Source organism: Ostrinia nubilalis, chromosome 29, assembly GCF_963855985.1.
Source record: "Ostrinia nubilalis chromosome 29, ilOstNubi1.1, whole genome shotgun sequence".
NCBI lineage: Eukaryota > Metazoa > Arthropoda > Insecta > Lepidoptera > Crambidae > Ostrinia > Ostrinia nubilalis.
Window position 1 is genome coordinate 5,542,932 of NC_087116.1, and position 68,863 is coordinate 5,611,794.

The following is a 68,863-nucleotide window of genomic DNA, read 5'->3' on the forward strand; positions in this document are numbered from 1 at the left end:
GTAGTTACTGTTAAAAGGTGGTGCAACTCAGCCTTGCACAACACAACTTTGACCGTAACTTTAACGAAAACATGCATCCATCCAGCGATCTTCACCAGATCGTCGGTTCACCTTGAAAAATTTATAAAATCATACATCCGCGAAATCCTCGTTAATTGAATAAATAATGTAGAACAAAACAACAGTGTTTTATTAATATTCATTGTGTATACGTTTGCACTTAAATATAAAGGTTTTGTCTGGATTCTTTGTAAGATGGCGGGGGGCACACTTAATGTGATAAAAGAATCAGGCGCAAGGATAAGGTTTGGGGCACACTGAGACTGTTGAATCTGTGACTCTTGCGCCCGTATTCACAAACATTACTATGAGGTCTCACAGTACGCGTAGAAAGCCGAATTCTAAAGCTGTTAATCATGACAACTGAGCGTTACAGTTTTGTTACCATCATTTTCTGATGTAGCAGCTAGCACGTGATGGCTAAATATGAATCTAAAGTTCTGAAACTTCAACTGGATCTGTGGCACTCAAAGATCTAAATACTTTTAGACAAATACCATTTAGACATTTTTGACGGCACTAATCCCGTCTCTTGTTCCCACCACTGCAACTCCTGTACAGTCCAAAACCAAACTAGTGAAGAAGTTTGGAGTCCGTCAGGGATTTAAAAGCAGATGTAGGAGGTTGATGAAATATGATATTGACTTCTCTTACTAGCAGTGTTAGAGATTGCGTCTGAAAGGATATGAAGCCATTTTATGAATTAGCCTGACGCAGGTTAGCGTACCATCTCTACATTTTCGACATTCCACCAGCTCGCACTAAGCGTTTCGATGACTCTTTTATAATGCGAACAGCTAGGGACTGGAATTCGCTGCCTGGTGCTGTCTTTCCAAAACACTAAAACAAGGGCCTTTTCAAGGCAGGAATGAATAGGCACTTACAGGGCAGTTATGTACCATCCTCATTGGTGCAATTGCGGTCAAATACCTGCCTTGTTCTGCATAAGAAAGAATGTGAATTTGCACTCAGTACGCCACTAGCCGCCCACAAAATAACATAAAATATAGCGACATACCATCAAAAACATTTTCATATATTTTAATAAGGTCATCTTAACCACCTGAGTTATCGACGTGCACTTTCAATTTATGCAGCTATTCAATTAATTATTATTTTTGACAGCGGGTAGCCATTTTTATGCGGTACACTGTCACGCGAGCCTCAGGGTATTTTGTGTTTGCATAAATATTTTAGACGTTTCAGATTCAATATTTGGGTACGGGACTATTCCCACTTCTTGTTCCCACCGCTGCAACTCCTGTGTAGCCAGGATCTAGAGTTTGACCGCCAATAACCCAACCAGTGAAGGTCAAGTTTGTCCCGGGGGAAAGTTAAACTGGCATTGGACCTGCAACGAAATTTATCAGAAGAACATACTAGAAGAAGAGAATATTAGCTAGCTCCTCATCCTCAGGTCATTTAGTCTCCACTGCAGGAGCACGACCCTCTCTAATTTACCAGAGGCAAATGGAGGATTTGTCCTACACTCCCCACGCTGGCCAGACGGGTCGCGGATTTGACTGGCTGTGAATCTTACCCAAGTCTTTGGCCTTAGTAACTTAGCATTGCTGTGTTTCGGCAATTTAATTAATATAGCAGTTCCTCTGTGGTAGAGGATTTGGGGTGAAGCATGCGTTTGGTGAATTTCAATATTGAAACCAATAACAGGACAGAATTTTTGGGATTGAATTCAGTTTTGAGCTTTGTTCTGTTATAAAAAAACCTTACTGTTATTCGTTCGTCCACAATGCACGGTCCTGCGCTGCCCGCATCCAGCCTCTTCCCGCGACCTTACCTTACTGTTAAAATCATCTTTTTTCGCAGTCGTCAGTAAAAAAACTGAATTGCATCCGAAATTCCAGTTTTTCAAGTCAAATATTCTTTAAGTTTTACTATAATAAGCGGAAGCAAATCCCACGGTCTTCTTCAATGGAACCTCGATTGCTATATTACCCAAAAAATACGCGGATCAGTAAATTCAATACTTTATTGAGAACTAATTTGGAGAACGTCGCATTTTCATACAAATGGTGCGACTTTCCGCGTAACTGTAACTTATTTATGTTACTCAGGTACTTTTTACTGCTATACTGTTCATCGCAATACAGGTTTATTATTTTGACAACTAGATGGCGCTGTCTTGAGTTAGAACTAATAATAATTAAAACTAATACTAAAAATAATAGTTAAATTAATAATATTGTATTATCTAATTGGAAACTTATTGTAATTTATAAAAAGTCGTTTTAAGACGAAAATTGGCATGCTGTGTTATCATAGTAAAATAGGTGAAAGCAACATTTATCTCTTTGAAACATCTTTTTGTAAACCCTATTTATTGCAAATAAATAATTTGAATTTGAATTTGAACGCGATGTGGAAGTATTCTTTAATTACATAGAGTACGGGACTATTCCCACTTCTTGTTCCCACCGCTGCAACTCCTGTGTAGCCAGGATCTACAGCTTGACCGCCAATAACTCAACCAGTTAAGGTCAAGTTTGTCCCGGGGAAAGTTAAACTGTCATTGGACCCGCGACGAAATTAATCAGAAGAACATAGGAGGAGTTCGAAGTTAAGGTTCGACTTCCCTGCAGTGCAAAGCGGATGACAGGAGGCAAACAAAGGTTAAGTAGCCTTAATTACATAGAGTAATAATATGTTTTATTCCCCGACTTTTTACCAGATGTTTCCTTTAAAAAATATTTAAAAGTCTTTATGTAACAGTTATTTATAATAGTAATACGAAATTTTCAATTGTGTCGTTTGGTTCCCATTGCTCTTTATTTTACGTGAATGCAAAACATTAAGTTGTTGTGGACCTTCCAAAATTAAATTATATTTATAGCTGACGAGGCGAACTTCGTACAGCCTAAAATATGCCTATGTTCATCATCATCATCATCATCATCACCATTTCAGCCATAGGACGTCCACTGCTGAACATAGGCCTCCCCCAATGACTTCCACATCGCACGGTTGTTGGTAGCGGCCTGCATCCAGCGCCTTCCTGCTACCTTTATCAGGTCGTCGGTCCACCTTGTCGACGCAGAACTGACGGCCAATGGGGCAGCAAGGTTCTGGAGTGGAGGCGAACTTCGTACCGCCTAAAATATGCCTTATATTCATTAGAAATAATGTAGAATTCGAATGGAGAATTTTTTTTTCAAATCAGTCCAGTAATTTCGGAGGCTATTTACAAACAAACAAATCTTCTCTCTTTATATTAGTGTAGATTAGTTTGAAGCATCCAGGTGCTTCCTTCCTTCCTTCAACAGATCGTCGGTTCTCCAAGCGTAACTATAAAAATGCCTTAAAATAGTTGTCAAAACCGTTAATTCTTGGGATTTTGTAATTTCTCACCAAAAACTTTTTCTAACTTAACTGTTGTAATAAAAGTTAGTAGAAACAGTTAATTTTAACAAATACATACAGTTAGTTTTGACATTGTAAAGATTGTTTACAAAACAATTAAGGATATTTTACAGCCATAACAGCTTTTTGTAATACAATAGCCCAAGAAAAGGTGTATCCTTAACGTAGTTTTTTATAACTTCTCGAGATTTTACAATATGACGTTAGCACAGAATAAATAATAGTTTCACCAAAAAAATTCTATAACATTATTAAACTGACTTTACTGTTATTTGTATAGGTACAGTTAGTTTACAAAAACGCCAATAAAACTCATTAATTTTTGCAATTAGGCTTTTAAAAAGCACTTTTACACGTCCCAGTATTAACCCTACCACTGCTTCGGGACAATAAATGGGCCAGTGCTGAGAAGAAGCAGCGCAAAAAACTCAGTCACTAATCACTATTTAATCATAAATGACTGTGATCTGTGCAATAATAAACTGACTTTCCTCTTATTTGTTTGTAGGTATAGTTAGTTTACAAAAACACCAATGATAGTTATACCTAGTTAACGGTTAAGGTTAAGGTGATGCAACTGAGGCTAACTGCACTTACACCCGTATTCACAAACGGTGCTTGCTTAAGTGAAGCAGCAAATCGAACGCACAGCGTAGAATAGAGCTCTGTGATTGGTTTGTGTATCACCTTGTGCGTCCACGCGCACTGTGAGACCTCATAGTAACGTTTGTAAATACGGGCGTTAGAGTTTTGAGTTATGAGATTATTTAAAATTTCAATTATTAGGTCATAAAAACATATCCCTAAGTTTCTTTACTCATGTAAACCAGTTGTCAAATTTATTAAGGCATATCGATGCATGGACCTTTTAAAGTATTTTCTTCGTTAATTTGGTGTATTAAGGTTCATTTCGTATTGAAAATATGCGCAAAGGAGTAAAGTGACTGTCGTCTGTTTTGGAAATGATCGTGCCAGTAAAATAAAGGCCAAGTTGTGTCGAATTTATAAAAATTATTCAAATTATGTAAAATGAAACAAACATCTCGTGATTGCATTTTGACATTCCCAGCTCTCGTCTCACCGCTGCAACTCCTGTGTAGCCAGGATCTACAGCTTGACCGCCAATAACCCAACCAGTAAAGGTCAAGTTTGTCACGGGGGAAAGTTAAAGTTTCCTTTATTTACATGGACTATTAAAATAGTGCTTACAAATCGTCAAAAGTTAAAAAAAAGATAGTAAAGTTTTGCTCATATGGAGCCTTTACATGTCTCATAATCTTTTTACCCCACCATCGCTTTGAGACCAACATTTGGCAAGTACTGAGAAGAAGCGCTGCAGAAGACTCAGTCACCACTGTCTGCCGGTTGAAATAAATATAAGTAGTTGACTTATGCCCGTTTTCACCATCAATCCCTAATTTTAAAGCGACCTTTATGAAATATTAGGTAATACCTAACAGGAATTTCGTTTTCACCAACACATAAGGGACACCTTAGGCCTTATGGGAACACTTTAAAACAGGGGCCCGATTTTCGGCCGCCTAAGTGTTAGGTGACAGTTATATTGTCAATCACGCCTATTCGGCAAAATGGAAACTGAATTAAATGATTTTTTTGAAGCTTTTTCGCTTTTCGGAAACACTTTTTCAATCACTCAAGTGTATTCAGGCGGCCACATAATAATATTATAGAGTGAGACATACGGTATAGATAGTAGGTATGGGTCACTCATAACCAAGCTATATTTCTGGCTTCGTTTGTAGTCCCTAGAGCCCTAACAATACCTTATAATTAGATATAATAAAGATTTGATAGGAAGGAGGGCTGCACTAAGGTTTTCTTGGCCTCAGTGAGGGTAAATAAACACAACGCGGACGGTTGATATCTGGTTTATTACTGTTATGCTATTGCTATATACAAGATTTACACAATTCAATGTGTCCAGTCCAATGTGCCGTCGGTGTAGACTGCCTACGGTGCACGTTGAGGGTTCATGGGCCAGTCGGCTAGCACGTAGGTCGCGGTCGATGCTGACGTGCTCGTACAGTATCCTTGTGGGCAAGTAAAATTATAACCAATTTATCTTTTTCCTTGAGGGAAAAATTTTGCTTCATTTCTTTTTTACATTGTCGTTTTTATCGTTAAATCGCACAAAACTACACACAGAACTCAACAAAATATCTATCAAAATCAATATGTACATTTTTATTTTCATTGTGCAGCAGTCATCTTGACATTTACTTTTTTTAAGGCAAAGGAATTACATTATGCACCCAAACCACAGATTACATAATAGCCCAAATATCTTTTTTGTCTTTAATAATAACTTAAAAATACAAAAAGACATCAGTTTTGGTCAACTATTTATAAGTTTTACTTTTATTTCATTTGTTTCTGTGAAGTACGTAAGATATTCCTAATAAAATATTTTATCGGAAAGTACCGGTTTTTCAAACGTCACTAGGCGCACGAAGAAACGCCACCTGACAAAAGAGTCCCTACTTAGGTTTACTATAGCATGGTGAAAACGAACTTAGGTTAGTGGGCAGTTTAGGCGATCGTTTAACCAAAGTGATATTTAGTTAGCAAACGCTTAAGGGATTGATGGTGAAAACGGGCATTAGGCCCAGTTTTTTGATTCGTAGTTAAAATAACCAATAGTCAAATTTGACAGATGTCAAATGACAAGTAGTTAAATATTAGAAAAAAATGTTTTTCGGACAATGGTTAGCTTGACTTTTAGTACATTTTTAACTATTTGTTTACATTTTGTTAATATTTAACCATTAGTAGAAAAATGTAACAAATAGTTATTTTAACTATGAATCAAAAAACTGGGCTTTAATCATGACTTCACAAATCTTGGCCGTCACTACCGTGCACCTCAACTTAAGGTGTTTTCGAAAGGGCAATAAAAACGTGTACGAACAAAATGCGGGCCCCTTATGGTACTGCGTCGTAAACTGTGGTTGTGGTCGCATCGGGGTTCCGGGTTTGATCCCGGTTGTGACAAACATGGTGGATAACTGTATTGGAGTTGGAGTTATGGTTGGCAATTGTGTTTTAGAAAAATCTATACTAATATTATAAATGCGAAAGTAACTCTGTCTGTCTTGCTTTCATGCCTAAACCACTGAACTGAGTCCCGGGAAAGGACATAGGATAGTTTTTATCCCGGTTTTTGAAACAGGGACGCGCGCGATAAAGTTTTTCTGTGACAGACGGGCGAAGCCGCTGGCGGAAAGCTAGTAATATTATAAAGCTAAAGAGTTTGTTTGTTTGAACGCGCTAGTCTCAGGAACTACTGTTCCGATTTGAAAAAATATTTTTGTGTTGGATAGCCCATTTATCGAGGAAGGCTTAAGACTTAATAACGTCACCCTACAGCCCTTGTGGCTCAAATCCTCCATTTGCTGGTAAATTAGAGAGGGTCGTGCTCCTGCAGTGGAGACTAAATGACCTGATGATGATGTTGAGGCAGAAAACTAGTAAGCCATAGTGTGGGCAGTCCTCCCACTAGGTGGACCGACGATCTGGTGAAGGTTGCGGGTTTTGTCCAGCAGTGGACGTCATTTAGCTGAAACGAAACGAACGACGTTAATCTTTTAGAATCTTAGCCTGAGTTTGTGTCTAGATTTTAGTTCATAATACGGGGTTTAATCTTCACAACCATCAGTCATGTTATATCACGTTTTTAATTAAAACAAACACATCATTATAGGTAATTAGTCCTGCCATATTAATAACCTTAGCGTAGATATTACTAAGAACTCAAATGTGACTCCAATGTCCTTCAAAAGTCTTGCAAATGGTTCGCACAAACGATACTTGCTTAAGTGAAGCAGCAAATCGAACGCGCAGCGTTGAATAGAGCTCTGTGATTGGTTCGTGTGTACTGTGCGTCCACGCGCACTGTGAGACCTCATGGTAATGTTTGTGAAGGGCGTATGTATCTACACTAATTTAATACGAGTTAATACTCGTAAGAAATAATGTAGGATTCTCCTAATAAAATATTTTTTCAAATCGGTCCAGTAGTTTACAAACAATCAAATATTTTCTCTCTACAATTAGAAGAAACTACTGAACCGATTTGAAAAAATATTTTATTACGAGAATCCTACATTATTTCTTGTGAACATAGGTGGTACGAAGTTCGCCGGGTCAGCTAGTTTTTGATAAAATCACCAACCAACTTTTAAACGGATTAGGTACAGGTTCATCATCTATGCGGACGAAGTCGCGGGCAAAAGCTAGTCAATTATAAAATTATCTTTAAAAGCACTTAATTTAAGTAATTTATTTACTGCAAAATAGAGCTTTTAATAGGCCTTTGTCCAGCAGTGGACGTCTTTTGGCTGAAACGAAAGAATGTAGAGCTTTTACATATCCCAATATAGGTACTTTAACACTACCACTGCTTCGGGACAATAAGTGGGCCAGTGCTGAGAAGAAGCAGCTTAAGAAACTCCATCACTTTTGTCAAGCTCCAAGCTGTAGATACTGGCTACACAGGAGTTGCAGCGGTGGGAACGAGAGGTGGGAATAGTCCCGTTGTTTGTCAATATCTTCTTAAGGGTTTACAATAACGTTTTATTGATGCGAGTTAGGCAGTTAAAATATAACTGTATTTATTTATTAGCATAACTGCCATCCCTAACTTAAAACAATGTCAAAATAAAACTTTTTGTTCAAACTTCACAGTAATGTCAAAAGTTGACAGAAGGTCCTAATTCACTAAATACAAAGTGGTACAGTGACTCACCTTATTGTTAAAAATTTTAAAACACCTTTTTTGCTCTGCCTTCATTGTTTTTTTATTGCTAAAGAGGTTCGACAAAATGGTTTTGGACAGTAAAAAGAAGGATACAACTTAAATTATTGCTTCCAAAAAATTTTGAGAGACGCAATTTTGGTTTGTTTGCATTTAACCGTTTTTGGGACGCGTTATTTGACGTTTGTTAAAATATGCGACCTTGGACTCGATAAAGTACATTTTTGTGTTTGTACTTAAAAACTTGTAACAATGTTCGCAAATAAAAATGATTTGATTTGATTTGAATATTAGCTTGCAATCATCTGTCTCCCGGTTTGCAACGGAGGGAAGTGGATATTAATACGCTTTTATTAGGTCGTCGTGTATGTAAATAACTTTGTAAAGAATCTTAATTACACGCACTTCTAATTCTTGTATCATCATGAAACTTGGCAATTATATGTAGATTAGATGACAATACAATATTATGGTACCATCGAGCTGGTTTGATGATGGGACTGGAAGATCCTGAACGAAACGAGGTTCATTGGATTTGTCTTTTCGAGCATAAAATTGAAAGCGTTTAGTTTTTTTGAACTATTATTTTTTTTCCTATACTCTTTTGATTAATTTCGTTTCGAGTTCCAAGACAGAGCTATCCCTCGGGACTATTCAAACTTCGCTGTTTGCGTTTCATTGAAAGAAAGAAAGAATGAAAGAAAGAAAAAACATTTATTTCATACCAAAAAATAGAAACAATAAGAACAATCAACTTAAAAAGCAAAATACATTGTGCCAAATTGGTCTCTGCTCAATATGGTCATACGTACTCGAGAGCACGTTACGGCCACTGGTATTCTGCAGAAACCATTGGAGGCCAAGCTGTAGATCCTGGCTATACAGGAGTTGCAGCGGTGGGAAAGTGTGGCTGGATAAGTCCTGTAACAATTGCATTATTACAAAAAGCATAATAGTTGTCAGTAACAACAAATTGACATCTAATTTACTCCCCGGCAATGTTTGTAAGTAAACAATGGCAGATGACGTCACTGTACAAAAACTAAACAAACTGAAATTAAACCGTCACTGACCTACACCAACGCAACTATACAGTTTCCAATGAAACAAGAAAAAATGTGTTTGGGAGAAGGCGAAGAAGTGCAAGAGAAAATGTGTAGGGTTCCGTACGTTTTAGTTATAGATTTTATTTTGATTTGGGTATCATGTACAATCCGTTTTGTCTGGGTCGTGGAGATGAAATGAATGAAAGAAAGAAAGAAATAAATATTTATTACGATGAACATCACTCAGAGAACAAAGAAAGTATACGGAAAAAAGACAGACGGAAAATGACTTGATGATGACGATTTAGTTCTTGTTAGAGTAGGCGCACACCGTTGATTTTTCGTCGGCCGATAGTTTAGTCGGGCAGTTGATCAGTATGGGCATGTATGGGTGCCCTCTCAGACGCATAACATTTTTCATCATAATTTAGTTTGGCATAACAGTATTTGCATAAAGTTTTTTCGCATAAACTTTGATATGCATAGTTTTCTAAATGCATAATGGTTTCTTAGGCATAATAATAATTTTCTCTAATTTTCAATACCATAATTTAAATAATCATAAATGTAAAGAACATAATTTTTATATACATAAAGTTAGTTTTTAATAAAATACTATAAACATAATTTAATTATTTATAACATTTAAAGTCATAAATATTGTCTATAAGAGCAACCAACATTGAAGAGTAAATAATTATGTATTTGTGATGTTGCGAACGATCCTCCTTCCACCTTTATACTTTTTCGGCCTATAGATTTGCAAAAACTAAATTCTCTGTATCATTGTCATTTTTGTTCTTAATTTTTGACCTGTCTCTTAGAAAACTTAAGCTCGTGAAAATACATTCTGTTTGATCTCGAATCCCTCTTATCTATTATAACGCACATATTATACAGTCCACATTTCTTTTACAACATTAAGCTAGCCTGGTCTGAAATTATGTTGATCCCGACTGGCCGTGGACCGCACTTCCCGCAGCGCCGGAGATAAGGCAATCCTAATGCTTGCTTGCATGCTTGCTTGCTTGCTTGCATGCATGTTTCCTTGCTGCTTGCTTGCATGCTTGCTTGCTGCTTGCTTGCATGCTTGCGTGCTTGCTGCTTGATTGCATGCTTGCTGCTTGCTTGCATGCTTGCTTGCTGCTTGCTTGCTGATTGCTTGCAGGCTTGCTTGTTTGCATCCTTGCTTGCATGCATGCTTACATGCTTCCTTGCAGCTTGCTTGCATGCTTGCTGTTTGATTGCATGCTTGCTGCTTGCTTGCATGCTTGTTTGCATGCTTGCTTGTCTATTTATATTTGTTAACTTATATTTTATATGTATAACATTTTTATATTTCATATTTGTTAAAATTATGGTTTTGCATATTATGAATGCTAATATTTATGGCATTGGTTTAGATGCCAATAAATGTTATGCCTAGAAATCGTTATTAAAAAAACAAGAATACAGAAAAAAGATATACTAAAATATTATTATAATAAAAGTGGTTATAGCAAAAAAAAATATGCCTTATGATTTATTCTGTATGAACATTATGCGAAATGATGAGTATGCCAAAAAACTGTATGCACTCTTAAATTATGACAATATTTTTTATGCAACCGAATATGGACCCGGCATGTATGGGAGTGCGCACACTACGCCGATTCGATTTGGCCGATTCTTCATACAAATTAAAATCGGGCACCACTATCGGCCAACTAAAAATCAACGGTGTGCGCCTACTCTTATTTGTCTAGTTTTCAACTTGTGTGTGATATTTATTAATACGTATTTTCAATCAATCAAATAACGTCTTTTAAAAGTACCTACTTTACAGTCTAGGCTAGGGTTGGCTAACTTGATTAGACATGAGATCTACTGTTTACTAACGAAACGCTGGGTGATCTACCACTTAACTTCTTGAAATCTTAAATGAAACAGCATAGTATAGTACTCAATCATGTAGTATTTTTTGCCTTGCCACGATCGACTGGACTAATAGTCACGATCGACCGGTCGATCTCTGGTCTAGGCTTAAGATGTGCGCTGTGATATGCGTTTATCGCGCCATTTTATCGTTTTTACACGATAAGCGCTGACGTTTGTCGTTTATTGACGATATAATTTTATCACGGCGAGCATCCTAGCCCGGGAAATCTAGTTAGTTATCAGTTTGCTGTATAACGTGATTTTTTGTAGCTTTGAAATCAATAAATAGTTGATTGAGATAGTATAAATGACGTCATCGCTCAGTATTGATACAAAATAACTAACCAACCACAAAGTTTATGAAACCTTCCAACTGGCCCCTAAATATTCTGAATCACACCCAAAACCCGGTTCACTAAATAGATAACCACCTATTATGACAAACGGACAGACAAAAAACTATGTTAGTGGACACAGAAGTTAGTGGAACGGTTACATTAAGAAAAGGAGCGACGAGCGGGGCGGGGAGCGATTTTAAATACATACTTTCACACTCCACATTTAAGTAATTACGTTACTTACTTCACTTACTATACTTATTTCACTTACTATACTTATTTCACTTACTATACTTATTTCACTTACTATACTTATTTAACTTACTATACTTATTTCACTTAGGGCTGATTTTTCAATCGTCGAATAACTTTTAACTGAAGAATAATATTGTAATTAGATCGACCGATTCTTCGATCGAAAGATCGCGGGGGTTTTTTCAGGTTTTTCGGTTTAGTCTCAGAATGTCCAATTTGCAGAATGTCAAGTGGTTGCAAAATGTCAAAGTCGCAAAATGTCCAAGTTGCGAAATGTCCAAGTCGCAAAATGTCGATTTCAAACAAAAAAAATCACAAACTTCTGTCTGCTATCGGTCCTAGAACAGATTCAGTCCCGTACTGTATACAAAGCGTTACAGACGGACAAGCAGACAATAAATCAAATAGATAGCGACTCAAAGCACCGAACAAAGCTGGGCTGGTTCGGCTGTTAAGGCGAATACTACTAAAGTGACATTGTATTTTGTATTTATTTATTTAACAAATCATCCCTATTAATATTATAATGCCAAAGTAACTCTGACTGCCACGCTTTCATGTCTAAACCACTGAACCGATTTTGATGTTTGGCATAGAGATAGTTTTAGTCCCGGGAAAGGACATAGGATATTATAACGTAACGTAGTATACCGATTTTTGAAAAATACAAAATTTTGCGCGCTCTACAAAAGCTAGTACTTCATAACATGTGTTTAAGTATGAAATGGCTGTTAAAACTCTTAAAACTACACATTTGATATCTTAAAACACATATTTATTAGAATTTTGGCCCATACAAAAGACTTGACACGCGAGATAATAAAAATTTTGTTAGATAAAAAATAACTTTTTACTGATGGCGGTACAAAGTTCGCTGGGACAGCTAGCAAATTCTTAACAACTATCCTCTATGTTGTCTGGGAGAGATTGCTTCATAGCGATAAGACCGCCTTAATTGTGCCGTCATAAAATACCTAATATTATTTCTTTTCATTTTTTTAGAAAAGTAAAAGTATTTTACGCGACTGCTCCACGCAAAGCTTTCCGCCCACGGCTTCGCCCGCTCGGAAATTTTGGTGAAAGAATTTTTAAAATCGGTTTAGTAGATTCCGAGATTACCCCTTATAATTTAACAAATATACAAACACACAAACTTTACTTCTTTATAATATTAGTATAGAAAAGTGCTATATTCAAGCCTCAGTCTAATTTTGATCAAATCAAATCTTGATTTGATTTGATTAAACTAAAAGTTTGCGTCGTCGCCTTAACGTTACAATGTTAAGACATTCTTCGTGTAGAATGCGCTTCGACGTCAGTCCGTAGTTAATGACCGTTGACTCATTTTTTGTGGAGATAATATGTGTCTGGGAAAGGATACATGAATATGTCAAAAATTTGGATGACCCCCGATTTTGAGGGTAGACGGGTAATGTTTTGGGAGTTTTTAAGGGTGTTTTTTGAGGAGGACCACGGGTAATATGCTTAAACTAGTGGACTACCAAGAAATAGGTCGCGGGTTTAATCATTACATACAAATATTAATAGTTGTTGCAATTCACGAAAGCGAGTGAGCTTTACATGTGTGGTGGCTCGCTACTGTTCGTTTTTAGAAGTTTTGTTAGACATTACACTATCGTTATGTGCATGTAGTACACACACAAGTAAAGCTCACTCGCCTTCTATACGTGAGTTGCAAGAACTATTAATAGTTATAAAAAAAATCTGGCGTTAAATTTTCTCCCAATGTCTAAATAGCTTAGACGGTCAAAAGACGGCAAGCGAAAGGTCGTGGGTTCGATTCCCACCTTAAGCAATTAGATTTTATCAAGTTATTGAAAATTTAAAAACAAATATCAATATTTAATACATTTTGCCCGCAGCTTTTTTCGCCCGGCTTAATTTTGGTTTATCAAATAAAGAATATCTCGCCCTTTAAAAACCGGGATAAATTTTATCCAGTGTTTACTTTCGCATGCATAATGTTAATAATTAATTTACATACAGGGTGTCCCGTAATGTAACGTCAAGCCGGAACTGGGTGTTGAGGCAAGTTGTGCTGGTTATCAGAAAAATATAAAAAAAAATCTATGTGGCATATTTTCAAAATAATAGGCATTTAAAAAAAATCAAAAAATTCTACTCCAGGTGACGGTCCTTTTGCTCGTGTTGCCACAAATCTTCACTTTTTCCAAATTTTTTTTTTGTTATGTAACCCTGAATAATGCTTCTCTAAATTGTTATCAAAATTACAAAACCAGCTGCTCCAGCTTGGATGAAAAAAATACATTATTCTCAAAAAAAATTTCAAAATAAAAATTTAGCCTAGTTTAAACTGACTGTACTGAAAAAAAATTGTACTACGCGAGTGTGGCAAGTGACGTCATAATTTGGCGCATTTAGTAAGGATTCCAAAATGGTATAACACTTGGTAAATTTTTGCTGTAATTGTCGACAATTTTTGGTTTTTTGGAAATAGTCCCGTTTTTAACTTTATTTACCTTGGTTAAAAATTATTATTCTAATGTGCCCAAAATTCAAGTTTCTGTGACTGACTACCGTACAGTCAGTCACAGAAACTTTTGTCACCATGACAGTAATTAGTAGTTGACATACTGTGACAAAAGTCACCCGTGCGCGCGCGCCTTTACTACCTGCTCTGCCTGCATTTGTACTTGGTAACAGGGATAATAAGGATATGAAGTTTCGGTTATGGATACGGTTACGGATATTAGAATAATATTATACCGGTTTCGGTTACGGTCACGGATATGAAATCATTTCAGATTATCCGAAAGTCTCGGATAATTTCGGTTACGGAATTATTAGAATTTCAAAAATGTAGGTATGATACAAATAGCAAGATGCTGCGTGAGCGTGACCCACATAGCTACTTTATGTACCAACTAAGACGACACCTATGTATGATAAAGGTAAAACAGGCTGGCATATTAGATGGTGCCAGCGAATGCCAGACAAGTTGGTAACAAATATTAAGATTTAAGGTACAATTCCAAGACGGGCCGCAGACCGCAAACTGCAACCGCAAACTCTATGAAATTTGCAGTATACACGCCGCAGCTGCAATGCCGCGCTGCCGATTTCATAGTTTTGCAGTTTGGCCTTTATCCGAAACTATCCGTAACTTTTGAATCAGTTTCGGTTATGGACATTTTTTTATTTCGGATATCCGATAGTTTCGGTTACGGTTACGGATATCCATAACATCCCTGCTTGGTAAGATTGCCCTCTCCGTCCCGCTCATACCTTTTAAAATGGCTTCTCCACCACACTTAAGCCAGAAACTTAAATTTTGGGCACATTAGAATAATATTTTTAACCAAGGTAGATAAAGTTAAAAACGGGATTATTTCCAATAAACAAAAATTGTCGACAATTACAGCAAGATTTTACAAAGTGTTATACCATTTTGGAATCCTTACTAAATGCGCCAAATTATGACGTCACTTGCCACACTCGCGTAGTACAATTTTTTTTCAGTACAGTCAGTTTAAACTAGGCAAAATTTTTATTTTGATATGTTTTTTTGGGAATAATGTATTTTTTTCATCCAAGTTGGAGCAGCTGGTTTTGTAATTTTGATAAAAATTTAGAGAAGCATTATTCAGGGTTACATAACAAAAAAAAATTGGAAAAAGTGAAGATTTGTGGCAACACGAGTAAAAGGACCGTCACCTGGAGTAGAATTTTTTGTTTTTTTTTTAAATGCCTATTATTTTTAAAATATGCCACATAGATTTTTTTTTATATTTTTCTGATAACCAGCACAACTTGCCTCAACACCCAGTTTCGGCTTGACGTTACATTACGGGACACCCTGTATAATGCGTTTTTATTCGTCTGCTGTTTTATAGAGTTCAATTTCAAAAGATAAGATTTAATTTAATTTACGCCTGTGGCAGTTTTAATAATGGAATCTAAATATAATTATATAACTCAAAGGTCACTGACTGACTGACATAGTGATCTATCAACGCACAGCTCAAACCACTGGACGGATCGGTGGCATCAGGTGGTAGATGTTATGACGTAGACATCCGCTAAGAAAGGATTTTACGAAACTCCACCCCTAAGGGGGTAAAACGGGATCCACGCGTCCAAGTCGCGGGCGGCCGCTAGGCCTTATATTATGGAAATAATAATGATTTAATAAAAATATGTCTTGAATTTCAAAGCCTTTTCTCCAAAAATAACTCTCAATTTGATTCTGTCAAATCAAAATTTCTCTTCATTACATTCCCACGGTACATACTGAACTCATTTATTACCGAAATTCATTAAAAATGTACAATGAAACTCATTAAAACTCGACGCATACAATACGTAGGGATTTTTTCATTTTTTCATGGATTTTTTTTATTTATTTTCGCCAATCTAATTATACATGTGAATCGGAAGTTCGGGATAGTGATTGATGAAGAAAGACGCGTTCAGCATGGAGGCTTTAACTTGAGTTGATTTTTTATTCACACTTCACTGATGTAGGTGTTGTATAGCAATATGCAAAACAATAAATTGTCAAACACAAATTTCAAACTAGCTTTACGTCGCGACTTTCGCCCGTATTCACAAAGATTATTTTATAATAATCTTTGTGAATACGGGCGCACTGTGAGACCTTATGGTCTCACAGTGCGCGTGGACGCACAGGGTCACACACGAACCAATCACAGAGCTCTATTCAACGCTGTGCGTTTGATTTGCTGCTTTACACTTTTTGAATACGGGCGTTTGACACAGAAAAACATCTTTTAACTTTATTGCGCGCGTGTTCTTTAAAAACTGAGATAAAAACTATCACATAAGAAAGAAGAAAGAAAGAAGAAATGTTTATTTAGTATCATCGACTTAAAACTTAAAGGTTTGCGTAGTTTTTGATAAAGTGGAGCAATGTGTGTATTCACTGGCCCATTTATTGTCCCGAAGCAGTAGTGGGGTTAATACTGGGACGTTTAAAGTCTACTTGCAAAAATAAAATGAGTTGATGAGTTTTTTATGAATTTTGTGTTATTCCTTTGGTCTTCAACTATCTCTATACGAAGTTTCATCAAAATCCGTTCAGTAGTATTTGAGTGAAATAGTAACAAACATCCATCCATACGTAATGACGTATGGATGGATGTTTGTTACTATTTACCATACCAATGGGTATTCATTAGGAACATAACATATACTAGCTTATCGCCCGCGGCTTCGTCCGCGTTAAATTTTGTTTTCAAAAACCGGGATAGAAACTATCCAGTGTCTTTTCCCGGGACTCAAACTGTCTCTATGCCAAATTTTATCAAAATCAGTTCTGTGGTTTAGGCGTGAAAGCGACAAAGACACACAGACAGAGTTACTTTCGCATCTATAATATTAATAGGGATATCATTAGGAAGTAGAGATAGTAGGATGTCAATAAATAATTTGTCCATGATGGGATTCGATCCTACAACCTCTGTCGTTGCTACCACAAGTTATCAGGCTGTTGAATGATTTATTTGCAGCCTCCAATAATGTTGAGTAATAACGTATCATTATGACCGCACCCTTACAAGCCAGGTGTGAATCCATCATACGACAACAATGTTAATTTGACCAGCGCGTAGGGGGTTCGATTATGGCCCTATTCTGCAAGGTTTTGGCACTTTATTAAGGTTACGGTTACGGTTAAAGTTGGGTGGTGCACTCAGCATCAAGGTACTTTAACCGTAACTATAACTGATAGTGACTGACGCCCTTTTTTTGAGACGCGCTCGTAGCTTTAAGAGCTTTTCCAGCTTCACCGGGGTGGTGAGTACAGACAAACATTACTATGAGGTCTCACAGTGTGCGTGTACGCACAGGGTAACACACCAACCAATCATAGAGCTCTATTCAACGCGTGCGTTCGATTTGCTGCTTCACATAAGCAAGTATCGTTTGTGAATACGTATTATTACAGTATTAACCATACCACTGCTTCGGAACAAGATATGCGCCAGTGCTGAGAAGAAGCAGCGCAAGAAACTCAGTCACTATTGTCAGTCTGTTTCTCAATATTTTATGATTTAAAAATAAAATAAAATTACCTACCTTATTTCAAAAAGATTTTTTCTGCCCTATTTAATTATTTTACCGCGGGTGTCGTAAGAGGCGACTTAGGGACTACACATCAAACAGAGAACGGGCAGCAGCGCTCTCTGAAAAACATCAATCTTATAAACTGCGATCTCCAACCCGCCTGCCAAGCGTGGGGATTATGGCAGAACCCTCCACTATAGTAGAGGAGGCTCATAGTCCAGCAGTGGGCTGTAAAGGGCTGTTGATGATGATGATGATGATTTAAATAAATACCTACCTTACTTCGGAAATAATTTTTCTGCTGTATTTAGTTATTTTCTCCAGAATAAGGACGAAAGTAATTTGGGGAGCACTGACCCGCACCATAATCAGCGACATATTATATTATTACATATTATTTTATATTATAATAACACGTCATGCAATATATTGCCTCCGAACAATGTTTTTGTTTTTTCAATGCGAATTCTTTAGGTTTTTTCTTTGTTTCTTTCCGATTTCTTGCTTTTTTGTAATAACATTGGTGTTTAAAGTTATAGTTGTTGCAATTCACGAAGACGAGTGAGCTTTACTTGTGTGTGTACGTGTACATTATGCACATAAAGATAGTGTAATGTCTATCAAAACTTTTGAAAAACGAACAGTAGCGAGCCACCACACATGTAAAGCTCACTCGCCTTCGTGAATTGCAACAACTTTAGTGAGGCATTTTTCCAGATGGTCTACTTTAAAAGTGTTGTAAGTTGTGTTTTGTAAACACAACTGTAATAAAACCGAGTAGTTATGTCCCAAATAAAAAAGTTGTTATTTATTTAGAGTAAATTAGTACTACTTAAAATATCGTCAATTGCTCATATTGAAGCCTTTATATGTCAAAATTTTTTGCTTTCCATTTGGCAAGTGCTGAGAAGAAGCGCCACGATAAACTTATATTAGTCACCAGAGTTACTCTCTGTGTCTGACTGACTTATAAGGGTGGATTCGACCAAACAAGAGTAAATATTAATCTCAGAATAAATCGTCAGTTTTGACAAATATTTCCCATACTGAAACTGTCAATGTGCCAGTTATACCAGGAGTTATTCTCGGATAAAAGTTTGGTCGGATCGGGCCTTAAAGGTATAAGTACTTATTCTTCATAATTTTAGTTTAGGCTACCCCAGTTAATGGTTAAAAAGCTAAGTCACTAAATTATTCATAACAATTTTAGAATATTCAATAAAATACTTTATTATTTTCTATCGAGAGCTACCATTCGTTATAACATAACTGTATTAATGTTAGTATATCGTAGGATAACACTCTAGCCATCCAGAGAAAATATTCGTTGTCCAAACACTCCAAATATCGAGTAGACTTCGAAGAAGTTAGCGGTGACGGGTCGCTGGGTTCTGTACAGGAATTTTTAGGGATGTGTACGTACACAAATTGGAAAGTTAGTTAAAGTAAATTTTATTATACTTATAATGGAACTAATAGCAGTTTGCATTTGGAAATTATCATATAAACTTGTCATTTTCCAAAAGAAAAAGAATAACGCCCGTTTTCACCATCAATTCCTAATTTTTAAGTGACCTCTAAGAAAACAATATTACTGTTAACTTTTACCATAGGGGTCACTTAAAAATAGGGTTTGATGTTGAAAACAGGCATTAATGTAAAGACTTAGGTGACGTTTCATCCCAGGATAATTCATCCGAGGATGAATTGTCTTCTTTTCAAATTGTGTCGAATCATCCGCAAAAGCCAAATGCAAACTGCATTTAATTTTGGAAATCTAATAACTCAAAGGTGACTGACTGACTGACTGACATAGTGACCTATCAACGCACAGCCCAAACCACTGGACGGATCGGGCTGAAATTTGGCATGCAGGTAGATGTTAAGACGTATGCATCCGCTAAGAAAGGATTTTACGAAACTCCACCCCTAAGGGGGTAAAATGGGATCCACGCGTACGAAGTCGCGGGCGGCCGCTAGTTATCATATAAACTTGTCATTTAAAAAAAAAGTGTATATAATAAGGCACTATTTGATAATTTAAATTCTTTATAATGTAGTACGTAGGCCCTTTTCAGGATACTTTCACCAAAAATATGGCTTGCCCTGCCTCCACGCAATTATATGCCCAATTATTGGTATAGCTTGCTCTACCACCACCTCGGGACAATTGTAGGCCAGTGCTGAGAAGTGGCGAAAAAAACATAGTCACCTTTTTCAGCCTTTTATTCATAACAGGATAGTAAAATCCATGCATTCTTGTCACTCTATAGAAGGTGACAGAGCGTTTATTAGTAAAAAAAATTAGTGCTAAAAATTGATATATTTTTTATTTTAACTGAATAAAATAGTTTCAGATGTCAGTTTGTATTAAAGTTTCAAGTCATAGTCGACAGAGATTAGAACACTGCTTTTCCTATACTAGTGTTAACTTAGGCTGTATATGGGAGTACCTAATAGCTCTGGATTCTCAAACTTTAATGCCTCTGGGATTTTATATTTTATTTTTAAATAGACACCTTTTGGTTGATCTAGAAATAAGGGTAGGTAAGGGTGTTTTGAAAAGCTCCTTTTTCTATCATGTGGCGTTCAATAAAGTCTACTTGGCTGATAAAAGTATTCACAAACGATGTTTGCATAAGTGAAGCAGAAAATCGAACGCACAGCGTTGAATGGAGCTCTGTGACTGGTTCGTGTGTCACCCTGTGCGTCCACGCGCACTGTGAGACCTCATAGTAATGTTTGTGAATACGGGCGATAGTCTATTTTCTCTTATTTTAGGAGTTTAAATAATTAAAGGGCCGCCAAAAGCACCACGTGACTTTCCATAAGCTTTAGAAATACAAAATATATTTTTTATTGTTCCGTATATACCATAGACAGTAATTAGAATAAGTAAGAAATAAGTTTCATGTTGAAACTAAAAATAAAAATAATAATCAGTGAAAAATAATCAAAAACGAAGAAAATATCTCACTTATTTGCTAACTTTATTTCACAGACCCCTGTTTCGAACCCCCAAGGGGTGATAACCACTTTGGCAACCCCTGTCTCAGACCGATAACCTAAGACCGATAAAAATAAACGTTATTTATAGCTTATTATAATTATCACCCATCCTCAGGAACTGATAGCTGGGGTCGATGGCCGCATATCACTGTACGCATATCTAAACAAATTCTATTTAAAGGAAAGCAGAAAATTATAAATTAGCTGTGAAGATTATATGTTAAAGTAGAAGTATATCGCGCCTATAGAAATCTATACTAATATTATAAATGCGAAAGTAACTCTGTCTGTCTTGCTTTCACGCCTAAATCACTGAACCGATTTTGATGAAATTTGGCATAGACATAGTTTGAGTCCCGGGAAAGGACATAGGATAGTTTTTGTCCCGGTTTTTGAAAAAGGGACGCGCGCGATAAAGTTTTTCTGTGACAGACAAAATTCCACGCGGTATATCTATATCTATAAAACGAAAGGTCACTAACTCACTCATCAAGAAATTTCAGAAACTACAAATGCTGGGAGTCTCAAATATTGCATAGGGGTTACTTTTAGAACGTAGGTGCTTACTAAGGGGGTAAAACTGGATCCACGCGTACGAAGTTGCGGACCTAGCTCCTGTAGTTTCTGAAATTTCGTGATGAGTGAGTGAGTCAGTCAGTGACTTTTCACTTTTATAGATATGGATCTGTAGGGAAGGGATATAAGCAATTTAGTCTTAGAAACGGTCACATTTGCAAAATTTCCAATAATTACAGCTGTGGGCAATGATTTAAGAATTTCCCATTCTCTTCAATCAAATCAGGGCAAATAATGATACATTGCAGCACATCTATTACATACTTTGGTGCCAAATAGCACCTATGACAATTACTACTTAGATAAATCAGGGAAAATTATGGTATCATAAGTGTTTTGCCATGGCATATGGTGTTGTTAAATTTTTATTTTCAAGTAAGAGCTAGCTATAAAATTAAATTATTTGTTTATAACTTTATTAAAATATGTTTTGTAGGTATATACTGTGTATAATTTTAGAAGCTCTTCTTATTTTCATCATCATCAGGTCATTTAGTCTCCACTGCAGGAGCACGACCCTCTAATTTACCAGAGGCAAATGGAGGCTTTGTCCTACACTCCCCACGCTGGCCAGACGGGTTGGGGAGGCCTGATGCTCGCATATTTGTCCCTTAGTCGCCTCTTACGACATCCACGGGAAGAATGGGAGTTATCCAACAAAAACAAGAAACTACAGCTTTATTTTTATCCGCAACGAGGAAGCTCTTGGCCTGTATCTCATCTGATGGTAAGTGACGATCAGGCCGAAGGTGGAAGCGAGCTTCACCCGGAATCCTCAACCACGGAGGAACTGGCTATCTTACCTCTAACTGCCGGAACACAACAATGCTGTTAACATTGTTGTTATGGCGACAGACTTAGGTAAGATGGTGGTAGCCAGGCGGACTTAGAACAAGCCAATCAACCAAACCGAACAGAAAAATCTGCCCCCACTGGGAATCGAACCCGGGACCTCTGCGTCTGAAGCAGGTGGTCTTACTACTAGACCACAGAGGAGGTTAAGTTTAGCTTTAAGTTTTCAAAATTTACGACCTTCAGCATCTATATTTTTAGACAAATTAACTGCATTTAAAAACGGCACGTAAAACAAACTTTAAGGCTTTTATAACAGCTTTAAAACTCCATACCTACCAATTAACTATGCTTTTTACGATCACACAAAAATCAATAAACAAAAATGTTTACATTACCAATTAAGCAGCAAAAACAAAACAAATAAAATATAATTTCAAAACGCTTCAAACGGTTTACATCAATGAATCAAGCGCCGCACGGAGGCATAACTCACGGAGCTATAAAGATCTATAGATCATAATATAGATCCCTCGTGGATCGTTCAAAGAAATCGGAAAAAAGTCCACCAAGACACGGCACCATAATGCATGCCATTGTACCCGTCTCGCTCGCACTTGTACCGTAGAAGGTGTTAGAAAGAGAGAGAAACACGTCTTATTCAACAGCATCGCAAGATTTGCCTTTAGTGTTCTTCGAGTTTTTGAACCGCACGGTCGTGCCTTTCGGTTTTTCTTGTACCACATTTTTTCACGTACTTTTGTGTATTCACTCACTTCAGTGCAAATAAGAATTCTGAGGGAAACTCAATAATATCCTGTGTCAAGTGCATAGTGCTATAAAGTGAAACCCAGACTTATGTAACTCGGAATTTTATTAAAGGTTCGTTATTTTATTTTATTTATACTGTCATTCTTTGAATATCATTTTTGATCGTTTCGTTGCTTTAGAGAAATATTTTACGAGCGATATTTTCATTGTTATTTCACATCGATGCTGTATATTGGTTTTTATCGATACGGATATATTTTTATCAGTTTACTGTTATTGACTTAGCTATTACCTCATTTAATATACCTCTAAATGTAGATTAAAATGGTGTTTAATATGAATTAGGATTCCGAAGTGCTGTATCAGAAAAACTGAATAAATATCTAAATTCACGGAACCTCGTTATCCTAACTAACTTAGATTCTAGATAAGGCTGTGATAAGTCGATTAAAGATCTAAAGATAAAAATAAACTAGCTCATTTATTAGCGAATCTTTTACAAAGCAAAAGATTGACAAAAAAATATTTTTTCAATAAAAAATGTAAAACGTTTATCGTTTAGATCTCGCACGACAAACCTAGCGGGGGGTGGACGGGTATGATAGATAAAACGACAAAAAAGACGCCCTACTGTGTACGTTGGAGGATTATTTATTTTGTTTCGCCCACCGGAGGGTCGTACCTCAATTGACCTTATTGGAATATTGAATTTTATAAGGTAACTCTCCTCTGGAACAAGACCTCTTTTATTTTATTTTTAGACAACAACTTTTAAATATTTTAATATGACTTATTCCTTTCAAACACACAATACATAATATTGTGTAACTTTACAAAACGCTACAAAATGGAGACGTGTAGAGTGCCCTTTAAGGGCGACTAAAAAGCCTAATGACCGTTTTCACCATTAATCCCTATTTTCAAGTGACCCCTATGAAAAAAAAATTCCTGTTATGTGTTACCATAGGGGCTATTTAAAAATTAGGAATTGATGGTGAAAACAGTCATAAGAGTGCCAAATTTTGCCCGGTATTGAATTAAGATATTCCAAATCTACCCTTTTACTGGATATATTCATAAGCTAGCATAAAATTTATTTTTGATTCACTTGCAATTAGGCAGTCGGTGATTTTTGTCACTGAAATCATTAGTTAAATTGCATAATAAGCACCGCATGCTCATGCTACTTAAAACTAAGAATATTTCTTTATTTGTCTCATGTATTTAGTTTAAAACCAATCTATTTTCACAAACACTCATGCCAATTTACATTGTGAAATCACTTCGCTCCATGAAACAATTTTGTAACAGAGTTAACTTATTCTAGGGCGCCAGAATTTCTTTTTTTCAATCAAAAAGTAGGGCACCAGGATTTACATTTTCTTCTACCAAAATTCACGGGCAAAGCCGCGGTCACAAACAAGTATTCAAAAAATATAAACCTATGGGAATGACCACGTTCACACGGACAAAACCACGGGCGATCCTTGTCTTCCATCGAAGCTAATTTGAATAAACAAACATCCGAAACTAACATTGAGTACAAATTAAATTTAATTAATACTTTTTATTGCGTTTTCCGTGTGATACAATCAGGATCTTAATTATGTTGTTAAATTAATGAGCATACAATTTAATGACGTAGCCACTTTGAGTAGAATGTGGGTAATTCAAATCAAAAAATCAAAATCAGAAGTCTTTATTTAATCTATCTAAATTTATAACTCAAAGATGACTGACGCCCGTATTCACAAACATTACTATGAGGTCTCACAGTGCGCGTGGACGCACAAGGTGACACACGAACCAGTCACAGTGCTCTATTCAACGCTGTGCGTTCGATTTGCTGTTTCACTTAAGCAAGTATCGTTTGTGAATACGGGCGTGATTGACTGACTGACTAACTGACTAATTGACTGACTGACTGACTGACTGACATAGTGATCTATCAACGCACAGCCCAAAACACTGGACGGATCGGGCTGAAATTTGGCATGCAGGTAGATGTTATGACGTAGGCATCCGCTAAGAAAGGATTTTACGAAACTCCACCCCTAAGGGGGTAAAACGGGATCCACGCGTACGAAGTCGTAGGCGGTCGCTAGTACATATGTATAATTGTGAATATGTCTTTTATATCAGCATTAAATAGTTATACGCCCGTCCGTATTCACAAACGATGCTTGCTTAAGTGAAGCAGCAAATCGAACGCACAGCGTTGAATAGAGCATTGATTGGTTCGTGTGTCACCCTGTGCGTCGCGCACTGTGAGACCTCATAGTAATGTCTGTGAATACGAGCGTTAGTCACAAATTTAGAAATACTATGTAGCTCTATTATAACTAAGAAGGGGACGATTTATTGTTCGTAGTTAGATTAGTAGAGGATATTTTCAGAGTTCAAATGATGTCAAAGATGGGTACATAAATAAGTCATAAGTTTTATGAAAGGAAATATATTTTTGTAACAAACATACCAAAGTGTTTCTCAAGCTTTAATGCGTTTTCTAGCGAATGTTAGAGTTGCCCTCATATCGATAATTTTGACTATAGATTTATACAATGAAAGAACTAATTTGGAAGATATATCCTATTTGACTATTGTGGTCAGATGCATTAATTATACTTGTGTTGAACTAAAAACTGACATATTTAATCATTTTTTTGCACTGCGTCATATAGTCGCAAAGCTTGCAGTATGGGTGCCAGACAACGGGTTACATACTTTACTATTTTCTTGAAATAATTGACAATTAGGTACTTGCCATTTAACATGACTTTTTTTGACTACTTTGGCTAGGCACCATCTTACTTTAACTATAAAAAAAGTCAAGTCTGTCAAACTCCATACAAAAACACCGCTTAAGCAACTGAGGCTTAACAAATTAAGACATTTTTGACTTTGACATTAACATTTAATTATTCGACTATCGATATCGATGTCCACCATTGAACATCACTAAACCACGGTATGCCTCAAGGTGCTTTATATTGACCGTGGGCCACTCTTGCGCAGCCTACAGCCATATATCATGCCTTAAGCACTACGCTTATGGCGACCGCCTGCTTGGTGGTTCGCGACGTTAGGGTTACTGGTTCGATTCCCGCCGGGGGCAAGTTTTAGTGGGGGGTAGACGAATTTGTATAAATCCTAAACTATAAGTATTATGTTGAAGTATGTTTATATTATACTGTCGCCATATATGATCTGTATATTTTCAAAATTAATAATCTATACCCCTGAAAAAAGACCGTGACTGTCTGTCTTTGATATAGTAGCTTCTAAAAAACGGACGAACAGATTTTGATGTAGATTTTTTTTGTTTGATAGCTCTATATTTTGCGAAGACTTTTAGGTTAGGGATTTTGCCCGACTGCCAAGGATGGGTAGAGAGCAGAACTGTGTAAAAGAGGTTTTCTTACAAAGCAGTGGTAGGGTTAAAGTAATACTAGAACGTGTAATAGCAGTCTTAAAAAACCTGTAAATAAATGAGTTAAGACTTTTTGCAAAAAAAATTGATCCTTTTTTTGCCAAAACACATTTTATAGTGAAGGCAAACAATTTTTTGTCTAATGTATTGCTGGAATTTCGAAATCCCATTGTTATTTCGAGCGAAGTCGCGGGCGGTGTATAGCAATAGACATTCTGCAAAGCTTACTCATAACTTGTGATATAATGCCGGCCTTATTCTTTCGTAATACTGTATACAGGGTGTCTTTGAATTATAAAAACTGATGGGAGTAGGTTATCTTTAATTTAATATCATGATTAACAATTGTCGAATAGATAATATTATTTATAACGATACCAATCAATTTTATTAATGAACTTAAGGCTGATATTCGCATATTTATTCCTTTGTGGCTTTTTATGACATCCACGCAAAAAGTGGGGGTGATTTCATTCTGTCGGTAACTGATATAATTGTTTATTTACTTATTTAGATTCTACTGGATAGCATGCACTAATGAAAATTTCTGATTAATTTCGTTGCGGGTCCAATGGCAGTTTAACTTTCCCCCGGGACCCACTTGACCTTCACTGGTTGGGTTTTATTGGCGGTCAAGCTGTAGATCCTGGCTACACAGGAGTTGCAGCGGTGGGAACGAGAAGTGGAAATAGTCCCGTTTTTAAAAGACACGTTGTTAATTGAGTTAATTTGTGCAATTTCTTTAAAATATGAAACGAGTCAATATTCTATTGACACCCTGTATATCAAGCAAAACCTAATATTTATGGATTTGCATTGTTTGAAACAAGTTTTGGTTATGAAGCCTACGGGAGCTAGATAACGTTCGTAATGGGCTCGTTTTGGACTAGGTGACCTCCATGATAATCATTTGTATGACCTAGTCGAGTTTTTGCAATCGAAAATTCATATTAGGGACATAGACAATAGGCTAGTTTCCTTAAAAAACTTTTATTCCGTCAATTATAACTGAAAAAAATTGGACACATATTTTTTACTTGTCGATAAAACAAGTAATTACTAAGTTATTCCGTGTGACGTCACAAATTGCTTCACTTTTAAGCACTTCTTGACGTCACGGGCCTCTTAGTTTGAACTTTGGCACGCTTTATCTCTTTCAATTTTCAATAGTTTGAAAAAGTGAAAATTTTTGAATGTTTTTGGTCAAAATATCTACGGTTTTCGATGTTTTTACATTTTCATATTGTTTTTAAGACTATTCCAACAATGTTAAAGTGTTAAAGCATCGAAAATTGTGGATATCATCTTCTTCTAAATATACCTATTAACTCAAAGGTGACTGACTGAGTGATCTATCAACGCACAGCCCAAACCACTGGACGGATCGGGTTGAAATTTGGCATGCAGGTAGATGTTATGACGTAGGCATCTGCTAAGAGAGGATTTTACGAAACTCCACCCCTAAGGGGGTATACGGGATCCACGCGTACGGAGTCGCGGGCGGCCGCTAGTTAAATCTAAAATTGAATTAAATTTGACAGTTGAAATCCGGATATGGACAAGGATAGAATAAGAGAAATGGGCGTAAATAATGCTTGCAATTTTATCGGCTATACACACAGTCTTTTGCTTGTTATTATTAGTTCATTTGAGATCGTTTGATATTACAACTATGTTGCTATCGCATCGATCTTTGTATCCTTTGTTGCTAAATCGTGAACTGTGATTTTTTATACTTTAACTAACAAGATGAAATGCTAGCATGATTCTGTGATCTTGTCTCTATTTAACAACTTCCTTTTATTTATCTTTATAGTCAAATATGCTGTAAGATTATTGTATTTATATTAATTAACTAGCGTCGCCCGCAACTTCGTACGCGTGGATCCTGTTTTACCCCCTTAGGGGTGGAGTTTCGTAAAATCCTTTCTTAGCGGATGCCTACGTCATAACATCTACCTGCATGCCAAATTTCAGCCCGATCCGTCCAGTGGTTTGGGCTGTGCGTTGATAGATCACTATGTCAGTCAGTCAGTCTCGTTCGTTGCGGGTCCAATGACAGTTTAACTTTCCCCCGGGACAAACTTGGCCTTCACTGGTTGGGTTATTGGCGGTCAAGCTGTAGATCCTGGCTATACAAGAGAACGGGAACGAGATGTGGGAGTAGTCCCATTCTCTAGCGATAATACCTTATCATCATCTTCATAATTTCAGCCATAGGACGTCCACTGCTGAACATAGGCCTCCCCCAATTATTTCCACAATGACCAGTTGTTAGCGGCCTGCATCCAGCGCCTTCCCGCTACCTTTATGAGGTCGTCGATAATACCTCACGAATAGCGTATTTTTTGGAATTGACAGTTTTTACTTACGAACCAAGCAACATACTTGCCTTTTATATTGGCTCTTATAGATTTAAACTTGCACTTAAAATAAATAAATATCAAAATATTCATCAAATTCATATACTTTTCGCCAGTCTTTCGTATGCCATATTATAAAATTGTTAGTTTGAAGACCCAAGATCGTGACTACAAAACTGGTCAGTCGATACATAGATAATATCAGTTACATTTGATCGGACCGCGACTATTGACTGCTTGTTCAACAATAAAAATCAGGACTATAGCAAATATTGTAGCCTTGGACATATTATACTTACGCCCGTATTTACAAACATTACTATGAGGTCTCACGGTGCGCGTGGACACATAGGATGACACACGAACCAATCACAGAGCTCTATTCATGGCACTCATACGAGTGGTACAAGCTTTACTAAGTTTGGGACAAAATAGCGCAGTGTATAATACAAAAGCTTGACACTATCGCCCGTATTTACAAAGTTGATGATGATGCTTTAGTGAAGCAGCAAATCGAACGCACAGCGTTGAATAGAGCTCTGTGATTGGTTCGTGTGTCACCCTGTGCGTCCACGCGCACGGTGAGACCTCATACCTAGTAATGTTTGTGAATACGGGCGTAAGTACATTTTATTATTTTGATCGAGTTATGCTGAAAATGCTTAAGTTTTATTACTGAAAAATACTTTTTTCCTGTGGATTTTCAGCTTACGTTTATAGCTTTAAATACTGAAGCCTGGAATCCAACCCAAAAAAACACAATTTAAAAATGAATGAATACCAATTTTGTCGTAAACTGACTGGCATTCCTGACTCTCTCACGCGTGAACTTGGAAGGGTAGAGTTAAAAGGTTAGGTCATTGTAAAAAATTGTTCTTTAAGACATCATGGCCGAGCTATTGTGGGACATTGTGTCCCGAATTGTCCCAGCTGTGACCGATTGCAACCAAAAGGTCAGAAGTCACGACCGTACAATATTATGTATTGAATAGTTTTTTTCTCCCACGACATTTTTGGGTTTTGGATGAAAAAGTTTGGGTTGTGACCGTTCAGTAATTTTTTTTTAATAAAATGAAAATATCTATTGCTTCTGAGTAATTTTTTAATTGCTTTCTAAAGGCATAATTTTGAATTCTTTTTATTTCCTATTTTCTTCAAATTATGTTAAAAAACTCATAAAACTCATTTATTTTTGCAAGTAGGCTTTTAAAAAAACACTTTTACACGTCCCAGTATTAACCCTACCACTGCTTCGGGACAATAAATGGGCCAGTGCTGAGAAGAAGCAACGCAAGAAACTCAGTCACTATTGTCAGCCTCTTTTTCAAGATTTTTCAGTCTTTATACACTTACAATACTGAGAGGGTACCACAATTTTTGCCCCGGTTGGAAAAAATCTAGATCTGAGGCTGTATCCTTTAGTTAGTTTATTACCCTTATAAGACTTATTTTAGCTTCTAACGTTGTCAATGACCCATCTCATACTAAAATTTATAAATTCAATGCAGTGGCTTTGGATTGCATCATCTTACTTTAACTTTAACAAACGTCAAAAGTCTGTCAAACTCCATACAAAAAACATCGGTTATAGTTATAGTAACGGTTAAAATAGAGTATGCAAACTCAGCCCTAGTTTCATAGAGCTTGCAAAGTTTGAGGCCAGGCTAAATAAATCTTTCTTCATCATCATCATCATCATTTCAGTCATAGGACGTCCACTGCTGAACATAGGCCTCCAATGAATTTCCACAATGGCCCACAATGGCACATCTTTCTTACAAGTTTTTAATTGGTTCAACTTTTAGAACTTATTAAAGTTTATAAAGAACAAATAAAAGTTCTTAATACATCACTATCAATACATCTCTACTTTTGGCTAAACTCATCTACTACGGTTTTGATAATTTAACACTAAAATGGTTTTCAAGTTATTTATTGGGTCGCTCACAAAGGGTAGAGGTATGTTTACCTAATGGTACAAAAACACTCTCGGCTAATTCTTCTGTTCACCAAGGTGTACCTCAAGGTTCTATCCTGGGACCGATACTCTTTATTCTTTATACTGCCGATTTGCCAAATTGTGTTGTAGACTGTGAACATCACCTGTTTGCTGATGATATGCAAATCTATTTAACATTTAAGCCCGCTGAAACAAATTCATCCATAAACCGCATTAATAATGACTTGGAACGAATTGCCAGTTGGTCAGATTCAAATGGTCTTGTTTTGAACCCGGCTAAGACTAAATTTATTATTGTAGGTACAAAAACACAAATTAAAATAATATAATCTTACAATCCTAAAATTGAATTACAAAATAGCAAAATTGAACAAGTGTATGAGGCCCGAAATTTAGGTGTGCAGATAGATGGTAATTTACATTTCGAATCACATGTACTCAATACAGTAAAACAATGCTATTATAGGCTAAAGGTCTTATATCAGGTTAGACAGTTTTTGAGTGAGGGATTGAGAGTTCGGCTATGTGAGACTCTGATTTTATCAAAATTAAATTACGCGGACACAGTAATTGGTGGTTGCCTGCTTGGTCGTACTAAGAAGTTGATTCAACGCGTCCAGAATTCGTGTGCTAGATACTGTTTCTCCATCCCTCGCAGAGCACACGTGACCCCATATTTAAATAGAAGTGACCTCCTTAACATGGAGTCACGGCGAGTGATGCATTTCGCGAGCCTCCTCTTTGGAGTAGTAAATTACGAGAGTCCTCCTTACCTGTTCAACAAATTAAAATTTACGCAACGCCAATCACGCATTACACATCGATTGATATGTCCTCCTTACAAAACCGCCGCTTTTCGTGGCAGCTTCAGGTACTTGGCAACAAAATGTTGGAACAACATTCCTCCACCAATACGTAACTGTGTCACAGTCAGAGCCTTCAAAGTCAAATTCAAGCTACATCTGCTATCTATCCAAAAGAATATTTAAAGTACCTACCTACCTGCCTAAATGTATAAACTGCACATACCAACATTAAAAGTAAATGATATTACACTCAATACATATTATTATTCATATTATCTTTTCTCTCTCAAACTTATTTTAAATACCTTAACATATATTCATATTTATTAAGTCATAAACCTTTATTGCATCATCTTAGATTATCATCATAATTATAAGGTGCTCAATAGCACAAATTAATGCACACTTACTTATTTTCTTCTATTTGTCAAATTTTGTAGTAAGTTGTAACGTTCGCTATGGGCCACGCACCCCTCTTTCATGGTTTCTGCAGAATACCAGTGGCCGTAACGTGCTCTTCAGTACGTTATGACCTCATACTGAGCAGAGACCAATTTGGTACAATGAATGTATTTTGCTTTTTAAGTTGATTGTACTTATTGTTTAATTTTTTGGTACCAAATAAATGTTTTTTCTTTCTTTCTTTCTTTCTTTCTTTCTTTCTTTCTTTCATTACGAGCTGAAGAAATAAACTGGCATGCCATTAATCATATTGCAACACTGAACAATTAAAGTATGAAGATTAATAGTTTGTGTGGTCCATTTTATTGTGTTAGGTCACTTTTTAATGATTGCATTAAAGCAATAAAAGCACTTTAAATATAATTTAATTTGCTGGCAAATTATGTTTTACTAGCGGCCGCCCCCGACTTTGTACGCGTGGATCCCGTTTTACCCCCTTAGGGGTAGTGATTCGCAAAATCCTTTCTTAGTCCAATGACAGTTTAAAAACCTCGGACTTACTAAGCTTTATTAATTGAATATTGAAATGGGTGGCCTTTTCTATTGAAATGGATTTTCTAAAAATACTTTTTATAGCTAAAGTTTGTTGGTGAACTTTAACCTTAATATTATCACTTAAATGATAATAAAAATAACCAAATACAATTCTAAAATAATATTTTAAACAAATTTAAGAGCTCTAGGATTAGTGCTATACAATATCGCATATCAATATACGACTAGTGATGGGAAATAGACCGATAATATCGATGTACGAAATGAATTGGTTACGGTCACTAAGATAAGGTGGTACGCGGAAAATTCGCGATAAATCTTGGACTGAATGCATTTGAGATGTAAGGAAATGTACTGTGTTACAGACAAACATGGAAATTAGACGTTCAAATAAATAAAAGAAAAAAGTCATTTAGTTTAAATAAGCCCTGATTTCCTAGGCCTAAATAAAGCAGCCTAAAGCCAAAACCATTCGTGACATAATTATTGAATTTTATAATCTCTTTTTCCACGTATTTTTTACTCAACTGCGGGGAAGCCAAAAGGAAGGGTTATGATTTTTATACTTTTCTACTCAGATGAAGTGATAACAAAATTGAATCTAGTATGAATAATACTTTGTCTAAGGTTTAGTTTTTCTACAGTGGATATTCATTTAGAATGAATAAGTTTCAGAAGAAAAAAAGAAAGTATTTGTTTGATTTTGAAGCTAAGGATCGGCTTTCTTACAATGCAAAGCTGACGACAGAAGACCAATGTTAACAAAGGTATAAAATGACACCTGAAATTAAATATTTTTATAACCGAAGATATCCGAAGAACAACGTGTCCCATCACTATTACGACTGGTCCGACCACTTATATGCTTAAATAAATTTGCCACATTATGTTTGGTACAAATTTGTCTGGGTATTTCTCTTTTGCTGCCTATAAATCACTCTTGTCTGTATATCCCAACTGGTTTGTTTATTTTTATGTATTGAATTGATTCGGATGTTAGGATTGAGTCGCATTTGATACGCAAAACTGATGCAGTGTCATCATAGGAACTAGTCCCGTCATCCGCTTTGCACTGAAGGGAATTCGAACTCTAACTTTTAACTCCTCCTATGTTCTTCTGATTAATTTCGTTGCGGGTCCAATCACAGTTTAACTATCCCCCGGGACAAACTTGACCTTCACTGGTTGGGTTATTGGCGGTCAAGCTGAAGATCCTGGCTACACAGGAGTTGCAGCTTTGGGAACGAGAGGTGTGAATAGTAAATATAGGAACTAGTGACTCGTGCTGCAAAGTACAAAGTATTTAGTCGCCGCTACCAACCGGGCAACATGGAAAGCATTGGGGGAGGCCTATGTTCAGCAGTGGACGTCCTATGACCGAAGATCTGGTGAAGGTCGCGGGAAGAACCTGGATGCGGTCCTGGACCGGTTGTTATGGAGATCCTTGGGGGAGGCCTTTGTCCAGTTGTGGACGTCATTTAGCTGAAACGAACGAACGAACTGCTGTAAGAAGAAATAAAAGAATCTAACTGAACGTGTTTTTAAACCTTTTCAAGGTAATGTTTTATTTAATGTTCCGAATTGAGAGATAAATAAATATTGATGCGACTTAAACGGCAGGATCTGCGTTAAGTCGAGCGAGTGTGAGGTGAGCCATTTGGTTAATGACGGAGGCTAAGGCCGGCCGCACGCTTGCGACCAAATTCTTAAGCTTTTATAAAAGCGAAAGGTCACTGATTGACTGACACACTCATCACGAAATCTCAGAAACTACAAGAGCTAGGAGTCTCAAATTTTGCATAAGGATTCCTTTTAGAACGTAGTGCTCACTGAGACGGGATTTCGCAAAATTCAACCCCTAAGTAAAACGGGATCCACGCGTACGAAAACGACGAAGCGTTTATGCTCAGAATGCCAACTTCTCAAAATGCCAACCGCTCGCAAAATGACAACTTCTCAGAATGCCAACTTCTCGAAATGCCAACTTCGCGAAATGCCAACTTCTCAAAATGCCAACTTCTCAAAATGCCAACTTCTCGAAATGACAACTTCTCATAATGACAACTTACAAATTATAATGAATGCAGGAGCAGTGAATGCTACCACAAATAATAAAAATAAATAAAAAGTCCATATATTACAATATCTCAATATCTTTATTTGTTACTATGTAATTAATCAATACACTAGGGTCATATCGCATCAATCTCTCATCTCAAATGTCGATTGAATGACATACACCTACCTATACAGGGTGTTAGGTAAATGGGTATATGAGCCGACACTAGCCCATGTTGACATGGGCATAGGTATAAATGGTATGGTGAAGTCAGAAATTTGATATCATCTTTTTTTTTTATTTTCATAGAAAATAAATTTTATTAAATCCGATTTGTATGAAAATTAAAATGAAGATATAAATTTTCTGACTTCGCCATACCATTTATATGTCCATGTTAACATGGGCTAGTGTCGGCTCATATACCTATTTTACCTAACAGCCTGTATAATAAATTGTTACAATCATTGTCAAAATCAGATAAACAAAAACCAGGTAAGGTCTGTAACAGCAAAACAATTATTTTACTAGATAAATTAACACATTACAAGGGCGATATAGTTTTGACAAGTATAACTTGTGCATTTTTTACAACTACCCTCATAACGTAAATTTTCGCCATACACTAATTTATGATTTAAATTGTACTGTGACCTTATCATACACCATAGTATAATTGTTTTCATTATAATTGTAAGTTGTCATTATGAGAAGTTGTCATTTCGAGAAGTTGGCATTTTGAGAAGTTGGCATTTTGAGAAGTTGGCATTTCGCGAAGTTGGCATTTCGAGAAGTTGGCATTCTGAGAAGTTGTCATTTTGCGAGCGGTTGGCATTTTGAGAAGTTGGCATTCTGAGCATAAACGGTACGAAGACGCGAGCGGCCGGCCGCTAGATTTAAATATAAAAAATGAAAAACTATCTTGAAAATGTTAGTTGAAATATTTTATGCTCGTAGCACATACTTAACTGTAATTATTTACTTAATATAATGTTTTGCCATGGGAAGAAACTAAAACAAAAGCTAATGAAAATTAACCTTTATTAAGGGAAAACTAATTAAAAATTTCCCACGGATATTAGAAGTAATTAATTGTATCCTTTTTTTATTAATTTAATTCAGAACTAGCTTTTGTCCACGGCTTCGCTCGGAAATTAATTTTGTCACAGAAATTATGTCCTTCCGTTGGGGCAGAAAAGTTCTGGAGTGGCGATCACGGGCTGGAAGACGTAGCGTGGGCAGGCCTCCTACTAGGTGGACCGACGATGTGGTGAAGGTCGCGGGAAGATCCTGGATGCGGGAAGCGCAGGACCATTCATTGTGGAAAACCTTGGAGGAGGCCTTTGTCCAGCAGTGGGCGTCATTTGGCTGAAACGAACGAACGAAAGATGTCCTTCGCAAAATTGTCTCAACGTTTTTTCTCTCACCTGTAACTGTAGACCCAAATTTTAATGTTAATCACGGATTAAAATTAAAAATGCTAACAGTCGCTGCGTTCGACTGCTTTGTGATGCGCATGAGTAGAGATCCTTAAGATAATTACGTATGCTCGGATTTACACTCATCTCTTTCATACTTACCAGGTTTTCAGAGGAAAGACAGAGACAAGTAGATGCGTAGGTCTTGGATATGTTCTGTATATTTGCTACATAAACTGCGTGTAATATCGTTTCATTCATATCGAGTTAGATGCTAGTTTTAGTCCAATATAGGAAAAACCAGCAGGTGGTGTGTACGTTTCATTCAAGTATAAAAACTAGTCGAACTCAGCGCATTAGTTGGCATCTCTCTATATCTCTATGGTTTAACCTAACAAGTACCTGCTTTTCGCGAAGATAAATCGTGAAAAATCTAAGAAAGTCTAACTGCAATCAAATTTGAAAGAACCAAGTGTTGGAGGCCTCAAGCCTCTTACTTCCCTACAAGGACGCCTCGTAAATACCACAGAGGGCAAACGGACTACACCTAGGCACGGTAAATGGCGGGCCAAGTTGCACGCATAGCTTTTTACCCGACTGCGCTAAAAGGAGGTTATGTTTTCTTATACTAAATACCGCAGAGGGCAAGCGGACTAGGCACCTAGGTAAATATTTTTTAACCAGCGGCCGCGGCCGCCCGCGTCTTCGTACGCGTGGATCCCGTTTTACCCCCTTAGGGGTGGAGTTTCGTAAAATCCTTTCTTAGCGGTTGCCTACGTCATAACATCTACCTGCATGCCAAACAGCCCGATCCGTCCAGTGGTTTGGGCTGTGCGTTGATAGATCACTATTTCAGTCAGTCAGTCAGTCAGCTAGATGACGGAGTTCACACTGTCACGTTGTCATACACACACACATACTAGCAGCCGCCCGCGACTTCGTACGCGTGGATCCCGTTTTACCCCCTTAGGAGTTGAATTTTGCAAAATCCCGTCTTAGTGAGCACCTACGTTCTAAAAGAAACCCCCATGCAAAATTTGAGACTCCTAGCACTTGTAGTTTATGAGATTTCGTGACGAGTGAGTGAGTCAGTCAATCAGTGACTTTTCGCTAATAAAATCTAATACGATAGCCTAGAAATCGTATTAAATTATAACTACGAGTGTTTCCATAATTGTTATCCACACATGAATACTATTTGTAATTCTACTAGTCATGCAGGCCATAATCTTTGGTGTCAAATTTTATAACTTTGACATAGCTCGTACGGTCAATGAAGCACGTTATACTTTACATCCTTGTTGAAAAATATACCTTAATACAAATGAATAAGGTGCAATGTATAACTTGATAAACTGTAGTTATAATAGAGCATAGCAAAGGGCAGAATCGTTTTATTTTTGCAATCATAATCATAATTTTATCACCTTATTAAACTTTGTTTATTCGCTAAATGATACTTTATAGCATTGGTTTCCAAAGTGGGCGCGCACAAAGACCTTTAAAGGGGGGCGCGGGCCATCTGTGTAGGTACTTTAAGTATAACAATCCTGAGAGAATGCATTCCAGACTGTTCGATACGACCAATAATCTTGACTGGAGGAGGGGGGGCGCGAAATTTTTCGTATGGTCGAAAGGGGGCGCGTCTCGAATAAGTTTGGGAACCAATGCTTTATAGTAACTTACACCGGATCTATTAAGTAGGGTACAGTCACGCACGCATTCACAAACATTACTATGAGGTCTCACAGTGCGCGTGCATAGGGTGACACACGAAACAATCACAGAGCTCTGTGGCGACCATCTACGATACGCCACTACAAACGTGTACCAACAGATTGCGCTGTTACGACTGCACTATGGCACACTCCGCCGCTCATACAAACCTGCATCGCGGTGACGGAGTTTTCTACGCTGCCAAGTACATATAGACAAACCAAGATGGTGTAAATTGGACCTTGGTCCCCGAGCACAACACCCGCTCGGAAGGAAGCACTAACATCTAGCTTCCTTATTGTGGTTGAGCATCATATCCCACAGCTCTATTCAACTCTGTGCGTTCGATTTGCTGCTTCACTTAGGCAAGCACCGTTTGTGAATACAGGCATCAGCGCCAAATGACATCCAAAGTAGCTAAAAAGTTCGCAACACGTCTTTGTTACAATTGGAATAAGGTTGTATTTGACGCTGACTGTACTAGCTTTTGCCTGTAGCTTCGCTCAAGTTTTCGATATGTAAAAATTCCCAAACTACTCTATACCAATTTTCATCTAACACTTGGTTAGGTTTCAAACTTTTCTTTAGTATGCAAGGTTGCTATTTGACCGACTAACTTACTTTAACCGTAACTATAACCTTAACCGGCGTTTTTTGTACAGAGTTTGACATAATTTTGATGTTTTTTATTACAGTTAGATGATGTAACCCAGCCTAAATCGGTTGTATTGTAGGTTTTAAACCTTTTTTGTTAAGGATGATTTGCACCATCTTACTTTAACTTTAACAAACGTCAATAATCTGTTAAATTCCATACAAAACACCGGTTATTTATAGTTACGGTTAAAGTAAAGTGATGCAACTCAGCCTTATGCCCGCTTTCACCATCAATCCCTATTTTTTTACCCCTATAGTAACACATAACAGTAATTTTGTTTTCATAGAGGTCAACGGGACTATTCCTACCTCTCGTTCCCACCGCTGCAACTCCTGTGTGGCCAGGATCTACAGCTTGACCGCCATAAAAACCCAACCAATGAAGGTCAAGTTTGTCCCGTATGATGGTGAAAATGGGTGTAAAGTAATACTTTTTACTTTAGGATCTATGGTTTGTCTATGACTTTGACGTCTATCAAATGAATGTCACAGTGAAAAGTCTATGTGGAAATTAGAAAGATATTTTAAGAGATAATAATAAACTTTAAAAGTCATAGACAAACCATAGACCCTAAAGTAAAAAGTATTACTTTACATGGGCATTAGTTATTAGATTACTAAATACATATAGATAGACAGTATACGATCTGGACAAGGCTTTTGTCTAACTAACCAAAAACCGTTCAAAAATCGTCATATTTCCAAATTCGAAAAATAAACTTAATCATCAACAATTAAATCTGTTTTTCAACGTCGTTTAAACGTACGTTCTTTAAGCACAAAACGATAATTGTACGAGCTTTCGTGGAATACATACTAAAGCTTTACAAAAGCATTCCTCTGTCATTAGTTGGGCTGAGCTTTTTGCAAGCTCGGACGGAGAGGCATCCATTTTTGAAGTTTGGAAGGCTTAAAGCGTTGTAAAAGGCATTCGGGCTATGATAGAGGACTGGTTTCAAATAGCGAAGGCTATGGAATCCTGGAATATTATGCTTGTTTATGTAGAAAACTGATGGAATGGTCATGGGAAATAGGTTCTTAGAAGATGGAACTTAGTTTTTAATACGTTGGTTAACTCCATAAAGAAATCAAGTAAGCAAATGAAAAGTGAGATTTACGCCCGTATTCACAAACGATGCTGCTTAAGTGAGGCAAATCGAACGCACAGCGTTGAATAGACCTCTGTGATTGGTTCGTGTGTCACCCTGTGCGTTCACGCGCTCTGTGAAACCTCATAGTAATGTTTGTGGCAGTGACACTCTTACCCAAAAAGTTCGCAACACGTCTTTGAAACAAACAAAAGTTTTGATAGACATTACACTATCGTTATGTGCATGTACACGTACCAGCGTTGCCAGACGTCCCGATTTTTTAATCAAATTTAAATGTCCCGAGCGGGACAGGCTCGGTCCTGTTTTGAGAGAGAACTCGAACGTACGTGGCAAGAGGTTTAAATTTTTTTTTTGTTAAAATACATTTTCTATGTCTACTTTTGCTGTTTATTGTCACGTAAACGCAATTTTAAGTCAAATAAAAAGATAAATATTTGAAAACCTTTGATTATATTACGTTTTTTTGACAGAAAAAACAAAAAGTACCAAAGTCCCGACTTTGCAAAAAAAAAACTGGCAACGTCGTACACACAAGTAAAGCTCACTCGCCTTCGTGAGTTGTTCACTGTCTGGAACACTCGCTAAATGGTGACGTCATAAACCGGTTTTCTATAAACAATCTATGGGAGAGTCACCATTTTAAAGCTCTTAAAAAGTATGTCAATTGACTGGTGCGTTAACTATAGACATAGCGCTTAATTGAGTTAGTGCCTGAGGTATGGGAGCGGCACGGGAGGTGTGACAAATGACGTGACAGAGCATACAAGTCTGCCCCCTAGACAAAACGCACTTTTTGATCGAATCGAAAATCGAATCCGTCAAAACTCCATACAAAAAAGGGGCTTTTCGGCCACTTTTCGACTGGTTTGCGATTATAATTTGCACTTTGTCTAGACCCACTGAAGCACATCTGAAGTCTTGCTGACGTTTGACATTCCAAAAACACACTGGCCGCTCCCATACCCGGCACTGAGTTAAGTGCCAGACTTATACCCCCTTATTAATAAAAAGTTACACCCTAGTTTAACACTGTTTTAAAATGAGGTATAGTATGGAAATATCACTTAAAAATAATGTTCAACTAGGGTGTAACTTCACTACATAGTACAAAACAAAGTCGCTTTTCGCTGTCTGACCCTATGTACGAGTACGCTCAGATCTTTAAAACTACGCAACGAATTTTGTTGCGGTTTTTTTAATGGATAAAGTGATTCAAGAGGTTTATATGTATACTTACCACCCGTGCGAAGCCGGAGCGGGTCGCTAGTTTTATTAATAAGTTGGAAAGTGTGTCAATTACCCACTCTATTGGCAGCCAAAACCTATAAAACAAACCAAACTACCTACATAAGCCCTTTAAGTCCCGATAGAGACGTCTAGCCAGACCGGTCCCTCCGGGATTCGAACCCAGCAAGATAGGATCGGGCGCGGTATTCCAAAAATTCGTGAAGATAGCGTACGGTCCGCAGGAAAGAACGCTCGTTTTTTTTGTTAATTTTGGGCTCTCAAATTCGGGGTAGAATAAATTTTGCATTCGTTATAACTAGACTGGGTTTTCGACCCGGGTTTGTGCGTAGATTTTTGTGTTTTAAAAATTTTGGGTAGTTTTTTTTTCACTTTCCGCAATAAACGATGGGACATAATGTGTGAAATCTATAAATTTTAGGTGACTCGTTTTGACCCGTGTTTCTCTATTTTTGCTTTACTCATAATTTATTTTCTGCAAATAGGCTTTTAAAAGGGGCACACGTCGGTGCAATAAATGGGCCAGTGCTGAAAAGCAGCGCAAGAAACTGATTCCAAAGTTCAAAAATATGTATTATATTTTCATAAATACGTCTTGTCTGTGTGTGTGATTTTGATTACGTTTGAGCGTTTTATCGTGTTATTAACACTATTCTAATTTATCTTAATCTAAGATACGTAGAAATAATACAATAACTACTTCTTTATGAAGTTTCTTCTTAAATTATTTACACTTTTTTTGTAATTACCGTAAAAAATCCAAAAAACTTTTCTTTATTTGCTGATCGTACCGAACCGTATCGTATCATTCATAATATATCTATGTAATACTTGTAGGGACTTGTTTTTACGCTCCCGAGCAACGCCGGGCGATACAGTATGTATGTCACTGGATGTAATACAAATTGGACTGTCATAGAGTTAACCGGTTTTTTAATAGAGCTGAACGTTTTATTTGTTTTTTTTTGGGTTTTCCTTCCAGTAGAGTTAGCATTGAGCTACTTATACAGGGTGTTAGGTAAATGGGTATATGAGCCGACACTAGCCCATGTTAACATGGTCATATAAATGGTATGGTGAAGTCAGAAAATTGATATCTTCATTTTAATTATTTTAATTTTCATACAAATCCGAATTTATAAAATTTATTTTGTATGAAAATTAAAAAAAATAAAATGATGATATCAAATTTCTGACTTCACCATACCATTTATATGACCATGTTAACATGGGCTAGTGTCGGCTCATATACCCATTTACCTAACACCCTGTATAATTTTTAAAATTGGTTAAATTGATTTGAAAGACACCACTTAGGGTGGATTCGACCAAACGAGTAAATATTAATCTCAGAATAAACTTGTCATTTTGAGATATATTTCTCATACTGAAACTGTCAATGTGCCAGTTTTACCAGGAGTTATTCTCGGATAAAATTTTGGTCGAATTGGGCCTTAATGGTGTAAATTCTTTACTGTAATATTGAAAGTGTATGTTTGAGAGAGAAAGGATCAGCTGACATTCAAATACATAATCTGAAAGATTAAATAATCTGAAAGTAAATAATAAATTACAATCTAAATGTGTCTAAGTAGTTCAGATGGAACAGTCGCCCAAAAAAGGCAAGCAAAAGGTCGTGGTTGATTCCCGCCTCTTAAGGAGTTCGATTTTCAGCTATATTTATTTATTTATTTAGAAAGCTGCTTGAAGGCTTACAGAAATTCCAAAGCGCCAAAAAGTTATACTCTTACAATCCAAATTATAATATGAAGCTTCTTCTAAAAAGCTATTGGAAACTTCATAAGCTGCTAGATCCCTGATATGCACACGTGCAATGATTTTGAATAATAAATAATATCAATAACTAGCAGCCGCCCGCGACTTCGTACGCGTGGACCCCATTTTACGGTAAAACGTAAAAACCCCTTACCCCCAAGGGGTAAAACTTTCACCCATTTAGGGGTTGAGTTTCGTAAAATCCGTTCTTGGGATGTCTACACTCTATAAGGAACCTGCCTTTCAAGTTTTTTTTTAGTTTCTGATTCGTGATTAATCAGTGAGTGGTGTTTCGCTTTTATATACAGGGTGTCCCAAAAAGTAGTGTCAAGCCGAAGCCTAGAGGTAGAGCAACTAGGGCAATCCAAATCGTCCCCATGTATGTTCCGCTATTTTTTATAGTTTTCGAGTTATGTTTGTTTTAAATTTCTGTGCTTAGACACTTTTTTGGTCACATACTCAAGTTAAATGTCTGATTTTTTAATTATTGTTAGATGAATACTAGACCTAGCTGATTCAGAAGTATTTACATCCATAACACGAATGTAAACTAAAAATCCTATATGTTGTAAAAAAAAATCACAACTCGAAAACTACCAAAAGTCGCGGTGATTTGAACACTAGTGATGCTCTACCTCTGGGCTTCGGATGACACTACTTTTTGAGACACCCTGTATATATGTATAGAAGATTTCTATCACGCACACTTTGGTATAATCTGATATAACGCACATTACCCGAGTACGGAGAGAGACGGCAACATAAAAAATACTTAAGTCCGCAGAGCGGGTGCCTACTTATCGAAGGAAGGATCGGTGGCACCATTTCCATTTTAGGGGCACGTGGGAGTGAAAAACCATTGGGTGTAATTCGATTAATAAACAAGTATAGTTTACTAGCTTTTGCCCGCGGCTTCACCCGCGTGAAATTTCGTTTGTCACAGATCGTCATAAATTATAGCCTGTATGTTATTCTGGGTTATAAACAATAATACTGTAAAGTTTCATCAAAATCCGTTCAGTAGTTTTTGCGTGAACGAGTAACAAACATCCAGACATACAAACTTTCGCATTTATAATATTAGTAGGATTGAGGTCTTTACAGAAAAGTACTGCGTCAATATTTTTATTACAAAACAATGATAAAAACTCAATTCACTATGTCACAGAGTTTTGGAATTGGTTCAAATTCAACCAATCAATAAAGCTTTTAATATGCTTGAAATTATTAATTTGTTTTGTAATAACTAAGGGACGAATAGGCGAACATCGGGTCTCCCCAACCCGTCTGGTCAGCGTGGGGAGTGTATGCCAAATTCTCTATTTGCTTGCTAAGTATAGAGGGTCATGCTCCTGCAGTGGAAACTAAATTGTCTGATGATGATGTCATTAGTTCATCATTTTAACTAAAGGACGTCCACTGCTGCACTGCTGGACAAACACTTCTGCTAACATTTTCAGCGATTGGTTCTACGCTGCCCGCATTCAGATCCTTCCCGCGACCTTCACCAGTAGGCCTAAGATGCGCGCCGTGATAACTTTTATCGACATTAAAATGTATGGGCAAAATCGATAAAATGGCGTGATAACCGCTTATCGCGGCGCGCATCTTAAGCCTACAGATCACCCGTACACCGAGTGAACGTCTCCTATACGGATCTCCTCATTTCTGATTTGGGAAATTTCGAGCATAGCTCGCTCCATTGCCCTTTGAGTGACCTTAAGCCTTTATATGGTATGAAGTCGACTCTTAACTTCAAACTCCTATGTTCTTCGTTGCGGGTCCAATGACAGTTTAACTTTCCTTCGACAAACTTGACCTTCACTGGTTGGGCTGTTGGCGGTCAGGCTGTAGATCCTGGCTACACAGGAGTTGCTGTGGTGGGAACGAGAGGTGGAAATAGTCCCGAGCCTTTTATGAGGCTCAAAGTAAGGGACCACATAGGGAGATGAAGAACACGAGGAGAAAACCTCTATATAAACAACTGGAGGAGGGGATTGGGGGTTCCCTCGAAACCGGAGAGGCCCGTTCGTGAGCGAGCCTCTAGCCTGAGGCGAAGCTGCGGACGAATTTTCAACTAGGACAATAACTCACGGTTTCGTTTCTTTGGGCTCCAGTGGACACCGTCGGGTTTTAGTGGGTAGGTCCCGCCTTTAGTGACCAGGCGAGGAGAGTCCCACATAACCCACTGGATGTCCCCATCGGCCAGTAGGTGCAAGGCGTTAAAAAAAGGGAGATGAAGAACCATTACATGTAGAGTCCCTCTCACACTTGACATAAACGTTTTTTGAGTTTTTTCCAAGCTCGGCCGCATTATTAATTCCATTTCTGCGAACATACTGCCATAATTATGAGTCTTTGATTTCAAGATATTTGAATATTCTTTTGTCCTTTTTTGGTTGTATACCGTTAGGTGAGACGGGGAGGCTGAGGTGACGTCACGTTAAAACACTGATATGGTAATTGACGGACAATTTTGACTATCTATACTAATTTTATAAAGCTGAAGAGTTTGTTTGGTTTAAAGAGCTGTTTGTGTTGGATAGCCCATTTATCGAGGAAGGCATTTTATATAACATCACGCTATGACTAATAGGAGCGGAGCTTCAATGAAAAAGGAAAAAAATATTCAAACTATTTTCACGCATAAGTTGCGGGTACAGTTATGCCCGTTTTCACCATCAAGCCCCTATTTTTTAAGTGACCCATATGAAAACAAAATTCCTGTTATGTATTACTATAGGGGTCATTTAAAAATTAGGTATTGATGGTGAAAACATTAGTCTCTAAATAAAGGTCGATAATTGGCTCTCTTTTTTAATAATTAATTTCATGATTTTCTTATGTTTTGGAGACATTTAGCGGTCTAATCGCTAGGAAGCGATCGCTTTCAGACAGCCTAAAGTGATGGCAGTTGTTTAGAATAAAAAAGGAGAAGGGATTCCAGCCTGCATACACTTTGCTTCTACAGTCAGTGTCAAATAGTTCGTGACACCCAAAGTAGCCAAGAAGTTCGCACGTCTTTGTTACAATTGGAATAAGGTTACCTATGTTGTCAACTTTTTGACCACTAGTTGTCCCAAGAGTCAAACCCAAGAACTTGGAACCTGGAAAGTCACTCTCTTACCACTGGAACATAGAGATATTTAAACAACTCAAAGGTGACTGACTGACTGACATAGTGATCTATCAACGCACAGCCCAAACCACTGGATGGATCGGGCTGAAATGTGGCATGAAGGTAGATGTTATGACGTAGGCATCCGCTAAGAAAGGATTTTACGAAACTCCACCCCTAAGGGGGTAAAACGGGATCCACGCGTACGAAGTCGCGGGCGGCCGCTAGTAAACTATGTATAAAATGATACGACAAATCCTGAACACCTAAATACAGTAACAAAATACCTAAGCACTAGTCTATTTTCTTCCAATCCTGCAAAAATAGCTCTTAAATGCTCACGAATAGGAGTGACAATTGACATGAGCACTAAAAACAATGTTTTGTCGTGGAATTGACAAGCCTAGAGGTCCTATGGGGGGACCATAAAGTGAGAGGCCGGTTGCACAAAACTAGCAAGTCTTGACGGATAGTTAGCTTAAACAGTGGTTAAGCTTTGGCGAAAGAAAAATCTTTATAAATTAGGTTATTGGAAAATTTACCTTAAATAACAGATGGTAGTTAGTAATAATTGACAAGAACTGAAACTTAAATAACCTTAATTAAAAATAATGCAATTAGTGATAGTGACCAATGTGACCATTCATGACAAAAGAATAATCATTTTGCTTTTTAAGTAATAGAGTTAATTATATCGCAAAGGATAATATTCGCTTCATAAATTAATTAAACTTATAAACACGCATATCTATCCCTTTCCCGAATATTGTAAATCAATTCTGAATATGCCTATTCAAAACCTAATATCCGAAGTCAAAATCCTAATATAATTTTAATTCTATACTTCGGGACAATTATGAGGGCAAGAACGGAGAAGAAGTATCATAAGAAAATAACTTTTAATCCGCTGTTTTAAGTGTTTACAATAAAATAAATATTATATTGATACAGCCAATTTTGGCAACTTTTGTTCACTTAGTACACGTCTAAACCTCTAAGGCTGGGTTGCACCATCTTACTTTGACTGTAACAAACGTCAAAAATCTGTCAGATTCCATACAAAAATTATCGTTATAGTTACGGTCAAAGTTTGGTGGTGAAACTCAGCCTAAGCTTACATCTTGTATGAACTCTAAACTAGAGTTTAACTGTGATTTAACTAACTCTAGTACAACCAGCCCGTAACCCGACCCGGGCCAATCCGATCATAGTATCCAGTTACCTCATTGTTCTTTACATCTTGGGTAAGGCTTTGCCAAGGATGTGATAAACTAGGGCTGTGTTTGTTAAGTACTATTAGCCAATTCATAGAGATGTAAAGAGATGCCAACTAATGTGCTGAGTTCGAAACTCAGTGTCGCATTAGAAATTCACACAAACTAATCAAAATATGTGCTCATTATCCACTGCGGTATCAGTACTCAACGTTCGAATAATCTTTAGTACTACGCAAGCAATGTAAACTGTTTACATTATGACGTCGCTGCTGTCATCATTGCTTACACGAGCAATGTGTTCCGTTTTTGGGCATATTGCTGTGACACTGGCCACGCCCCTTTTCACATCTCCCTTTAGTTTTTGATAGCTGTTGCAAATCACGAAGGCGAGTGAGCTTTACATGTGTGGTGGCTCGCTACTGTTCGTTTTCCAAAAGTTTTGATAGACATTACAGTGTAATGAATTACACTATCGTTATGCGCATTACTATGAGATCCCCCAGTGCGCGTGGACGCACAGGATGACACACGAACGCTATGCGTTCGATTTGCTGCTTCACTTAAGCCAGCATCATTTGTGAATACGAGCGTTAGTTAGACATAGGATAGTTTTTGTCGGTTTTGTAAACAACTGCTAGTTATAAAGTCTGTCTATTTAAGACAGAACAAAATTCATAAGAGCGAATCCGAGGGCAAAAGTTAGTGCCAAACTAAAGCTTATTCGTTCTTCTCATATTTTTCTCACATAAAAATGAATATGTTTGTGTGTTTATTCGTATTTCCCACTTTTCTGCCTTCATTTTATTTGGTGCAAACTTAAAACAGATTCATGTAGAAACATGTTTTCTGACAACTCTCATATTGATATACAAGGATCAAGGAGTAAATGGCACGGAAAAAAAAGGGAAAAAATCTTTCCCTTGCTCTACAAAAATCAAACTTATCACGCACCAATAGAGTCGATTTTCCAACAGCGAATTTGGACTCCAGTCGCAAGCGCACCGCTTTGGTTTGTTGCCAAATAAATTTGGACTTTACCGTTAATTAGTTAAGTTGTGTTTTGCATAAACAAAGTTTTTTGATCTCAAAACAGAATCTGTCAAGTGTGATCGATTGAGCGTGTCTCAAAATGGTTTTTTCTTCGGCCGCAATATTAATTTATTGTTAGTATTAAATAATGACAAAAACCGGTCTTTCGTATCGTTAAGTATATTTGGGAACATATTTTATTAAGAACGCATGCTTTTAAAACATGTAGCCTATTTTATAGCAAATACTACTACATACTAAGGCTGGGTTTCACCATCTTACTTTAACTTTGACAAACGTCAAAAATCTGTCAAACTCCATACAAAACACACCGGTTATCGTCATAGTTACGGTTAGAGTAAGGTGCTGTAACTCAGCCTTAACTCCAAATAAAAAAACAAACGAATAGCGTAAACAAACCATAAATAAAAAGAACGCTTTTTCAAATTCGAAACGTCACAGTGACTGCGCGCGCGTATGATTAATGACATCAGATCCGTCATAGAGTAAGCTTCGGATTTAAACTACCACAGATTATTAATTTGTATCAATTTGACGTTTCGTAAGTGATAATGAATTATTTATACAGTTGGTGTAATGGTATCTATACTCTATACTAATATTATAAATGCGAAAGTAACTGTCTGTCTGTCTGTCTTGCTTTCACGCCTAAACCACTGAACCGATTTTGATGAAATTTGGCATAGAGATAGTTTGAGTTCCGGGAAAGGACATAGGATAGTTTTTATGCCGGTTTTTGAAACAGGGACGCACGCGATAAAGTTTTTCTGTAGCAAAAAACCACGCGGGCGAAGCCGCGGGCGGAAAGCTAGTAAACTATAATTTTATTATGAATGTCAACTGATTCTGTTTTTATTTTATAAACAGCTACATTGACATATGACGTGACAGAGCATACAAATCTGCCCCCCTAGACAAACCGACCAAATCGACTTTTCGACTGGTTTGCGATTATACTTTGCACTTTGTCTATAGTCTGGTCCGTGAGCACGTAGAATTTTGTCCAATGACCCCAAGCTACCCATCCTTATCGCTCGCGCGTGATTATGTTGCTATCGCGCTCGCACACTCACTGCGGGTGCCAGTCGCACAGTCGCGACAGCAATATAATTAAGCGCGCGAGCGATAAGGATGGGTAGCTAGGGGTCATTGGACAAAATTCTACGTGCTCACGGACCGGGCTTTAGACCCACTGAAGTATATCTGAAGTCTCGCTGACGTTTGATGTCGCAAAGACACCCTCCCGTGCCGCTCCCATACCTCAGACACTGACTAAGTTAAGCGCTAGCTTGCTTAAACTAAGTTATTGTAAGGTCACACTGCTTTTCTCTCAAAATAATGGCATCTATCGGAACTCATTGTACTTTTACCACAAATACAAACGCATTTATGTCCGCCCCCCGCGTCCAAGCGCGAAAACACTAACGTCCGTTCACAAACATTACTATGAGGTCTCACAGCGTGCGTGGACGCAAGGGTGACACACGAACCAATCACAGAGCTCTATTCAACGATCGGGCGTAAGTCAGATATTTCATTCTATAACTTACTAAAACTAATACTATTATAATATTTCTATTGAATAGATACTTACCCATTGTGCCTGTCCACCCACAGAGGTGTGTATCGTAAATTTATACCGATATCGCGGTATAAAGGACATTTCCTTAAATAACTTTACTATTTTGTAAGGAAATTTTGACGTGTGGCATAGACAATACGTTTCTGAGCTTTCTAGGAGCTTCTGGGATGACGAAAGCTCATTCGACCTACTTACTCTATGGCAGTGTTTGCAAACTTTTTGTGTTCAAGGCACATCTAGGAAAACGATTTTTTTTGGAGTTAGGTACGTACACCACACATAAAAAATATTTTTACCTTATTTACCTATATATTTTTACCTATTTTTCCACTCCGACACCTTCACTGTTCGGCTATCGTGGCTAGTTAAAGCTTATAAGATAAACTTATTTTTCTGGGGCACCATCTTGATATTTAAAAATTCAATCCAGTAACTTGGCCCGTGGACCAAGCTAAAATTGGGCCAAGTCACTGGAAGACTCGTAGGTGGAGCTCCGAAAAATGTTTGTGTCAAATCTGTAAATTTATTTTTTTACCCAATCCCATACATCTTGTAAAAGCTAGGAATCGATTACAAATCAATAAATACTTTCGCAAACAGACACGACCTCACTATCGAATGATCCATAGATCATTTGATCTAGATTACACATTGATGGGGGGCACAGATCGGAGGTCTGTGTGAGGTTAAATAGTCTATTGTCTTTGGAAAGTTTTATAAATAGTTCTGTAGATCTAGTGCTTAATTCAGTCAGTCAATCGGTATGGGAGCGGCACGGGAGGGTGTTTTTGTAGACATCAACGCAACTGCAACGAAACTGCAACTGCTAGTTACTTTAGAGTTGCATCTAAGTTTCTGCCATAGCGCCCGTTGAGAGACCACACATGACGCGACCAGTTTGAAACTTTCAGTTTCAGTTTCATTCATCAGAATCATCACAAAGTTGCAGTTTCGTTGCAGTTTGCGTTTCACCATCTGTTCTGGGCCTAAGGGGGTAAAATAGGGTCTACGCGTACGAAGTCGCGGGCGGCCGCTAGTTGTCTAAAAGACTATTTAAACAATATTAAGGTGTAACCGCATCAAAAATTATGGATATATGATCGAAAACAGATTCTTTGACACTTGAAATCCGGATTTGGACAAGGATTGAATGTGGGAAAAGAGCGAAGTTGGCCAAAAAGTATCAAAGATTCTTGATTCAAAACGAAACGCTATGTTACGTTACCTACAGTGCTAGAGTTAAGCATGTCCACTTTAAATGTTTTGACTTTCTCCACTTATGCTAGATGACTCGACAGTTCACGAACATAACTCGCCTTTGCTAGGTCGGTGAAGTAAGGGTCAGCGCAGACCTGCCTAGACAACGGGACTATTCCCACCTCTCGTTCCCACCGCTGCAACTCCTCTGTAGCCAGGATCTACAGCTTGACCGCCAATAATACTACTAGTGAAGGCCAAGTTTGTCTCGGGGGAAAGTTCTGTCATTGGACCCGCAACGAAATTAATTAGAAGAATATAGTGTTCGAAGTTAACCTGCCCAGACAATGAGGGCTATCGTTTTTATACTTAACAGTTGGCACCCCTGGCGATTGACAGGACCTTACTCTACAGTGGCGCCATCTTGATGAGTGCAAATGCGATAGTCCTCCTACCACTTTAGCGCTCACAAGTTGGCGCCACTGTCTTCGCTACTAGCAAGTGACAGGACCTTACTCTACAGTGGCGCTAACTGGTGAGCGCTAAAACGATAGCCCTCATTAGCTAAACGTGATACTTTTCAAATCTTTAATCCAGTACTTAGGCCCTTTCCAGGGCGCTTATACTCGTCCCAAATATAGCTTGCCCTACCACCACATCGGGATAACATATGGGCTGGTGCTGAGAAGAAGTGGCGGAAGAAACTCAGTCACCTTTGTCTGCCTCAGTGATTGCAGTCAAATATCTGCTTTGTTCTGCATAAAAAAGTAACTAGGTACATAGAAAAAATACCGAAACGTCAGCATTTCGAATTCACAACTATCACATTTTGCCACTTGTCTAGGGGGACACAAAGCTTTGCTTTACAGTCTGCGTTGGCCCTTAACTGTGTATAAAATATGACACGCCATAAAAATGGTAATGTCTAGTCTGTTTGGTTATCATAGGTGTTAAAGTGTTTTCTTACTGTGTCGAAAGTCAGCCGAAATTAATCTTGAAATTCTAAAAGGTTATAAAATTATAGAACCACCCCCAGTATATTGTGAAAACTTGACTGCCTCCAATAACAATTAAACCCACGACCATTACCAGACTCATCTTACCACTGACCTATGGAGACAATTCACCAATCAATTCAAACGCCAAAACGGGACCATTCCCACCTCTCGTTCCCACCGCTGCAACTCCTGCGTAGCCAGGATCTACAGCTTGAACGCCAATAACCCAACCAGTGAAGGTCAAGTTTGTCAACCAAACTCTGAGTAAGTGCGAAGGAAGTGTGACATTTTACCGACACAAAAAAACCCTCATAAACCTCAGGCTCTTACTATGCTAAGTGCCAGACCTAGAAATAAAAAAACAAACAAACAAACAATAGTTATTTAAACGCCACTTATCTATATACAAACAGGGCCTCATCATCGCACCTCCTAACTCAGAAATTGGTAGTTACGAACATGTCAATTACACGGTACACCCTCAATAGTAGAGTTGTTCGAAAAACGTAGAAAAAACTCCAAAGAGAATGTGTTCAACAAAATCCTTACATGAGCAGTAAAAAAGGACCAAAAAAAGACTAAAAAAAGACCAAAAAAAGGTCAGGCGACCCAAGTGGAACAAAAAGCTTGTTAACCACTCGGATATCGTATAGAGTTGTTTGTTTATTTAAATATTTTAGATGGTAATGTTTACTGTGTGTATTTTTTTGACAATAATTTTTTGAAACATTTTTTTTATGAAAACTTAACTGTATAAAGAAATTAGTCATAATAAAAAAAAATTGTTAAATACATTTTCATCTATCTACTTAATGCCAGAAAAAAATGTAGTTTTCACTTCCACTAGACAAAATACTGGCATGTACTGTGATAGGCTAAATTTTAGACTGTCTTATCGCTAAGAAGCGATCCCTTCCAAAAACCTAGGTTAATAATCTCTCTTAATAAAGGAGAAGGTGGCGTTTGACCCTTAAAACCTCTGTTCAATCCGTAAGTTAGTTCTCGAATAAAACAACTTATTGTATCGAAAGAACATCTAAAACTATAACAAAAATACATACATTATTTTATAGCGACAAGTCCGCCTAAATTGTGCGTATCCTTTTGTTATTTCTTTATCTTTGTTTTCTTGTCTTGTGTGGTGTACAATAAACTAAGTTCTATCTATCCATATATCTATTTTGAGTTTTTTAAAGTTTTAACAAAAAAATATGCAAAAAAATTGTAAAAAAATATGGAGGTTGTATCAACTCTATACATTTAAGGTGCGTCCCCACAACCACTGTCTTACAAAAACAATAATGCATAGCGATAATTGAATTATTACAGTCCTGTGGGAGGCACATTAGCCAAACGTATAATTTTCTGCGCCTCTTGAAGATTATTTGTTTATTTTTGTGTTTTTTATTTGTGTTTAGAGCAGGAAGAAGCGAACTTGTCACCTAAGGGTTAACGTTTTGGTTAATTTAAAGAATTTCTTACACAAGTTTTTGCTGTTAACGACTTTTGTCATTTATAGGGGGGCTTTAGCTTATAACTATAGGTCTGGATGTTACCTAAGTCAGTGCCTGAGGTATATGAGCGGTACGGGAGGGGTGACATTGACATATTAAGACTTTACAGAGCATATAAATCTGAGGGATATCTTAAGTAGCGCTGACGTTTGACGTTACAAAAACTTCCCGTGCCGTGCCGTAGCTAAGCTAAATTATTTGTCTGCCACAGAAAAACTATATCGCGCGCGTCCCTGTTTTAAAAACCGGGATAAAAACTATCTTAATGTCCTTTCCCGGGACTCAAACTATCTCTATGCCAAATTTCATCAAAATCGGTTCAGTGGTTTAGGCGTGAAAGCAAGACAGACAGACAGAGTTACTTTCGCATTTATAATATTAGTAATAGTATAGATTAAAAAATATGATACTAAATACGAAAGACAAAATACTATAGACCTATTTTAACATCTATTTAGTTAAATAACTGAGTTTAGTTAAAACACCACACATAGAGTACATGTTTGTTTTTTACAAAACAACCTTATTCTTTAGTCCACAGCACACAGTCCAGTTTCCAACTAACAATAACAGTGAAATTAAGCTTAGCAGTTAGAATTCTCAATAATAAATAATGGCAGAGTCTTCGTGCTGCAGTAATGTAGAGAACAGGCCATTTCTCCAAACGTCCGTACTACTAATACCACAGGCTCTCTTTATAGCAAACTCTACTTTATTTCAACTACACAAGACACTAGTGTCAAGGTAGAGCTGGTGAATATTAATAATGATTACTGGAATACTTAGGCATTATTTAATTTGAAACAGTACTGTAATAGGCGTTAAAAATAATATATTTGCTGGACGCTGTGATTTACTGGTTACAAATGTACACGTTAGAAAACAACGTTTTAGTTTGCAGCAAAAAATTACTTGGTATGTGGACATTAAAAGATCTTTTGAAATAATTTTAAACGTAACTTCCCACGGGTATCATCATCTATACTAATATTATAAATGCGAAAGTAACTCTGTCAGTCTGTCTCGCTTTCACGCCTAAACCACTGAACCGATTTTGATGAAATTTGGCAGGGAGATAGTTTGAGTCCCGGGAAAGGACATAAAGTTTTTATCCCGGTTTTTGAAACAGGGACACGCGCGATAACGTTTTTCTGTGACTGACAAAATTCCACGCGGGCGAAGCCGCGGGCGGAAAGCTAGTATTCATATAAACACAGATTTTTTTACGTAGGGGAGACATTCGAACGTTTTATTATCATCATTATTGATATTAAAAATGTATTTTTTACCCAAAAAAATGCCAAAATGTTTAAGAAGCAAAATAACATTGCATTGCTCTGTATGTTTTTATTTATTTATCAAAATATACTTCCCTGAGACTTAATAACTTTAATAACATATCAAACATTAAACGAGAGTCAAATACATTCAAAATATCACAATAATCTCTCGTTTGACTGACGTGCACTGGCTCCCATGTTTTTTGTTTGTATTACAAGAACTTAATCTGTTAATTGCTTACTATCTGCAGATCTTAATGTACGGCTGTCTGTCTGTCACTCCTGGTTTTTGGAGCCGGATGTAGGTTTTGATACGTGCGAATATACTGTGTTAATCAGGCTTAGACAGATTAATCTAAACGTTATTGATATTGTCTTTAGATCATAATAATTGATCTATGATTTGGAATCTATAGATTCCATTATCAATACTGTTATTAAACTAGAGTAAATAAATTACTACGCACAATTACCAGCCGAAAAAAAGGTAGCTGAGCTTTTTCAGAAACGTCGTAGTTAGTAGGGACAAGCTATATTTTTGTTGTGTTTAGGTGCTCTGAAAAAAGAAATGACAGAGTAAATTTCAATGCTAAAACGATTTTTATCATTATTTATTACTGATGTCATGCGTGTATTAGTTACATATGCGTATACAACCTAATTTTCATCTTTGTACTTATACCGAATTATTACTTACTTACACTATAGATGCTACTGCCAACTTCAATCATTTTTTAGAAAGCCGTAATTTGTTTATCAATAACATGTATGAGAAAAAATAATATTATAGCTCACAAATCGAAAGTTTAATAAGCAAAAAGTTTGAAAAAAAAAACAATTTACTTACCAATTTTCTCTTTTGTTACAGATATCAGACACCATGATTGCCGCATAGAAAATCAAGATGGACGACAAAATCCATCCTGGAGGAGACATGGAGGCCTACAACTGCTATGACACCAACAGGATACCAACTCTACAAGAAGTCAAACACACTGAAGAAAAAACAAAAACAATTAGAGAAAAATCCAAAATGGCATTGGATATAGACAGATTTTGCCTTAATAAGAAACCTAAATATATCCTATATGATAATTTTAGTTACAGAGATGATATTTCTAGAAGAACAATGATAAAGAAGGAGAAAAGTTACTACAACTACTGTTTTGTTAGTGTGATCATTAGTTTTGTATTTGGCTTCTTCATAGGAGTTGTTTTGATGAGCACATCGCAATCAACGCATAGTTTTGTACCTAGGAAATTAGTAAAAATTAATAACACGAGAGAAGTGACTACAAGGAATTTAAATTCATTGAAAAATGATAAGACTGATAATGATATTGAAGTTGATTTGAAACTGAATGAAGACAAATTCACATCTGTCTCATTTACGGGAACAGAAACACATAAATATAGGAAAGACATCTATCCGAAAGGACTGACTGAAGACATGAAAGATATACTGAAAGATAACAAAATAGTCAAACACACTAAACATTCTATTGTTGATGTGCTAAACAAAACTGATTATGTCCCTAGTGACCATACAGTGCTCTACAAAAACGTCTATTGGGGCCCTGAAGTCGAGGATTTCATGCCTCAAGGGTATGGAGAAAATACCGCAGATGTATGGGAGAGATACGTTAACCAGAGTGAAGTCGTCAAAATGGAGCCTGGATGTGGAAGAATGCAGAATAGATTAATAACCTTCAAAGATGGCATTCAAGCTTGCGTTCGATACCGACAGAACACAGACCAAATCCAAGGAGAAATCTTCAGCTTTTATGTTGGAAAACTACTCAATTTGACAAACTTAGCGCCGTCGGTAGTCAAAGTGGTCGATTTAAAGGACAAATTATGGAGGAATGTTGCTACTGAAGTCGGTACAGCTCAATGGAACACGAACAGAGCTGTAGTACTCACACAATACATACCGAGTTTAGAGTCGGCTACAATACCAGAAATATTCAAGCCTTCTAATAGGCATTTGAATAAGAATGACGTGCTCACTATGGCATTGAAAGAAAACGACACCGCTGACGCTTCAAAGCAAATTTTAATAGAAAAACTTAAAATTAAAGATCTCAAACCGACTAAAAATGCAGTTGAAAACTTCGACCATATAGACATGGCGTTGAATAGAAAAACAAAAGAATTATTCGTTGAACTAGCTCAGTGGTCGGATTTGATAATATTTGACTACCTCACAGCTAATTTAGATAGAATAGTTAACAATTTATTCAATTACCAATGGAATATTAACATAATGGATGGTCCAGCGCATAATTTAGCTCGAAAAATGGACAGTGGTCTGCTTCTATTTCTGGACAACGAATCGGGACTGCTTCACGGTTACAGACTATTGAAAAAGTATAATGTTTACCACAGTTTAATGTTGGACAATTTGTGTGTGTTTAGGAAGAAAACTGTTGACGCCTTGAAGAATTTGTACGAACAATCCATTGGTGCAAAACTCAGCAATATGTTTCATGACAAAAATAATGCTATTATTAGAGATATTTTGCCACCTTTACCGGAAAAGAATGCCAAAATACTACACGAACGAATAGGAAAGGTTTTAAGTCAAGTCGAAAAGTGCGAACAGACTTTTAGATGATTTTAAAATTGAATATTAGACGTTTTATAAAAAGACTTATTTAAAATTTTCGCTGTAACATTTTCACTCCTTGTGATATTGTTAAAAGAGTTTTGATACCAAATGTTTTATTATTTATTGTATAAAATATTTAGTTATTTAATAATGTGCCAGTGTATTATTTGAAGTGATATTTAAAATGTTAATTTGTTGTAATTATTATTGTAAATTATCTTACTACCTACTTTCATGTTAATTTGGCCCTTTTAACAAATTCCAATTTTATAAATAACAGTTCTGTATGTAATAATATGGCCTGAAATATCTTTTGTTAACATGTCTCAAGTGAATCCAAGAAAAAATCGATTGCTTTCGATCGTCAGGACATCTAGTCTCTACTGCAGGAGCACGACCCTCTAATTTACCAGAGGCAAATGGAGGATTTGTCCTACACTCCCCACGCTGGCCAGACGGGTTGGGGAGGCCTGATGCTCGCATTTTTATATCAGTAGCTTAGTGGACAGAGTAGTCCAGCAAAAAGGTTAGGGGTTCAGTTCCCAGCAGAGACGTCGATTTTTTCTTGTCGAATAACAGTTGTGTTTCAAAATGAAGACACTTTATTATCTTTGCTATAAATTATCTTAAAATATTTCAAAAAGTACTTTCTGGGCTACACTTAAGCCGTTACGGTATTAATATGTAAATAAATGTAAAAAAAATTGTAATTATAATAAATAAATGAATTTTCTAAAGATGAAACGCTTTGTTATTTTTCTTTAGTATATGGTAATGAATTATTAATTTTCTTTCTTTGGTCAACTACATCATCTTATACATATAAGTGAAATATTGTCCTTGAGAGCGTCTCTATGGTCTAGCAGTAAGACCGTCTGTTTCAGACCTCAAAGTCCCGGGTTCGAATCCCAGTGGAGACATTGAGATATAAATTATAATCAAGTATTCTTTCTTAGCGTATTATCTGTAACTAGTTATTAGGTTCGAATCCCATATACGTTCCCACCGCTGCAACTCCTGTGTAGCCAGGATCTACAGCTTGACCGCTTAACCCAACCAGTGAAGGTCAAGTTTGTTCCGGGGAAAAGTTAAACTGTTATTGGACCTGCAACGAAATCAGAAGAACATAGAAGTTCGAAGTTAATAAAGCGGTAATATAAACTGTTAGGTCCAGAACAGACGGTGAAACGCAACTGCAACGAAACTGCAACTTTCTGATGATTCTTATGAATGAAACTGAAACTGAAAGTTTCAAACTGGTCGCGGCATATGTGGTCTCTCAACGGACGCTATGGCAGAAACTTAGATGCAACTCAAAAGTAACTAGCAGTTGCAGTTTCGTTGCAGTAGCGTTTCACCGTCTGTTCTGGGCCTTACACTTACACTCTCCATGTGCACTCACATAAATGCTATGCTCAGCTTAGGTCTCGGAAATGTCAGGTACCTACATATCCACATATCTGTCCAGTAAGTGCCTATTCACTCTTGCCTTAAAGACGCCCAGGTCATAGTGTAAATCTATCATAGCTGTTGGTTGCCTTTCAAATGAGACGTTTTGAACCGGACGTTAGTCGTCCGTTAGCTGGACCGAACTGGAAAACGGAATGACAACTGCGTTGGAATAAAAACGTCAAACAATAGTTTGCTTACTATGTGCCCTGCCCATTGCCACTTCAGCTTGCTAATCAGTCGAGCTAGTCAGCGACCTTAGTTCTTTTACGGATCTCCTCATTTCTGATTCGATCTCGTAAAGAAACACCTAGCATAGCCCTCTCCACAGGACGCTGAGCAATTTTGAGCTTATTTATAAGGCCTATATTGAGAGGCCACGTTTAAAGTTGAAAGAGCCACAATTTAAATGAACTAAGAAAGCACATGATAACTCCATTCAAAACCGTTCACTAAGCAGTGCCAACCTTTGCCCCATAGCTATACACAAGTGACTGCTCCTGTAACAATGGGAGTTAGTATGCGTCCGCCTACCGCCTACCTATGCAAAGGGTTTCGATAATAATTAATTTTTTCAGGCTTGTTTGTTCGGAGATTATGGCCTAAGTTGCAAGAAAAAACGACAATATTAACAATTAACGCCCATATCTCAGAAACTACAAGTGCTAGGAGTCTCAAATTTTGCATGGGGGTTCCTTTTAGAACGTAGGTGCTCATTAAGATAGGATTTTCCAAAATTCAACCCCTAAGGGGGTAAAACGATGTCCACTCGTACGAGTCACTAGTCGAGAGTCTAGATATGTATAGTTGCAACTTAACAAAAGATGATGACGATAGATGATGATGATGATGATGATTTCTCAATTTATGTGCGCCACTTTAGCTTATCCATCAACTAAAATTGACTTTTAATAAAAAAATTCATTTTCGAGTGGCGACCACGGGCCAGAAGACGTAGCGTGGACAGGCCCCCCACTAGGTGGACCGACGATCTGATGAAGGTCGCGGGAAGAGCCTGGATGCAGGCAGCGTAGGATCAGTCGTTATGGAAATCCTTGGGGAAGGCCTTTGTCCAGCAGTGGACGTCATTTGGCTGAAATGAACGAAGAAACAAAAAAAATATTAATAAAAAAGTCTATAACTTAAACCAAACTCTATATTGTACAGCTCTTAACACACCTCTACAAACCACATTTCCTCGTCACAAATCTTGTCTATGCTAACTGTAATAGAGACGTAGTCTATGGTTTACCATCACAAAGGGATAGCAGGTTATTGTCTCAGTTTGTCTATGGTTTACTCAGGCCGTAAGTAATTGGCCACATAAACAACTGACGGGTCACTTGTCTATGAAAGTGCTTGGAGTTGAGGGGGTCGGCCAAATGTCATGTATTGTATACGGTACAAACTTGACCTTCACTGGTTGGGTTATTGGCGGTCAAGCTGTAGATCCTGGCTACACAGGAGTTGCAGCGGTGGGAACGAGAGGTGGGAATAGTCCCGTTATTGTATAGAACTATTTTGCCCTCGCTCTTAAAAACAAACTAAATGAATCGTAAATTGAAAAGTTTACTGAAATACTTACTCATTAGTACATAGTTTTCAGTTAGTTGTATAATTAATTTTTAAAAGCTTTTCAACCAATAAAATCAATAGAGTTCGCGAAATGGTGACGTCATTGTTTGGTTTTCCATACAAAAGGTATGGTAGAGTCATGTTAGACAGTTCATAAAAAGTTTGTCAATTGACTAGTCACGTCACTATGTTGTCAACTACTTTAAATCCTATGGCATGATACTTTTTAAGCTATCAAAATGCGACTTTTCTATGGGCTACATAATATATTTTTTCCTCTTTTCGGCACCATTTTTAATTTTAATTTAATTTCAAGTCCATTAAAAAATAATTTCTATCTGTAAAAAATACTTTTCTTGGCCCACTAGGTGGACAGACGAGCTGGTGAAGGTAGCAGGAGGTACCTGGATGCGGGCAGCGCAGGACTGGTCATTATGGAAATACTTGGGGGAGGCCTTTGTCCAGCAGTGGACGTCATTTGTCTGAAACGAACAATGAAATGAAAATATCTAAAGCGAAAGGTCACTCACTGACTCACTCATCACGAAATCTCAGAAACTACAAGTGCTAGGAGTCTCAAATTTTGCATGGGGGTTCCTTTTAGAACGTAGGTGCTCACTAAGACGGGATTTTGCAAAATTCAACCCCTAAGGGAGTAAAAACGGGATACACGCGTATGAAGTCGCGGACGGCCGCTAGTCTATCTATGAAAATAACATACATAATAACTTTTCTCAGTACGCATGCCAATACCATCCCTTATCCTCCTTTCTGCAGTCGGCTCCATTAAAACAATTTTCGTCCAAACTTACGAGGTGACGGCCGAAGCCGATAAGTCGAAGGACGAAATAATATAAGTCTTGCTCAGGCGCAGGCTGTTGACCGATTACCGCGAATGTGAGTATGGACGCGGCTTTAGATACGGGGTTCCGTATGTTAAAATATAGAGGACTATTTCCACCTCTCGTTCCCACCGCTGCAACTCCTGTGTAGCCAGGATCTACAGCTTGACCGCCAATAAACCAACCAGTGAAGGCCAAGTTTGTCCCGGGGGAAGTTAAATCGTTACTGTCAATTTCGTTGAGCGTTCAATGGTAAGTGTTGCAAAAAAGTCGCCCACTTTATAACCCCCAACCCAAAGGTATAATAAAATGTTTATGGTCAAAATTATAGCCGAAAACTCCAAGCCTCTTTTAAAACAAACTTCGGTTGACTGGAAAGCGATGTAAAAATGGTATTTCAAGGGTCGAAATCGTCGAATTTTTTAGTCCTGTGCACCACCCTATCGTACTGTGGACAGTCGTCTTACTAAGTCACTAAGTGGACCGAAGATCTGGTGAAGGTCGAGGGAATTATTAAGATGCGAGCAACGGAAACGAGCAGGATCGGTCGTTGTTTATGGATGCATTAAACTTAAAGAATTGAGTATTGTGGAAATCCTTGGGGAGGCCTTTGTCCAGCAGTGGATGTCCTTTGGCTGAAATTAACGAACGAACCCTGTCGCTTACCCCAACCTAATAAACTAAAAACAAAGGAATATTTGCGAGTCACAAGTACTTTGGTTCTCTCTTAAGGGTCCGCCAGCACGCCAAAGGACCCCTAAAGCTGTTGTCACTCGCATAGGACACTTAGTGGCAGCGGAGTAAAGGAGAAATAAAAGGCCGGCATGCATCATCGCCGCTATCTGCTGCTTAAACCTTCAGATAACGAGTATGGACGCGCAAAGATTATGGCGACAGAGTGCACAGCTTGGAATATAACTTTTGTGCCTACACAGCTCCTGTGTAAGAAGGTACTGTAGCTAATAATTGCAAGACACACATTTTTTAAATACGCTTCGGCTTAGCTGTGAGAATCAAATTATTTGAGATTTTACTGTAAAATTAGCATTGCTTTGAATACCTACTCATTTATGTGGTCAGACCTTGACAAGTTACTACAATTGTCAAACGTGATCTACACAAACTCTATAAAAAGCGGCAAAAGAGCTCATAAAGGTAACTTATCTGTTTTGATTTCGTTTAGTACCTTTTAGACACTTTAGTGAGACAGGATATTTAAAACTGAGGTTGAGGTTAAACAGTGAGGATTACATAAAATATTTGTCACTGAAAAAAAAACAGTTAAGAATTTGGTCCATTTTAAGACTTGTGAAATATTTTTAGGTATAAACTTCCTCCCTTCAAAGCACAGACCCCTCTGCGCTACATAATCTATGCCAGCCCGTATTTTACGCGGGAGGTCTAACTCTTGACGCGTGCGACAAGCGGAGTGCCTGTCCTTAGCAAATTGCCTAATTATACATAAGTATTAGTATATACCTACTTACAGTGGTATGCATTAGTATTTTTTACCCACAAGACAAAAGGAATAAAAGAAAAAATAATAAAATTAAATAAAATAAAACTAAATTAAAACCCCGCATCATAAGTAGAACAAGCCCTACCACCAACCAAATCGAGAAAATAGCTACATAAGGGCAGAATCCAGTAATGTAGGATCACGCAACACTGTGTTTAAAATTCTAATTAGTATAAATTCGAACGGATCAGTTTTTTGCGGGACACAAAAGTGAACATTTATTTAAAACACGTGCACTAATAAACGGGAACCTTTGTTTGTCACCTGTCATCCGCTTTGCAACGGAGGGAAGTCGAACCTTAACTTCGAACTCCTCCTTGATCTTCTGATTAATTTCGTTGCGGTTTCAATGACTGATAGCTTTCCCCAGGACAAACTTGACCTTCACTGGTTGGGTTACTGGCGGTCAAGCTGTAGATCCTGGCTACACAGGAGTTGCAGCGGTGGGAACGAGAGGTGGGAATAGTCCCGTACACGGGATCCTGCCAAAAACAGTTCCTGCATAAAACGGGATATCTCCGTAAGAACAAGTCCATAGGTGTGAAATTGTGCATTTTCGTTTGGAAGCCCCTGTAGATTATTTATATCGTTAGGATATAAATTTTAAAATTTGTCAAAATGATTTATCTAGAGTTTGATAAGGCTTCGATATTTTAGCGATTTTAAGAGCTAAAATCGCTTGCACTAATGGAGAAGTGTTAAAAATATTGTAATCAATTGAAATAGTCAAAAGTGATGGTTTCGACCATTATTTATCCAATATGGCGGTTCGTGTTTGTTGACAAATGGCACGTGACATGGAGGTAGGAAGAGAATCGATGGAGGTGATATTTTTAGTCAGGTCTGACGTAGAATGTGCACTTCGCAAATTGCGAACTTTGCAAATTGCGCACTTTCCCATACAAATTTTATAGAAATAAACCCTTTAGCCCTTATATTTGTATAGAAAAGTGTGCATTTTACAAAGTGCACATTCTGCATCAGACCCATACCTAAGTACGTTTAAATTCAAATTCTTTAATACCGGAGAGTCAGTCTGAGGTATGAGAGCGGCACTTTGTGTTGTTTCAACAAGATAGAATAAGATCACCCCTACTCTTTCCATAGATGTCGTAAATTGACTAAAGCCCGTTTTCATCACCAATCCCTAATTTTTAAGTGACCTATGAAAATTAAAATAGGACCCACGTAAAAAGTAAACCAGTGTGTGGAGTTTAGGCCAAATCCTCCATTTGCCTCTGGTAAATTAGAGGGTCGTGCTCCTGCAGTGGAGACTGAATGACAAGATTGCAAGATTTTTTCAGGATTACAATGAAAATAGATACCTAGCTAGATAGATAAATATTTCATTTTCATACACACACACAGTCACATTTTATGTATAGTTGCAACAAGACAAAAGTGACAAAAGAGCAGGAGACAAAGATGATAAGCATGTTTAATTTTGACATAGTTTTATGAAGTGTGCAGCAGCGATGCAAAAAGCAAAGAGCTCAGTAGCACTGCCCTCAAAAGGGCAGAACACCGATTTTCAGCTCTTGCTAGAGAACCCACAAAATAGTAGTTTTGACTTGGAATAGTGCCGAAAACTTTTTGTTTTTGCTGTTTTATAGGTAGATATAAATTAAATAGGAAATAAGAAGTATTTATTCGGTTTATTTAATACCACATCCATATTTCGTATATCTCCGCCGCAGTTATTTTACCTAAGTGTCAAGTATAACTGCGAAATTATTTAAATAAGGCTAATTTATAGCTAAAATCAATGAACTAGCTTATTTGTTCGTGTGTGTTTGTGTGTTTTAAGAAGGAACTATGCGAGAGAGAGCCATTACTAAATAAATAGATAGCAAAATTGTAACACTAGCGCCCGCGATTTCATACGCGTGGAAATTTCTAACCCCCATTTTACCCCCTTAGGGGTTGAATTTTGCAAAATCCCGTCTTAGTGAGCACCCACGTTCTAAAAGGAACTCCCGTGCAAAATTTGAGACTCCTAGCACTTGTAGTTTCTGAGATTTTGTGATGAGTGAGTGAGTCAGTCAGTCAGTCAATCAGTGAACTTTCGTTTTTATAGCTATAGATATCGACAACTCAAAATGCAAGTCTTCCGCCGACTCACCTTTTTACTGACAAAAGTTTGTCTCGAAGCGATGGGAGGGCAAAAAGATTACGAAACATATATCTGGGATCGTGATTTTAATCTATTTTATGGACAGATCCACTTGGAAATTAAAGCTAGGACTTCCTAGGGCGCACTTTCATATGGTCAGTATGAATAATATTAATAGCCCGATTATGCCTAAAGCCTGGTCCGTGAGCACGTAGAATTTTGTCCAATGACCCCAAGCTACCCATCCTTATCGCTCGCGCGTAATTATATTGCTGTCGCGACTGTGCGACGCGCGCCCGCAGTGAGTGTGCGAGCGCGAAAATTCTACGTGCTCACGGACCAGGCTTTACAGACTACAGACTTTTTGTCGGCCGATAGTTGGGTCGGGCAGTTTGGAGAAGAGAATCTGCTCTAAAGGCTAGTTCAGTGATTCGTCCCACAACAGGTTCGTCCCACTGGGACGAAACACTGAATTTAAAAAAAAAAATATTTTTCGTTCTGGATTCGTCCCATTTCATTTATTCATTAACATAATGAGATTTAGTACCGTCAGAAAGTCAATGAAATAAAAGAAAACATGAATGTTAACAATGTCTGTATTTAAAAGGAAATCAACATAGAAAATCTTATCTACTTGTATTAATAAGAAATCACAGCTTAAAGAATCATTCAATCAAATAATATTATCAATGATTTTAAATTTTATTCATTAAAAATGTTTGCTGATCTATGAGTATACGTGTTGATTTTCTTTTAAATACAGATATTGTAAACCTTTGTCCAGCAGTGGACGTCATTTGGCTGAAACGACGACGACGACGACGACAGATATTGTTAACAAATTCATGTTTTCTTTTATTTCATTGACTTTCTGACGGTACTAAATCTCATTATGTTAAATAATAAATTAAATGGGACGAATCCAGAACGAAAAATATAATATTTTTTTGAATTCAGTGTTTCGTCCCAGTGGGACGAACATGTTGTGGGACGAATCACTGAACTAGCCGCTCTAAAGAGAGGACAAAAGTTTATTTGCATGACACCATCCATTAGACATGCAGCCATTTTTTCGCACATATAAAATACTGCTGCGGTGGGCTGTGTTAAATTGATTTACGTATATACCAAAGACGTGGAATGTCTGTCTGTGTAGATTAAGAATCTAGCCGCAAAATGGATAGTGTGAAACAGCCATAAGTAAGTGGAGAAATGCTTATTTAGGGATCCGTAAATTAGACACTATTAGGCCATCACCATCATCATTATTTCAGCCACAGGACGTCCACTGCTGAACATAGGCCTCCCCCAATGATTTCCATACCACCCGGTTGGTAGCGGCCTGCATCCAGCGCCTTCCTGCTACCTTTATGAGGTCGTCGGTCCACCAACCACCAAAGATTATGTCCCATTAAGACTTCAGAGCTCCTTCAGATTATATGCTCTTTCACGTCATTAATGTCAATGTCACCCCTCCCGTGTTACTCCCATACCTCAAGTATCGACTGAATTAAGCGCTAGAGATATAGTTAAATGCGCTTTCAAATCTGATTTTGGTATTGATGAATCAATTTCTATACTTATTCCAATAAAACTGGTCACAAAATTAGTATTCCATATTTGTTTTATAGCCGTCTGAGTACGAAAATCTTTTAAAGAATGTTAAAATCACGATTTGTATTTAAATTAGTTTGTTCGTTGGCCAAAAAAGGCCAATTTTGATGGTTGTATAAAACATAAAAGCTAGCATGGTTTAAGGTGTTAGTTTTATTGATTAGTGTTATTTGATTGAAATTATATGGTTTCTTTATTTAAATTCATCATCGTCAGGTCATCTAGTCTCCACTGCAGGAGCACGACCCTCTAATTGACCAGAGGCAAATGGAGGATTTGTCCTACACTCCCCATGCTGGCCAGACGGGTTGGGGACGCCTGATGTTCGTATAATTTTATTGTCCCTTAGTCGCCTCTTACGACATCCACGGGAAGAGTGGGAGTCTTCCTGTTCTACTCAAACGGAATTTATGGGTACTAATGTATAGCCCAACGATTCTGAAACGTCAAGTGGCATAAATTGGAACTAATAACCGAGTACGATGTAGCGCCCTCCCTGTAAATGTCTTTAATTATATGAGACTCTTCGTGTTGTCCAATGTGGCAAAATACGGAACTAAAAACCGAATATTGATAGTAGCGCCCTCTTGTCAATGTCATTTCTGGGACACTAAACTTCAAATCAAATCAAATCAACATTTTCTTTATTTGTTTAGACTTATTAAATTAGTACTTACAAATCGTCAAATGCTCATAAGGAGCCTATATACACGTCTCATTCTTTTTTTGCCCTACCAGCGCTTCGAGACAAACATTTGGCAAGTGCTGAGAAGAAGCGCCGCAACAAACTCTGTCACCACTGTCTGCCGGTTTAAAAATATAAAAGAACTAGGAAGTTACAATACATTCAGAAGCTTCATTAATGAACTATAGTAGTATATTTCTTTATATAAAACTAGCGGCCGCCCGCTACTTCGTACGCGTGGAACCCGTTTTACCCCCTTAGGGGTGGAGTTTCGGAAAATCCTTTCTTAGCGGATGCCTAGTGCCTAAAAAATTATACTTCCAATATTGTGTGGTTGACATACATTTAGTATGGAAGCTGGAAATATTGAATTTTCGGATAGATCCAGTTTATTCTGAAACCTATTAATGATACCGTTTGATAGAGCTCATGAAGTACTTTCAGGATCAGTAACTATTTTTTTGATATCTTGTATAGTTTAGAAATAATCGAGTGAGATCACTTATCGTTTCCACGCTGTAGATTATAATTTAATCATCTTTATTTTATGTCTCTTTTAAACTCTACATTTTTCACCTTTTAAAAATGCGACAAATTATATCAAATGTACGACAGGAGCTAAATCAAATATTGTCAAAAAACTGTGAAAACTCCAACCAGAAATTAAATGATAATTCATATAGACAAGAACATTTATTCCGCTTATAAAACTTGATGTATGGGTCAAATACCGGTTCGAAAGAAATGTATTTGAATAAATTAAATACCTACTTTACTAGAAAGAAATCTACGAATATTATAAAGCGAAAGAGTTTGTTTGATTGAACGCGCTAATCTCAGGAACTAATGGTGCAATTTGAAAAAAATATTTTGTGTTGGATAGCCCACATAGTACGCAGAACTGACGACCGATGGGACAGCAAGGTTCTGGAGTGGAGGCCGCGTACCGGAAAACGCAGCGTGGGACGTCCACCTATAAGGTGGACCGACGACCTCATGGAGGTACCAGGAAGGCGCTGGATGCAGGCCACTACCAACCAGGCGATGTAGAAATCATACGTCCTGTGACTGAAATGATGATGATGATGACACAAGTTGAACATTTGAATCGAATTTGAATGAACATTCATCGGTCCTACTTCCTAGAAGTAAACCAGACCCAAACGACTCACTACAATAAATATTCAATAAAAAACAAAACCAACATACTACTACGGACACCAGGCATCGCTCATTTTGAATATAATCGTCTCCGCTTCGATAAACTGACAGACACACGTCCGAACAGTTTTGATACTTGATTTTTTGCTCTTTTTCGTGTTTTGGTGCCGCGATATCTCTGGGAAACGTGTGACGTCATGTGGAGTCCTTTAGATGGATATTTGGTTAAATGTGGTTTGATATTAGTATTATTTCTCATAAAAATAATAATGTACCTACCTAATACTTTTTTTACACGAAGTATCAACTTTTTATACAGTGTAATTTTTTACATATTTCAAAGATCAAAACCTTTTCGATGATAATGTACTTTAAAGAAAACTTCCATATTAAGTCTAGTACTAAATATGTTCAATATAAATGTAAAAATAATTGATTAAAATGAATTAATTTTAATTTGTTAAAAAATGTAATAAAATTATCTTGCTTAGTTGTACATACTTTTAATCGATATTTAAACTTATTTCATCAATAAAACGTTACACGGATGTCTATAGTACTTACATAGTACTTTTTAAAATTATATCTTTTAAAATTTAAAAGATATAATAATTTGAAAATACTAAACGTAACTTTAAATTAAGAGGTTTCATACGCGTATAAATGTTATTAGTAGATTTTATATTTTCTCTTAAATCATTTTGTGTATTTCTTTCTTTTCTTGTTTAGTGTAGAATAAAATGTTAATCGATGTATTTATCCCATTTGGTTAATAAGAACGGATTTTGTATTTTCAAACGTCAAAAATTATACCGCAAGTATCAATCGCTCTCGGTCGGCGTACAGCTCCATCTATA

General features: G+C 37.3%; 1 protein-coding gene across 1 annotated transcript; it reads left to right on the plus strand.

Moving 5' to 3' along the window:
* The first annotated feature begins 22,914 nt into the window (after positions 1-22,914).
* Positions 22,915-57,623, plus strand: LOC135085770 (extracellular serine/threonine protein kinase four-jointed). Its single transcript, XM_063980571.1, has 2 exons — positions 22,915-23,093; positions 55,306-57,623. The coding sequence occupies exon 2, from the start codon at positions 55,342-55,344 to the stop codon at positions 57,052-57,054; it is 1,713 nt and encodes a 570-aa protein (XP_063836641.1). The 5' UTR covers positions 22,915-23,093; positions 55,306-55,341; the 3' UTR covers positions 57,055-57,623.
* The last annotated feature ends 11,240 nt before the right edge of the window (positions 57,624-68,863 follow it).

Excerpts from the sequence above, each read along its gene's own strand:
- LOC135085770 (XM_063980571.1), top strand. The coding sequence starts at position 55,342 with ATGGACGACAAAATCCATCCTGGAGGAGACATGGAGGCCTACAACTGC.